We start from the raw sequence: 70,947 nt of genomic DNA on the forward strand, positions 1-70,947 counted from the left end.
TGAGGGGTGGATGAAGGCATTTGCTGAGTCCCTCCCAGAACTGTTCCTCTCTCAGTGTCACTGTTTTGGAGCCTCCGTCTCCTGTCTAAACCTGACAGATCTATTCCCATTTTACCCCACCCTAAAAGAAAATAACTGAAAGCATAGACTCATGACAGCTCCCTCCCTTCCATGTATCTCCTGCCTTGACCTTCCTTTTGGAACGTTTCCTTCAGAAATGTTCTGGGAGTGAGCTGGAGCTGTGGGCAGCCCTGACCCACGCAGCACCCTCTCAAAGGGAGAATGAACCTGCCCCACCAGGGATCACTCCAACCACCCAGAGTTTCTCCCCACAGCACTGCGTGGAACTCCCTGGGCAGGCTGAGCGCTGACCCTCGCAGGCAGCAGAGTCACTGTCCCAGGCTCACAGCACCCTGGGGGGCAGGAACACTGCTCTGAATTACAACCCTGGACAGACCTGTGTGCACCCCCTGGCTGCACACCCCTGCAGCTGTCCCCAAGAAAAAGGAGCAGGATGCCCTGTCCCTTTCATGATGTGGAGGCAAATCCCTGTTCTGAAGCATCTCTGCCTCCTCTGCAAAGGAAAAACCAGGACAGACATCCTTAAAAAACAGATGTCGGATGAGATGCGTAGGGTTTAGGAGACCCCTCCAGGAACATCAGTGGCATTGCCCTGCAGCCAGAGACTTACCATGTCAAGGGCTGTGAAGATTTCCCCCACAAGGAGCTCTCCTCTCTCCTCTCACTCCACACTGCCTTCCACTTCTCTCTGCCTTCTCTCCTCTCATGTCAGCAGCAGCAGGCAGTGCCCGGAGCCCTGCTGCTCTTTGCAGAGGAGCTGCTCCTGCACACAGCTGTCTCTGGGCAGTGCTGCCCACTTGCCATGAGCTCCCTCCATCCCCGTAGCCTGGCCCAGCTCAGGAGCAGAGGCCCAGCTGAAGGCATGAATTTCTCTGTCCCTTGTGCTCCCTCCTCCTGGGAAATGTTCACTGCAATAAACTAAAATAGTCAGTTATTTTCCTTTGATAAAGAGTGGAGAGAGACTGATTCCACCATTGCAATTTATCTTATCAGAAAAAGGTTATCTACGAAAAGTGGAAACGTCCCACTCAGGAAGCCCCTAGTCCCATCTCTTAGCTAGGCAGGACACCTAGACAGGGACAAGAGAACTTGTTTTCCCGTTGTTCAGGAATTGGTTCAGATGAGTCAGTTTGGGCTTCTTGGGTGCTTTAGAAGACGCTGGGATGGCATAGGATTCAGATCCTTCCTGTGAGCTCCACAAAAAAACACAAAGGGGGTGGGAGTCCCCTGTCCCAGGCGGAAGTGAGCACAGCAGGGATGTCTGCATGAAAGATCTTGGTCTATGCTCCCATTTTAATCACTGGAGATGGAGGGCGCAATCAGTTGCTCACACACAAACACCTGATGACTCTGGAAGAGACAGAGGTGGTCCAAGGCATGTGCCAGTGTCTACTTGCTCTGATGGAGCAAGTGTGACACCTACATCCTTCTAGAGCATGAGTTGGGGGCCAGGTAGGAATTGCCTTGGCCACCTGCAATGATATTAGATGTCCACTGCTACCAGAGCTCCACTCACTAGGAAGCTGAGACACATGCAGATCCCAACATTGCAAACAGTTGATGTCATCCAGTGCTGGCACTTGATTCAGTAACACAGAAATAGGCCTGCAGGGCCATGTTGGATGCCTGTGGGGTCCGGCACAACCACATGTCTCTAGCAGATACACCATGGGACCTCTAGGAATACCATGCCCCCTTGCAGTGGGTGCTGGGCAAGCACACCAGGACATCTCAGGTTTCCTACCTGTTCCCAAACAACTGGATCCCACCACTGCCTTTAGGCCAAGTCCTTCTGATCTACAGCCAAGCATGCTTCATAAATGGGAGAGGCACATCCCACCAAGGTCTCTGCTCTAGTCTCTGTACCCTTAAAACATTCTAGCTTTCCTCCCCCTGAACCTCTTCTCACCCCCAGATGATATGAACAGGCACTGGGTTAATGATGACCTCAAGGTGCCAAATCACATGCTGCCCAGGCCTGGGGATTTCTTCAGTGGCGCCTTGTCCTTCCTGGAGACCAGTTTACCTCTGTCACAGGCCCAGTGGTGCCACAGAGTCAGCTCAGACAGCCAACGCCTTTCCTGGCATTCCTGCACAGCCCAGCTCTGTTTCTTGCTGGCCTTGGGCACTGCAGGCTTTGCTCTCTCAGTGGGAACCTCCTTTCACCATTACATTGCCACCTGCTATCTAGGCCAGCATGTTTCTGCTCTGAAGTGTGGCCACTGCACACATGGTGTCCTTGGCTCATGGTAACAGGTTTTGCCATTACAATTCTGTTCCCTGTGCCACAGCTGAAGCCCTGCAACCCAAATATACACAAGTGCATACTGTGTTCAGCTGGGGCTCCCTGTAGAACAATGCTGTTGATCGCATGGAGTGAGTCCAGTGGCAGGACCCCAAGGTGGTTGGGAGATGGAGCACTTACCCTGTGAGGAGAGGCTGAGGGAATGGTTTTGTTCAGTGCAGAGAAAGGAAGGTTTTTTGGGACGACTCATAGCAGATTCCCAACTCAAAGTTGCCACTGAGAATGAACCAGGTTTTTACAGGCAGGAGAATGAGAGGCAAAGGTTATAAGCTGAAACAAGTGCAGTCAAAATTGTATAGAAGGAAGAAAAATCAATGAGGACCATGAAGCATTTAAATTGGGGTCCAGAGGGGTTATGGACTCTCTCTTCTGGGAGGCTTGCAGGACACAACTGGACAAAGGCCTGAGGAACATGTTCTGAATTCAGTGTTGATACCTAAGTGAGCAAGAGGTTGGACGACAGTCCCCCCACGGTCCCTTCCAGCCTGAATGATTTGGTGATTTTGTCCTCTCTGGTGATAGCCACTGCAAATCTTGCAGGCAGCAAATCCTTTGCTGCACGTGGGTTAGCACCTGACATGGCCTCCCCAGAGCCAGCCCCTCCTAGTGGTGTGTGGTTGCCTCTTGGGCCTGAAAGGTTTTCAGTTCAAGGTTTCATTATGAGTGACTGCTTGTCCAGAGTGAACCCCCTCCACAGCCTACAACACCTGTACATTACAACATGATGCCAAATGAGTATGACACAAACAAAAAGTCATGGCATGAGGGTGATTGCACTCTAACATCCATGAGGTCCTTTGCTGATCCAACAATATCCAGAAGGATTGGAAGAGCCTTAAAGCTCCTAGGCACACCTAGGTAGTGTTGTCACTCTGGGAGGTGAGGGAGGTGTGTTTGTTCAGCCTGGAGAAGAGAAGGATTTGGGACACCTAATAGCAGCCTTCCCGTACCCACCAGGACATCACCAAGAAAACGGAGCCAGGCTCTTCACCACTGTGCATGATGGGAGGATGAGGCCAATGGCCATTAGCTGAAACAAGAGATGTCCGGCTGGGTGTAAGGAGGAACTTTTGACCCATCCAGAGAGTCAAGCACTGGGGCAGGTTGCCCTGAGAGGCTGTGCCATCTCCATCCTCAGAGGTTTTCAAGTCCTCAGTGAGTAAAGCCCTGAGAAATCTGGAGCTGATAGCTGACCCTGCAGTGGGAAGGAGGTTGGGCCAGAGACATCCTGAGGTCCCTTCTATCCTGAAAGATTCTGCATTTCCTTTCACATTGTGTCTTCTCTTTTTGACCTTAGGGAAAACCTTCAGCTTCCCTGTGACCTTGGAAGTAGGTTTCCCAAATGTGTGACCAGATCAACTGCATGTTCCTTCTCCTGCTCCAGTCAGAGTCCTTCAGGTTCCAGACTGCTTGGCAGCCACCCTCAAATAGCCTTGATTTTTCTTTTGCTTCACCTTTTACTGCATTTTTCCCTCTTCTCCACCTTCCAAATTCTTCAACATCCTGATACCCTCCCATGAGGTCAGCCAACCCCTCTTTACCCTTTCCCCATTGACCCTGGATTTGCTTTCTTTGTACATTCACTTGGCTTCTCTGAGATGCTTGCCATGGTGATCCCTACTTTTGCCCGCACACACTCCCTTTAAACGACTTCCTCCTTTTATTATGTGTAGTGTCCTGCAGGTCCTCCTGCTGTTATCCTGTCAGAGGCATCACAAGACAAGATGAGTCATCTGCACACACTCATTTACAGCTGACACAAGGGAGCTTTAGTCCAGAGGGGCTTTGAGAAACTTGTGGATTTGGCCAACAGAAACCTCATGCTGTTGTAGAAGGAGAAGTGGCCAGTCCTACATCTGGTGGTAGAAGAGCCCATGCATCAGGAGAGGCTGGCACCTGACCATCAGAGGAGTGACCCTGAGGAGAAGGGCCTGGACATTACGAGGGATGCCATGTGAGCCAGTGGTGCACGCTCACTGCAAATGACGCTAGCTGCATACGAGGCTGCTTCAGGAAGAGTGTGGCCACCCAAACAAGTGGAATTATCATACCCTTTGACTAGGCCTGGTGTGGCTGCATCTGGAATAGCGTGTCCCAGAGTGGACTGCCCAGTGCTGGAGGAATGGGGAGGAACTGGAGAGGGTCCAGATGAATCTTCCAAGATGGGGTTAGTGTCCTGAAGCACATGGCCTGTATGGAGAGTTTGAGGGACCTGGGCTTCTTCAGCCTGGTGAAACAGAGGCAAAGGGCAATACAGCAGCAGCCTCCGAGTGCTTGAAGAGATCATGGATCTCTTCTTGGTAGAGGGAAACAGCATGAGGAGGGGAAACCAGGCTAAAACAGGAACTCACATCTCAACTCCAGGGCAATAAGGCATCATAAAAGCAGCAGAAGGAGGGAGAAGCTGAAAAGGAGGAATTCAAAAATATTGCCCAGTAAAGTTGGGATGGTGTTAGGGAAGCCAAAGCTCTCAGAGGGTACACTCTGGCAGGGGACATCAAAGGCATGAAGAAGAGCTGCTACTGCTTCAGGGATGGTAAAGAATAAAAGGAAAATGTTGGTTCTTTGCTGAAGGGGGCAGAGAATCTAGTAAGAGCAGATGTAGGTAGGTCTGAGGAGCTCAATGCCTTTTTGGCTTCTATCTTCTCCAACAAGGTCTCCCGGGCTGTTGTGCCTAGAGTCAGGGCTCCAGAGGAGAAAAGCAACCAACAGTGCATGAGGGCTGAGTGAGGGATGACTTGCAAGAACTCCACCACTACAAGTCAGTGGGATTGGAATGGCTGCACCCAAGGGCACTGAGAGCTGGCTGCTATCATAGAAAGGCTGCCCTCTGTCATCTTCGAAAGGTTGTGGAGATGGGGTGAGGTCCCAATAACTGCAGAAAGGCAAACGTTACATCCACTCTCAAGAAAGGCCCAGAGGGCAATCCAGAGAATGACAGGCCGTTCAGCCTCAACTGGTTGAGTATTATGTCATGGAGTGAGTCCACTCATTTCTGGGCACATGAGGGAGAAGAAGGTGATAGGGAAGAGGCAGCATGGATTTACCCAGGGTAAACTGTGCCTCACCAACCTGATTGCCTTCAAGGATTCCATAGCTCTATTTGTGTTTGGAGAGCAGAAAATGTCTTTCAGCTTGATTTGAGCAAGGGGTTTGACACTGTCTCCCACAATAGCCTTGTGGAATACAATTTAGAAATATACCGCCTAGATGGGTGGACAACCAGATGACTTGATTAGTGACATGGAAGAGGCAATACTCACTATGCTTGTTGAGGATCAAAAAAACTGCAGGGGACCCCAGCCATATGCTTGAGGGCTGCCATTCAGAGAGACCTAGACAGGCAGGAGGAATGGGCTGTCAATACCTGGAGTCCAGGGCATGAGCTGCCTCATCTGCAGCCAGACCTCTGCCAGAGGAGAGAGGGGCATCTCTCCTGCCACAGGCCCACTTCATGCTGCCTGACAAGGGGGCTGAGGGTGACTGCCCTGCCATGTCGTTGTCTGTGAGGCGGCATGCCCATCTGGGTAAGATGAAGGCTTTCCTAAGTCCCCCTCTGTCTCTCTCTCCTTGCCTCCTTTGGCAGCAGCATCATGGTGTTGCTGCTTGTTTCCCCTCCTGTCCATGCTGCTCCTCTTCTTGCTCTTGGGACAACTTCTTCACACTGCTGCCAAATGGGATGAGAAGCATGATGCTTTCTTCTATCTGAAAATTTCAAACAAGGAGGAACTGATCAGGGATGGGATAGTGGCAGCCTTGCCTACAGTGACCATGAGGAAGTGGAGTCCCAGATCCTCAGGAGAGTGAGGAAGGACAGTAGCAGAGTACAGAGCCTGAACTTGAGAGGAGCAGACTTTGGCCTCTTCAGGGGACTGGTGGGGGAACCCATGGGAGGCAGCTCCAAAGGGCCCAGGAGCTCAGGAAAGCCAGCAGGTCTTTAAGGACAGCACCTGCCAGGCACAAGGATGGTCCATCCCCATACTCAGTAAAACTAGCAGATATTTTAGGGGACCAACTTGGCTAAACAGGGACCTCACACCTTAGCTCCAGGGTGATAGGGCAGCATAGAGAAGGGGCAAGAAGGGAGAGGCAAAGGAGGCCTTTAGAACTATTGTCCAGGGTCATAGGCTTGGTGTTAGGGAAGAAAAAGCTCCCTGGCACTGACACTTGCAGGGGATGTCAAGGGCATGAGGATGAGCTGCTACTGCTTCCTAAGAATGAAAGAATAGAAAGGAAAATGTGGCCTCACTGCTAAATGGGACAGGGAATCTTGCAGCAGCAGATGCAGATAGGTCTGAGCAAGTCAACCCCTTGTTAGCTTCCGTTTCCACAAGCAAGGTCTCCTGGAGTGTTGTGCCTTGAGTCAGGACTCCAGAGGAGAAAAGCAGCCACCAGTGGACAAGGCTAGTGAGGGATTACTTGTGAGAACTCAAACGATACAAGTCAATGAGGTTGGATGGGCTGCAGCCAAGAATGCTGTGAGAGTTGACTGCTGTCACCGCAAGGCCACTCACTATCATCTTTGAAAGGTTGTGGAGATGGGCTGAAGTCCCAATGACAACAGAAAGGCAATTGTTACATCCATCTTCCAAAAAGGCCACAAGGGCAAGCTGGGGAGCTGCAGGCAGTTCAGCCTCACTTGGGTGAGGAGTGAGTCACAGAATGAATCCTTTCAGATCACATTTCTGGGCACATGAAGGAGAAGAAGGTGCCTGGGAACAGTTAGCATGGATTTACCCAAGGTAAATTCTGCCTAACCAACAGGGTTGACTTCATGATTAAGAAAAAAAAAAAAAACTGTTTGTGGATGCAGAAGAGTAAATGTCCTTTCCCTAGACTTTAGCAAAGTGTTTGACACTGTCTCCCACAATATTCTTGCATGCACATTAGAATGTTACTGTCTAGAAGAGCAGACAACCAGATGGGTAAAAAGCTGCTTGGATGACCAGAGGCTCAGAGGGCAGTGGTGAATGGGTAGTACTCTTCCTGGAGGCCAGGGAGAAGTGGAGCACCACAGGGTCTCTCCAGGAACCTGTCCTGTTTATCATCTGTATTAGTTACACGGAGGATCCAACAGTCATCATGCTTGTAGATGACCGCTAACTGGAGGTGCGGGTGTAGGGGGGGTGCTATATGCTTGAGGGCTGCCATTGAGAGGGAGCTAGAGAGGCAGGAGGAATGGGCTGTCAACAACCTCATGGAATTCAACAAGGACAAATGACAGGGCTTGCACCTGCCATAAACCAACACCCCACTGTGTCACAGGCTGGGGCCTGAGGGCCTGGGGAGCAGAGCTGTGGAAAAGGACGTGAGGGTGCTGGCAGACAGGAGGCAAAACATGAGCCGGCAGCATTCCCAGGCAGCAAAGAAGGCCAGAAGCATCGTGGGCTGTATGAGCAGAAGCACAGCCAGAAGGTTGAGGGAAATGGTGATCGCCTTCTAGTCAGTATTCATTAGACACCATCTAGAACCCTGCATCCAGGTTTGGGTTCCCAGAACAAGAAAGAGGTTGATAACTGGGAGCGAGTCTGGCCGAGGGCCCTCACAGTAGTCGGGGAGCTGGAGCACTTGTTCTGTGAGGAAATGGGGCTGGTTCAACTTGGAGAAGAGATGGCTTTGGAGGGATCTCATAGCAGCCTTCCAATGGCTACAGGGAGGTCATCAAGAAGGTGGAGCTAGGCTCTTCACCAGGGTGCATGGTGGGAGGACAAGAGACAATGGCAATAAGTCCGAAGAAGAGACGTTCGTGCAGGAGATAAGGAAAAGCTTTTCCACTACAAGGATAGTCAAGCTTTGGAAATGGTTCCTCAGAGAGGCTGTGCAGTGTCCTGCCTTGGAGGTTTCCAAGACCACACTGGATGAAACCGAGAGCAACCTGCTCTGACCCCAGAGCTGATCCTGCTGGGAGCAAGGAGATTGGCCTACAGACCTCCTGAGGTCCCTTCCACCCTTAAGGTGTCCATGATTCTACCCACTCTCCATCTTCACTTGTTGATGTCAGGTAAAGCACGCAGGTGCCCTGTGACAGTGGAAGCAGGCAGCTTTCTTGTCCTCCTACACTCAGAACTATTCAGATGCAGGGCTTCTTGGCAGGAATCCCCAAGACAGCCCTGATCAATCCTTGGCTTCACTTTGAATTTCCTTGTTTTGTTCTTCCACCCCTCCTAAGTCTGTCTCTTTTACCATTCTGATCCTGTCCCATACAGCCCATCCCACCCCTGCTCACCCTTAACTCAGTGGCGCTGGTTTTTTTGGTTGGTTGGTTGGTTGGTTGGTTTTCTTTTTTTGTTTGTTTTTTTATTTTGACATAGAGGAGCTTCAGTCCCGAAGGAACTAGAGAAATTTGGGTGATTCAGACAACAAATACCTCATGAAGATTTCAAAAAGAAGTGTCAAGTCCTGTGCCTAGGTGGGAATAAACCCATCCATGAGGAGAGGTTGAGGGACCTGGTTTTCTTTATGCTGCTGAAGTGGAGGCAAAGGCCAGTAGAGTAGTAGTCTGATTGCATGAAGGGTGGTTTCAGAGATGATGGAGATTTTCTTAGTAGAGGAAAACAGCATGAGAATGGGAAAGAGCCACAAAGTGCATATTGAGAGGTTCAGACTGGACTTTAGGTCAAAAGAATGTCACTCGTAGGGCAATGCTGAGGTGCAACAGGTCACCCAGAGGGACTCTGTGATCAGCCCCTGGCTTTGTGTTTCAAGGAAAAGCAAGTGAGGACAGGAAGACATCAGGAGAGTGAGAGAAAGGTGGGGAAGCAGCTTGGGTGCGTACAGTCTGCAGGGAAAGAGGCACAGGTGTGGGAAAGCACAGGACAGCCTGTGGTGGAGATGGCCAAGGGCACTGCCAAGGCTGAAAGCTCCCAACACAGCTAGGTCTTTGTCCTTTTGGCTATGGCTGGTGTCTCTGACACTGAGGCCCACAAGAAGACATCATTCCTTAAAGCACTGTGGCCTTGCTGCCTGCTTGTCCCTTGGGAGCCCAGCATGTGCCGTATCATGGTCCTGCACTTAGCCTTGTGCACCCCCACCCTCACACTGCCCCCAGGAAGAGCCCTGAGCAATGTGTGATGGAAAGCATCACCCTCTCCCGGAGCTGGCTGTCAGTGCCTGGTCACTCTGCTTGATAACACACATCAAGGTTGACTTGGCATCACAGCCACCCTCACATTGCCTTTGCCTACCTGCAATCAGGGCCTCCAACTTTCAGCTCTAATCAGCCACCAGGGAGCTTTTGTTGATAATGGCCCTCAGTGGGACTCATTATCTTTCCAAGAAAATTGGGTTTTGCTTCTGGAGAGGTTTCTTCAGTCTCTTCTCAGCATCTGAGGTTCATTGTCTTAGCACCAAATACACCCGAAGGGTCATTAAAATGCAAAAAATCCCTAAGGAGCCATGCCTCTTGCCATAATTTTTTTCAGTTCATCAATTCTTGTGGGGTTAATTCAAAAGTTTGCAGGAGTGTATTGAAATTAGGCAGATTTCAATGAGCACCTGAAAAAGAAAGATGTCTGCTGCTTAAGCTTTCTTCATTCTTCAGTTTTCAAATAAGTCATACCCACAGTCTCCAATTCATACTGACCCACAGTGTCTCCTAATGAAGTCAGGACATGTAGGCAAAGCAGTAATTTTGATAGGAGACCTGTATGGAGAACCTTCCTCCCCAGCTCTCCAGCCCTGCCATTGCCCTCATCAGCCACTGGGCACTTCACATCACTCTTGTGAAAATCGAACCTTTTGCCACTCAAGGCTGTAGCTGAATGGTACAGCTCATGTGCACCAGTTCCCACCTGCTTTCCCTAGAAAACTAGCTGCAAGCAGACACAGAAGGGTTTTTGTTAATTGCAAACAAACAAATTATAATTTGGAACAGTTTAATAAAAGATACAAAAAAACCCCAACTTGTCGGCTGTATGTCAAGTCCAAGCTGCCTCCAGGGAGGTCCACTGCCCACAAGACGTAACCTTCCTTGAAATGTTTTCCACAGATAGATTGGAAGGGATAGACAAGAAACACAACAAAGGAGCTGGCTAAAGAGACAAGGAGACTGCTGAAAGATGAGGCAAGCTTCAGACTCCCAGCAGCTCAGAGCAGCAACTGGAGAGTTGAGAGGTACCTGAAAGCATAAAGAGCAAGGGGAAAAGGAAAACTGGAAAGTATGGAAAATGCATATGTCCAGATGCAAAGATGCCTTTAGAAATGACCAGTTTAATCAGGAGATGTGGAAATATGTAAGAGATCACTGAGATTACATCCACAGCCTAACAGACAGAGCAGTGGAAACACAAGGTCAAGGGCAGATCGATATTTCTTCTCCCCAGACTAATACCCTTCCTGAAGATTTTCACTATTTCAACATAGGAAAACATTGACAGGAAAATTAGCCAATTGTTTGAGCTGTTGAAAGTGTGCTCCTATTTTTTAAATGGTGAAACCAGTTCTTCACCTTTCCAGGCAGAGCTCAGGGGTCCAACCACAAGCACCCTGGGGCACTTGGAGAGGCCCCGGTGTCTCTGAGGCACCTACCTGGGCCTGGTAGCTCTCGCAGGGGACCTGTGGGAGACTGGAACCCCTTGGAGCTGCAGAGGGAGTCTGTGCAGAGGGGACCAGGGCACCTGCAATGGCACCAGCTGTTCATGACCCTGTGACTGCATCCCACCCCAGCTCTGAAAATGACTTCCCCTTAAAAAAAAAAAAAAAGAAAGAAAAAGGAAAGAAGAAAGAAGAAGAATTTTCCCAAAAGGCCAGTGTATCAAAAAAGAACTAAACAAAAAAAAGTACAAGAAGAAAATAAGATCACAGTGATAATAAGAATAATAAAATAAGAACACAAAGAAGTTTCAAATGCTGTAAAGTGTAACAAAACTTTTTTTTTGCTTTAGATAATTTATCTAATTTCTTTCTTCTTTCATTTTTATTGACAGTTTCTAAAGATTTCTTTTATAATAGGGTCCACACTATAAAAATAATATTTTTGTGTCTCACACAAGTCCAGCGCCCCTCAAACCACTCCCTGCCCAGGATTTTCTTTGACATTCCTTGATGTTTGCACATGGCGAGTCATACCATGAGGTGCTGAGGTCTTACAACTGATAGAGGGAAGCAGCCTGATCAGCTTCAATTAAATATTCCATTTATCAATGGCCAAAATTGCACCAATCTCAACATACCTCTGTTACACTGACATCTTAAAGGATTCCCCAAACATCTAGCCACAAACCCTTTTCATTCCCTGCATGGTCATGAAACACGACTCCATTTTAGCCAACAACAGGGATGGGAATTAGCTTGCTCGATGCCAGACCCCTTCTGTGCAGATGTCTCTGGCTAACCCAGTTGTCTGCACTTCCCTTTCTAGTCTATGGAAAGAAAAAAGTTGTCCCACTGAGAGGTCTTGAGATGCTTCTCCTGCTGACCAGCCATGCTCCAGAAGGGTTCCCAGAGTTCCTGGGTCACATTTCCCGGCGCCACACGGGAACATCTCAGGCAGCAATGGCCTCTATGTGTGTCGATAAGGGCCTGAATGTAAAGTTCTCGTCACTGGGTGAAATCTATGCAAAAAATAGCTCTATGCAAGAATGGAAAAATCTTCATTTTCAGAACTTCAAACATTCTTTATCAATTGTAATGAATATTTTCTTTCTTTTTGATTGGCAGCACTGTATGCATGCACTACAGAAATTACTCTATGTGAGTGTATATATTTACATAGATGTACAGTTAGTCAACACGATTCATTTCCTACCAACGCTCTGAATGGAGAAACTTGGTTCTGAGAAAATACTCTATTCAAACTCACATGTCTCATCTCTCTTCTTCTGCCTCTCTGTGATCTCTTCCTCTGCCTACTCTGTCTTTACAGAGGCCTCATGGCTCCTCTGCCCTCCAGGGAAGCCTCCTGTGGAATCCTGACAAGCACACCCTGAAGGAGCTGAAATCGGCTCTCCTGCAGCCCTGGGCCATGCTTCGCCTTTTTGTCTTACTTCTCCACCATCTCATGATCATTGCAGCCATGGCTGCCATCAGCCTTTACATCCCCATCTGGTTCTGTTTCGCTTGTGACTGACAGAGTCCAGCTGTTGCCTCATTGATTGCCTGTGCCAAGAAATTGTTTTCAACATTCTCCAGGAATCTCCTGGACTGCTTGTGCTTGTGCCTGGGCCAGCAGATTTCAAGGTGGTTAAACTACCCTGTGAGAACCAGGATCTGTGACCATGAGGCTTCCCCCAGCTGCCTACACAAGGTTTCAGCTGCTTCCCTTCCCTCCTCAGGCAGCCATTAGCAAACACTACCAGAATGTCAACCACACTGGTGTGTCCTCTTATCCTTACCACAAGGTCTCAGCTGGCTCATCATCTGCTCCAAGGCAAAGCCCTGTGCACTCCAGCCACCCCTTTGCACAGAGCACACCTGCACCTCCTCAACATCCCAGCCTGCCTTCCCCAGGAGCCTAGTTTCATCCTGCCACATGAGCTGTCCCACCATGTGTGCTTAATTCCATAAGGACAGGAGAGAGGGAGGTGCCAGTAAAGGGGAGACAGCCGGGATGTTGAATGTGGGGCCCAGAAGAGAGGACAACTCAGAAGAGGGGCAGGGGAAAAAATCAAAGAAGTGACACATGTGCAGTGTTGATGGTGAGGTCACCTCTTGTACAGCAACCCCATGGGCTAGGTTCTGGTAGGAGCCATTCTGAGGACAAGAAGACAATCACACCACCAGTCATCCCACAACCAGAGATGCTATATGGGCAGGAGGATGGGGAGAGGCAGGCAAAGGGGACATGGCTGCAGTGCTGATTGTGAGGTCACTTCCACTGCAGCTGCCTGATTGGCCCTCAGCAGATGTGCTGGCCAGCAGGCTTTGGGATGTCACCCAGCACCTCAGAGAGTCCACCCAGCAGAAATGGCTGTCCTGGGGAGGGGAGGGGGTGGCACAGGTGACAGGGACCCGTCTGGGTGCTGATTGTGAGGGCAAATCTGCTGCAGCCACCACATCAGCCAACGGCCGGCAGGCAGGCAGGCACGGCTCATGGCCACCCTGCTCGGGACTAGCCCTCTGCGGCAGACCTGTCACCAAGCTGCACACAACTCCTCACCTTGGTCTCCTCTGAGCCCAGCGTGTTGCCCCTGTGGCCCAGAGACACCATGGACATTATCTGGAGGCTTCCTTTGGCAGATCAACCTTCCCAAAGTAGCACATGATGTATTAGTACCAGCCAGAGGGGTTTTTTTATTCTGTGATACCAAGAAGGAGTCATTCTGCAGGCTCCAATGGACACTTTGATGATGGGTGGGGGAGCTGAACTGCGCAAGGCCTGCTGGGACAGCCCTGCACCACCCTACAAGGAATTGAACCTCACTTGCTCTTCTCCACACCTCACTGCCAACAGGGGACCTTGGTCCAAATCAGCCTCAGATCCACACTTGCAATTGCATCTCAGAGGGGCTTCACTTGCAAAGAAGAGTCCACGAGTGAGCTAATGCCCAGGCTGTGCCTGAGCTGATCAGGCAGGAGCTCCTGAACCTGTAGGCCTCAACCAGATCAGGGACACAGTGCAAAAGGTGCTCAGCTGAGTTGGACACCTCAACTGTCAGGTCAGAAATGACTGCCTTAGAGAAGAGAGGAGCACGTGGGAAGGTGAGGAACGTCATTCTGAGGGGGCTTGCAAGTTATCTGCATAAAACAACTTCAGCTTTGCAAGCTGATTCTCAGCTATGACCCGTGAAGTATTTCCTGCTGACTTGCAGGCAAGTGCTTGAGCATCACTACTCACTGTAGTCACTGCACATCTGGGAGAAGTGTTTTCAAAGGCCAATTATTTTCTGAAGAAATCCTTTGTCTTTGGAAGTTTCCGTTCTTTTGCCCATTTCAAAAGCTAATGACTGTGGCACTTCCACTTGAAAGGGCGCCTCTGAGTGCTCCACCTTGGCAAGACCGTTTCCTTGTTAACTGTGTGGGTGAAAAAAGTCCCCCGTGATGCAAACTGCTCTCTGAGGCCTCCTGCTGGATGTCAGCCCCTGCATGTCTGGTTTCAGAGCCCAAGGCAGTGCACAGGGTGCAGGGTGCAGCAGGGAGCCCCAAAACAGCGAGAGCTTCAGCAGGAAGAGCTCAAGACGGTCTCTAAAATTCACTGGATTGGAGGGGGGTTAATTGGGTGGTTAAGTAAGGGCTAATTGGGTTATACTACTGCATTATAAGCAAAGAGTTTCGAGGGTCCTGCCACATGAGAAGAAAAGAGTGTCTGCACCAAATATGTATACCTGTGGTATCCCCTATTAGCCTTTGCTAATAGGAGAGAGAGGCAACTGCTACACCTCTAGCCTAAAAAATGGTTGTGGTTGGACAGATCCCAGAAGTGTCAACTTCAAGAATCTCCAACAGGAACCCTTTCTGAAAGATGACCTCCTATACTCCAAATACTCTAAGCTGCATATTTCTATGTATTTCACAGTCTATGTGGGATATCTGGCTGCAGATCCTGGCAAGCACTTTGGAAAGTCAAGTCCTGAACTTCAGTGCACAGAAGGCAGCAGGCTGCCTGCATCCCTGGCTCACACCACCAGGGCAGCCTGGGCCCTGCGAGCCAAGGTGCATCCTCACCTCTGAGTGGTCCCCAGCTCCCCAGCCTGGCAGGGCTCCCCATGAACAGCACTGCTCTCTCCAGACACCTCCTCCTGCGTGCAGCACTGAGACACTGGGGCCAGCCCGTCTCCACCACAAGGCACCCCACCACCGTGACACACCGCACCCCCACCTCGCGCCTCATAGAGGGTTGTCATCCAACACACACCTCTGCAGCAGGGACACACAGGGCACACGAGCAGACATGGCAGCAACCAGGGCACCCCCAAAGGCTCTAAAACACAGGCCAGATCTCCAGACCTTCCATTTGTTTCTAGTTCTCCAAGGCCTTGCAACAGGCACTTCCTCTCAACAGCCACGCACAGCCCTGCTCAGGCTCACTTCCCACCTCCAGGAAGCAGACCCACAGTGCTCTCCCAACGGTGCAGCAGGCCAGCTCCTGCCTCTCGCTTTTGCCTCATATGCCCTCAAGGCACTCACCTCACCATCCTCCCTACTGAGGTCTCCTTTGGGGCTTCAATGGAGATGGAGCAGTCTCTTTGGCACCACTCCCCCTCTCTCTGCATTTGCTCCAGGGGGCTCACAAATGACCACATGGCGGCACACACACACACTGACCAGCATGCACAGGGCCAGGGCACCAGTCCCACACAAGCAGGCTTCCAACGAGGAAAATGGCACAAGGCCTCCTCTGCTCTCAAGCATTTGCATTCCCCTGTCTCAGCAAGGGCTGCCATTTCTCTCCCAGGAAAAGACTTGAGACAAGCCAGCAGGCTTCAGCAGTGCGTGTGACACAAGGAAAACCCAGACAAGGCTTGGCCTCCAGGGTCCATGTGGCATGGCACAGGGATAGTCTGAGAGCACCAGCAAAGTCACCCACTGAAGGAGCTTGGGACGTGGCAGAGCAAAACTTTAGTCCTCAGTTTTGGTACAAGGAGCTCTCCTCCAAACCAGCACTGGGAGGCAGACTGGAGGAAGGACCACTTCTCTCTCTTTCCTTAGCAAGCAAATGACCCCCAAAGCTCCACTCACTGGAACCTGGATTTTTCAGGGCTGCAGGGAGATGATCCCATCTGGGCCTCAGGGGGCACGAGCTGAAGAAAAAGAGTGGTCACAAATGCACTAAGTGGTGACTAATGCAAAAGCTCTAGGAATCGCCCCTCAAAAATGGAGTGGCAACTCTAAAAGTGCTCAGGTAGAAAATGACAAGGGTCAAGTGCTTCCAGCACACAGGGTCCACAATGCCTGTCCAGAAGCTGGGAGCCTCCTTGGAGGATGGCTGTGCTCACCACCACTCCCTTGGCTCCAGCTACTCGCAGCAATGCATCTAGAGCTAAGTGGGGCTCCTCATACCCACACAAAGATCAGGGGAAAAAAAAAATGCTCCTTGCCTGTGTCAGCAGTGCCAGCACCTGATGACACCACACCTAGCACACTGATGCCTTCATGTGGGTTGCTCTCTCGTTGCCCTGCTGCAGCACAGACAGGTCACACTCCAGCAGGATGGTGGAGGAACTTGCAGAGACAGCAACTGGAAGGAAGAGAGATCTGGGCTATGCATCCCTTGCAGGGCACTCTGGCCTTTCCTTGCCTACTGAAAGGGACTCCTTGTCTAGGGAGCTTGTGCACAGGAAGGCATCAGCCTCCCTTAGAAGGCATCTCCCAAGAACACACCTGCCCGTCTCCAAAGGCCATCTCTCCACAAGGCCTTCACTCCTCCAAAGAGCTGCCAGCATGCTAACACCCAGCCAGCAACGAGCAACTCTCATGGCCCCCTCCTCTCTCAGCAAACACTGCTGCAGAGGAAAGCTCTTCCTAGGAAGAGCAAATGAGATGAAAGCAGAGAAAAAGCAGGCTAGGTTTTCATCTCGGAGAAGGAGAAACACTCCTTCGACTTTAATCAGCACCCTGCCTGCACATCCTGGCAAGAGCTGAGGAAACGCAAGGCCTGAACCTCAGTGCACACAAGGCAGCAGGCTGCCAGCATCCCTGGCTCATGCCACCAGGGCAGCCTGGGACCTGCGAGCCAAGGCACCTCCTCACCTCGCAGTGCTCCCCAGCTCCCCAGCCTCGCGGTACTCCACATGCAGAACACTGCTCTCTCCAGGCACCTCCTCCCGCGTGCAGCACACAGACACTGGGACCACCGCCCATCCCCAACACAGGCCACCCCCCACCACTGTGACACGCCACACCCACTAGCCCATGCCTCATAGAAGGTTGCCAGCCAACACGTGCCACTGCATCACAGACACGCAGGGCACAGCACCACACATGGCAGCAACCAGGGCACCCAAAGGGCCCCAAATCACACAAAGACCACCTCTCGAGATCTTCCATTTGCTTCTAGTCCTCCAAGGCCTTGCAACAGGCACTTCATCTCAACAGCCAGTCACAGCCCAGGTCCTCTTCTATTCCCACGTCAAGGAATCAAATCACAGACATGCCATTCAGACCTTGAAGGAAAATCTCACAACCCCTGGGGTTTTGACGGGGCATAATTTCTACAGCACACGGACACTGGAAATCTGAGATTACTAACTTCACTGCTCACACCAGTGCTAGATTCATTTAGCAGCCTAAAAATTCAAGCTGGACTCCCTGGCCACCCGTAGCAGGTTGTAAGAACTGCAAAGTCAAACTCCATGTCTACATTTACCAGAGAACATCAGCCTCATTTGAAATGTAGCACTACGAACTCATGACGACGGAGTGGAATACAATTTCTGTCACATGATGTGGAACATTATCATCTACTTTTACTTGACTTATTAGTTGCATTTCTGTATTGCTGTAGAGCTCTGCAGGAGTCAATCCCTCCTCTGGGCACACTCAGTAAAACCAGAGGTGACCTCACCACCAACATCCAAGCCATGTGCCTTCTCCTGCCCTATCAGCTGCTCAGATAAAGTGACCTCACAAGCGCCTACCCCCAGCATGTGCCTGCTGCTGGACTATGGGCTTCAGAGCCAGAACTTTCCTCAAGGTAACTTCCCCAGACATTTCCTACTGCTGGCCTACCAGGTACTCTAGCAAAAGAGACCTCCCAATCAACATCCATCTGCCTGCTGCTGGCCTATCAGGGACTCAGAGAGAGATGACCTCACACTCACCACCACAGCCATGTGTCCATCATTGGCCTACAAGCCTCTGAGACAGCAGCTACCTCACTATAACTTCCCCAGCCATAAGCCAAATGCTGACCTATCAGCTGCTCAGGCAGAAGTGATCTCCAAAGCACATGTCCCAGCCGGGGACCTGCTGCTGCCCCATCAACTGCTCAGCTGGAAGTGACCTCACAAGCACCTTTCCAGACACAGCTCTCCTGCTATCCAATCAGGTAATCACTCAGAAGTGACCTCACCAGCAACATCCAAGCCTTGCTCCTGCTGCTGGCCTATCAGGTCCTCGGGCAGAAGTGACCTCAGAATCACAGCCGAGCCATGTGCCTCCTGCTGGCCTGTCAGCTGCTGACACAGAACTGATTTGACCCTGGTGATTTCCTGGCACAGCTCTCGCACACAGCCGTGACCTCCCTGCCCACACCCCGGCCACGCGGCTGCTGCCGCCTGCAGCTGCCCCTGCCCTGCCCCAAGGCTGAGCCAGCTCCTGGGCAGCCTCCCTGCCTCACCCTGGGGCCTCACAGCCATCAGTGCAGCCCCGCCCTCCTCCCCTGGCCGGCCAATAGGAGGGCAGCACTGGGGGTGCTGCCATGGCAATGCTGTGGCCCTGTGTGACCCCACAGGCAGCCCCCTCCCCCTCCCCCGTGGTGGGCGCCATGTTGTGGGCATCAGCGCAGGGCAGCATGGTGTGTCGCGGAGCCTGGGGGCAGCACGGCCCTGTCTGGCCGGGCAGTGTGGGGCCCCGAGGCCTGGCCGCTGCCCCGCCAGGGCTGGGCTCTGCCGCAGGGACTTGTGGGGTGGCGATGGCACCCCCACCTGTTTCCAAGCTGCTCCCCCAAATGGGCTGTCTTTTGGGTGCAGAGGTCTGACCCCAATTTGCAGGAGGACAGGGGCTGCAGCCATCTGAGGACAACATCTCTGAGCCCAAAACATGCTCTGCCAACTTGGAAGCGTAAAAGGATCCACAGGGAAGGAGCAGAGGTTCTCCCAAAGAAGTAGACGCCTTGGGGTTATTACAAGGTGAAGGATCCACTTCCAGCATGGACATTTCCAGCAGGCTCTTGAGAGCCCCACAGGAGCTGCAGGACACCCCAGCCTACAGGACGCAGGACCCCTTTCCTGCCAGAGGCAGATCCCAAAGGGGGACCTACTCCCAGGGAAACCTGGACCTGGATTTCCCCCTGCCATGAGGGGATGGAGCTTGCCCCAGAGAAGCCTTGGGGCTCCAGGCAGCCTCAGCCCCAGGTCCCAGGAGTCCTGGCTGCCACATTGTTCCCTGAGCCAGGTGGGACCCTCAGGCAGGGCTCTTGTGGCAGCCCCCAGCCCCTCTCTGTTCAGCCACCCCCACAGCCCAGGACCTACAGCTGTTTTGGGAATTAACAGTCTCTGCGCGACACCTCAGGAAGGAGCTCCTGAAGCCCTTCCCCTTGGTGGAAAGCCACAGGAGCACTGGGAACAAGGAATTGCGGTGACAGGCTGATGGTCTGTGTCCAGCAGTTCTCCATCTCGCCTGCCCTCTTCTCCTTGGCTTGCCTGTCCATTAGAGGAAAAAGGATTCTCTTCCTGTCTCGTCACCCAAAACTCCTCTTCAATGTGTTCCTGCTCCTCTGCTGGTCAGCAAGTGACCCCAGCATGGCCCCGCTGTCTCCTCTTCCCCCTCCTTGCCATGGAGCGGCTCCAAAGGGCAGCAGTGGGAACCATGTGAGCAGTGCCCAGCAGCGCCTGGGCCTCACAGGGAAGTGAGGACACTGCTGTGGCACCGGAGAGACCTCCCTGTGATGCAGTACATCCCACTGTGACCTCAGCTGGTGTCACCTGGGAGCTCAGTAGGTCACCACAATGGAGATGGCACAGCCAGGGAGGGAGCTGAGAGATTTCCCCTAACGTTCTGGAAAGCAGTCACCTCCCTTCATCCCAGTTCAGACTAATTCGGACAAAGGTCCCCTCTTAGCAGTGAGATGTGGATAAAAGGAAGTGAGGGTCAGTTCCTTCTAGCGTGGTCCAGGGCTGTCCCAGCAGGCCTTGCACAGTTCAGCTCACCCACCCATCATCAAAGTGTACATTGGAGCGTGCAGAATGACTCCTTCTTGGTATCACACTATAAAAATCCCTCTGGCTGGTACTAGTACATGATGCACTACTTTGGAAGGTTGATCTGCCAAAGCAAGCCTCCAGATAACGTCCATGGTGTCTCTTGGCCACAGGGGCAGCACGCTGGGCTCGGAGGAGACCTAGGTGAGGAGCTGTGTGCTCCTTGGTGGCAGGTCTGCCGCAGAGGGTTAGTCCTGAGCAGGGTGGCCATGAGCCGTGCCTGCCTGCCTGCCGGCTGCACGCTGGTTGGGTGGCTACACCAGAGGTGCCCTCACAGTCAGCACCCAGACGGGTCCCTGTCACCTGTGCCACCCCCTCCCCTCCCCAGGACAGCCATTTCTGCTGGGTGGACTCTCTGAGGCACTGGGTGACATCCCAAAGGCTGCTGGCCAGCACATCTGCTGAGGGCCAATCAGGCAGCTGCAGTGGAAGTGACCTCGCAATCAGCACTGCAGCCATGTCCCCTTTGCCTGCCTCTCCCCACCCTCCTGCCCATATATCACCTCTGGTGGGATGAGTGGTGGTGTGATTGTCTTCTTGTCCTCAGAATGGCTCCTACCAGAACCCAGCCCATGAGGTTCCTGTACAAGAGGTGACCTCACCATCAACGCTGCACATGTGTCACTTCTATCTTTTTCTCCCATGCCCCTCTTCTGAGTCATCATCTCTTCTGGGCTCCACATTCAACATCCCAGCCATGTCCCCTTTATGGCACCTCCTCCTCACCTATCCCCGTGGAATTACACACACGTGATGGGACAGCTCACGTGTCAGGGTGAAACTGGGCTCCTGGGGAAGGCAGGCAGGGATGGTGAGGAGGTGCAGGTGTGCTCTGTGCAAAGGGGTGGCTGGAGTGCACAGGGCTTTTTGTTGGAGCAGGTGATGAGCCAGTTGAGCCCTTGTAGTAAGGATAAGAGGACACACGAGTCTGGGTGACATTCTGGTAGTGTTTCAGCTCATTCAGGGTCTGTTTTGCAAGATCCCACAAGAGACTTCCCCGGAGGACAGAGGGGCCATGAGGCCTCTGTAAAGACAGACTAGGCAGAGGAGGAGAAGGCAGTGAGGCAGAAGAAGAGAGAGGAGACATGTCAATTTGAACATGGTAGTTTCTCAGAAACAAGTTTCTCCATTCAGAGTGTTGTCAGGAAACATCTCATGAAGAATAACATATACATCTATATAAACATGTAAACTCACACAGAGTAATTTCTGTAGTGCATGCATATGCTGATGCCAATCAAAAAGAAATAAAATATTAGAATTGAGAAAGAATGTTGGAAGATCTGAAAACAAATATTTTTTTCAGTTCTTGCATAGAGCTATTTTTTGCATAGATTTCACCCAATGACGAGAACTTTACATACAGGCCCTTATAGACACATCTAGAGGCCCCTGCTGCCTGAGATGCCCTGTGCAGCTGTGTTCCCGTGTGGTGCCGGGAAATGTGACCCAGGATGTATGGGAATGTTTCTGGAGCATTGGCTGGTCATCAGGAGAAGCATCTCAAGACCTCTCAGTGGGACAACTTTTTTCTTTCCATAGACTAGAAAGGGAAGTGCAGACAACTGGGTTAGCCAGAGACATCTGCACAGAAAGGGTCTGGCATCGGGTGAGATAATTCCCATCCCTGTTGTTGCCTAAAAAGGAATCGCACTTCATGACCATGCAGGGAACGAAAAGGGTTTATGGCTAGATGTGTAGGGACTCCTTTAAGAGGAGTCACTGTAACACAGGTACATTGAGATTGGTGCAATTTCGGCCTTTGATAAATAGAGCATTTTACTAGAGCTGATCAGGCTGCTTTCCTCTATCAGTTGTGAGAGCTTGACACCTCATGGTGCAACTTGCTGTTTGCAAATATTGAGGAGCAGCAAGGAGGATCCTGGGCAGGGAGTGGTTTGAGGGTGACTGGACTTGTGCCAGACACAAAACTATCATTTTTAATAGTGTGGACGAAATCTTTAGAAACTGTCAATAAAAATGAAAGAAAGAAATTAGATAAATTATCTAAAGCAAACAAAAAATGTTTTGTTACGCTTTTCAGCTTTTGCAACTCCTTTGTGTTCTTATTTTATTATTCTTATTATCATTGTGTTCTTATTTTCGTCTTTGCTTACTATGGGTTTTTTTTGGTTCTTTTTTGGATACACTTGTCTTTTGGGAAGATTCTTTTTGTTTTTCTTTTCTTTTCTTTTTCTTGGGGGGAAGTGATTTTCAGAGCTGGGGTGGGATGCAGTCACAGGGTAATGGACAGCTGGTGCCATTGCAGGTGCCCTGGTCCCCTCTGCACAGCCTCCCTCTGCAACTCCGAGGGACTCCGGTCTCCCGCAGGTCCCCTGCGAGAGCTGCCAGGCCCAGGCAGGTCCCTCAGAGAGACCGGGACCTCTCCAAGTGCCACTGGGTGCTTGTGGTTGGACAACTGAGCTCTGCCTGGAAAGGTGAAGAACTGTTTTCAACATTTCAAAAATAGGAACACACTTTCCTCAGCTCAAATGATTGGCTAATTTTAATGTCAATGTTCTTCTATGATGAAAGAGTGGAAATCTTCAGGAAGGGTATGAATCTTGGGAGAAGAAATCTTGATCTGCCCTTGACCTTGTGTTTCCACTGCTCTGTCTATTAGGCTGTGGATAAAATCTCAGTGACCTCTCACATATTTCTACATATTAAGATTAAATTGGTGATTTGTGAAGTCATCTTTGCATCAGACTCTCTGGACATAGGCATTTTCCATAGTTTCCCAATTTTCCATAGTTTCCCAGTTTTCCATTTCCCCTTGCTCTTTATCTGTTCAGGTACCTCTCAACTCTCCAGTTGCTGCTCTGAGCTGCTGGGAGTCTGAAGCTTGCCTCGTCTTTCTGCAGTCTCCTTGTCTCTTTAGCCACCTCCTTTGTTGTGTTTCTTGTCTATCCTTTCCTATCTATCTGTGGAAAACATTTCAAGGCAGGTTATGCCTTGTGGGCAGTGGACCTCACTGGAGGCGGCTTGGACTTGACATACAGTTGACAAGTTGTTTTTTTTTTGTATCTTTTATTAAACTGTTCCAAATTATAATTTGTTTGTTTGCAATTAAGAAAAACCCTTCTGTGTCTGTCTTCAGCTAGTTCTTGAAGGAAAGCAGGTGGGAATTGGTGCACGTGAGCTGTAACATTCAGCTACGGACTTTTGTGGCAAAAGGTTCGATTTTCACAAGAGTGATGTGAAGTCCCCAGTGGCTGATGAGGGAAATGGCAGGGCTGGGGAGCTGGGGAGGAAGGTTCTCCATACAGGTCTCCTATCAAAAATACTGCTTTGCCTACATGCCCTGACTTCATTGGGAGACACTGTGGGTCAGTATGAATTGGGGAATGTGGGTATGACTTATTCTGAAAAGTGAAGAATCAAGAAAGCTTAAGAAGCAGACATCTTTCTGTTCAGGTGCTCATTGAAATCTGCCTAATTTCAATACACTCCTGCAAACTTTCCAATTAACCACACAAGAATTGATGAGCTGAAGAAAATTATGGAAAGAGGCATGGCTCCTTAGGGATGTTTTCATTTTAATGACCCCTCGGTGTATTTGGTGCTGAGCCCATGAACTTCAGATGCTGAGAAGTAACTGAAGCAACTTCTCAAAAAGTTAAATTCAGAAGAAAATCCCAAGTTTCTTGGAGCATTAACAGGTCCCACAGAGGGCCATTACCAAGAAACTTTCCCCAGGTTCTGATTAGAGCCGAAAGTTGGAGGCCCTGATTGCAGGTAGGCAAAGGCAATGTGAGGGTGGCTGTGATGCCAAGTCAACCTCGATGTGTGTTATCAAGCAGAGTGACCAGGCACTGACAGCCAGCTCCTGGGTAGGGTGATGCTTTCCATCACACATTGCTCAGGGCTCTTCCTGGGGCCAGTGTGAGGGTGCACAACGCCGAGTGCAGGACCATGATACGGCACCTCCTGGGCTCCCAAGGGACAAGGAGGTAGCAAGGCCACAGTGCTTTAAGGAATGGCGTCTTCTCGGGGACCTCAGTGGCAGAGACACCAGCCATAGCCAAGAAGACAAAGACCTAGCTGTGCTGGGAGCTTTCAGCCTTGGCAGTGCTCTCGACCGTCTCCACCACAGGCTGTCCTATGCTTTCCCACACCTGTGCCTGTTTCCCTGCAGAATGTACACACCCAAGCTGCTTCCCCATCTTGGCTTTCACCCCGCGATCTCCCTACCTCTCTTGATGTCTTCCTGCCTTCACTTGCTTTTCCTTGAAACACAAAGGCAGGGGCTGATCACAGACTCCCTCTGGGTGACGTGTTGCACCTCAGCACTACCCTACGAGTGACATTCTTTTGACCTGAAGTCCAGTCTGAACCTCTCAAGATGCAGTATGCAGCTCTTTCCCCTTCTCGTGCTCTTTCCCCCTAACAAGAAAAGCTCCATCATCTCTGAAACCACCCTTCATGCAATCAGGCTCCTACTCTACTGCCCTTTGCCTCCACTTCAGCAGCATAAAGAAGCCCAGGTCCCTCAACCTCTTCTCATGGATGCGGTTATTCCCACCTAGGCACATGATTTGACTCTTCTTTTGCAAATCTTCATGAGATATCTGTTGTCCGAATCACTTGAGTTTCTGAAGATCCTTTGGGACTGAAGCTCTGCTTTGTCAGAACAAAACAAAACAAAACAACAGCAACAAAAAACAAAACAAAACGGTGCCAATGAGCTAAGGTTGATCAGGGTGGTATGCGCTGTATGGAATGGGATCAGAATGGTAAAAAAGACAGACTTAGGAGGGGTGGAAGAAAAAAAAAAAAAGGAAATTAAAAGTGAAGCCAGGGATTGATCAGGACTGTCTTGGGAGTTCCTGCCAAGAAGCCCTGCATCTGAAGAATTCTGACTGGAGGAGGACAAGAAAGCTGGCCTTCTTCCACTGTCACAGGGCACCTGCATGCTTTCCCTGACATCCACAAGAGACGATTGAGAGTGGGAAGATCCATGGACTCCTTCAGGTGGAAGGGACCTCAGGGGGTCTCCAGCCCAATCTCCTTGCTCCTGACAAGCTGTAGCAGGATCAGCTCTGGGGTCAGAGCAGGTTCCTCTAAGCTTCATCCAGTCTGGTCTTGGCAACCTCCAAAGGAGGAGACTGCACAGCGCTGTCAGGGCAACAAGTTCCAGTGCTTCCTCACAAAGCAAGTGCTCCAGCTCCCTGACTGTTGTGAGGGCCCTCAGCAAAACTTGCTCCCAGTTATCAACCTCTGTCTTGTTCTGGGAACCCAAACCTGGATGCAGGGTTCTAGATGGTGTCTAATGGATACTGACTAGAAGGTGATCACCATTTCCCTCCACCTCCTGCCTGTGCTCCTGCTCATACAGCTCACGATGCTTCTGGCCTTCTTTGCTGCCAGGGAATGCTGCTGGCTCATGTTTTGCCTCCTGTCCCCCAGCACCCTCACGTCCTTTTCCACAGAGCTGTTCCCCAGGCCCTCAGGCCCCAGCCTGTGACACAGTGGGGTGTTGGTTTATCGCAGGTGCAAGCCCTGGCATTTGTCCTTGTTGAATTCCATGAGGTTCCTGACAGCCCATTCCTCCTGCCTGTCTAGCTCCCTCTGAATGGCAGCCCTCATCTACAACCCATCCAGTTGTCTGCTCTTCTAGACTGTAACATTCTAACGTGCATGCAAGAATATTGTGGGAGACTGTGTCAAACACCTTGCTAAAGTCTAGGTAAAGGACATTTACTCTTCTCCATCCACAAATACAGTTACATATTCATAGCAGGCATTCAGGTTGGCAAGGCACCATTTACCCTGGGTAAATGCATGCTAACTGTTCCCAGGCACCTGCTTCTCCTTCATGTGCCCAGAAATGAGATCTGAGAGGATTCACTGCATGATTCACTGCTCACCCAAGGGAGGCTGAACTGCCTGCAGCTCCCCAGGTTGCCCTTGTGGCCTTTTTGGAAGACGGATGTAACAATTGCCTTTCTGCAGTCATTGGGACTTCACCTCATCTCCACAACCTTTCAAAGGTGATAGAGAGTGGCCCTGCAGGGACAGTACTCAGCTCTCACAGTAGCTCTGGTTGCAGCCCATCCAACCTCACTGACTTGTACAGTTTGAGTTTTCACAAGTAATCCCTCATGCACTTCATCCACTGTTGGCTGTTTTTCCCCTCTGCAGTCCTGGCTCAAGGCACAACACTCCAGGAGACCTTGCTTGTGGAAACGGAAGCTAACAAGGGGTTGAGTTGCTCAAACCTGTCTGCAGCTGCTGCTACAAGATTCCCTGTCCCATTTAGCAGTGAGGCCACATTTTCCTTTCTATTCTTTCATTCTTACGGAAGCAGTAGCAGCTCATCCTCATGCCCTTGACATCCCCTGCAAGTGTCAGTGCTAGGGAGCTTTTTCTTCCCTAACACCAAGCCTATGACCCTGGACAATATTTCTAAATGCCTCCTTTGCCTCTCCCTTCTTGCCCTTCTGTATGCTGCCCTATCACCCTGGAGCTAAGGTGTGAGGTCGCTGTTTAGCCAAGTTGGTCCCCTGAGATATCTGCTAGTTTTACTGAGAATTGGGATGGACCCTCCTTGTGCTTGGCAGGTGCTGTCCTTAAAGACCTGCTGGCTTCCCTGAGCTCCTGGGCCCTAGAGAGCTGCCTCCCTTCGGTTCCCCCACCAGTCCCCTGAAGAGGCCAAAGTCTGCTCCTCTGAAGTCCAGGGTCTGTGCTCTGCTACTGTCCTTCCTCACTCTCCTCAGGATCTGGGACTCCACTTTCTCATGGTCACTGTAGGCAAGGTTCATACTATCCCATCCCTGATCACTTCCTCCTCATTTGCAATTTCCAGTTCCAGGAAAGCATCAGCCTTATCTGCCTTGTGCATCTCCATCTGCTCATGCCTGTGCCCCAGGCTGCATGCACTTGTGTATATTTGGGCTGCAGAGCCTCAGCTGTGGCACAGAGAGCAGACTGGTCATGGTGAAACATGTTACCAAAGGCCAAGGACACCGTGTGTGCAATGGCCCCACTTCAGAGCAGAGCCATGATGGCCTAGATAGCAGGTGGCAATGTAATGGTGGAATGAGCTTCCCACTGAGAGAGCAAAGCCTGCAGTGCCCAAGGCCAGTGAGAAACAGTGCTGGGCTGTGCAGAAATGTCAGGAGAGGCGTTTGCTGCCTGAACTGACTTTGAGGCTTCTTGGGGCCTGAGACAGAGGTGAAGCAATCTCCAGGAAGGACAAGTGCCACTGAAACATTCCCTGTGCCTGGATGTCCTGGGATACAACCAAACTGTGGACACCACTAGCACAGTCCTGTTCACATGATCTGGAGATGAGAAGTTGTTCATGCAGAGAAAAGCTGGAAATGTTTGAGAGTGCAGAGACTAGAGCAGAGAACTTGGCGTGATGTGCCTCCCATCTATGCAACACTATTGAATATAGACGGGATGGACTTTGCCTAAAGGCAGTGGTGGGATTCAGTTGTTTGGGCACTGGTTGGAAACCTGAGTGGCCTTCGGGTGCTTTCCCAGGAACCACTCCAAAAGGACATGCCTTTCCTGTAGGTCCCATGATGTATTTGCTAGAGACCTGGGGTTGTGCTGGACCCTCCTGGCATCGGACACAGCCCTGCCTATGGCCTCTCTTTATGTCATTGAATCTAGTGTCTGCACTGAATTGCATTTGCTGTTTGCATTGTACAGATCTGCTTGTGTCTCAGCTTCATAGTGAGAGGAGCTCTAGCTGCAGTAGGCGTCTAGTGTCATTTCAGATGGCCAAGGAAATTCCCCATCTGGCCCCCACCTCAGACTCAAGAAGGTTTTGGGTGTCATAGTTGCTCCGTCAGAACAAGCAGACACTGGCACATGCCTGGGACCACCTCTGTCTCTTCAGCTGTCACCAGGTGTTTGTGTGTGACCAGCTGACTCCCACCCTCCATCTCCAGGGATTACAACAGGAGCTTAGACAAGGAGCTCCGATGCAGACACCTATGTTGTGCTCATTTCAGTTTTGGCAAAGGGAATCCCACCGCCTGTGTGTTTATGAATCTGAATCAACACCTGAACCATGGATAAATGAACTCCCTTCTTGTTCCTGCCTCGGTTCCTGCTTAGTGAAGGGATAGGAATAGGGGCTTCCAGAGTGGGAAGTTTCCACCTCTCATAGATAATCATCCTCTGATGAGACAAATTGCAATGCTGGAATCAGTCTTCCTTCAGTGTTTAGAGGGTGACCATCAGTGATTATTTTAGTTTATTCCAGCAAACTTTTCCCGGGAGGAGGGAGCACAAGGGACAGAGAAATTCATGATTTCAGCTGGGCCTCTGCTCCTGAGCAGGGACAGGCTCTTCAGACTGAGGGAGCTCATGGCAAGCGGGCAGCACTGCCCAGAGACAGCTGTGTGCAGGAGCAGCTCCTCTGCAAAGAGCAGCAGGGCTCTGGGCACTGCCTGCTGCTGCTGACATGAGAGGTGACATGACAGAGAGAAGTGAAAAGCAGTGTAGAGTGGGAGGAGAGAGGAGAGCTCCTTGTGGGAGAAAACTTCACAGCCCCTGACACGGTAAGTCTCTGGCTGCAGGGCAATGCCACTGAGGTTCCTGGAGGGGTCTTCTGAACCTACTTCATCCCATGACTGATAGGATTTTTAGCTTCTCTCTCCTGGCTTCTGCAGTGCAGAGGGGGAGGAGATGCTTCAGAGCAGGGATCCTCTACCATATCATCTCAGGGACAGGGCATCCTACTCCCTTTTCCCAAGGAAGCTGCAGGGGTGTGAAGCTGGGGTGTGCACACAGGTCTGCGCAGGACTGTAATTCAGAGCACTGCCCCTATGCTCCAGGTTGCTGTGTTCCTGGCTAAGTGACTCTGCCGCCTGCAAGGGTCAGCACTCAGCCTGCCCGGGGAGCTCCCCACGGCAATCTGGGGAGAAGCTCTGGGTGGGAGGAATGACCTCTGTCAGGGCAGGTTCATTCTCCCTTTGACAGGGTGCTGTGTGGGTCAGGGCTGCTCATAGCTCTAGCTCATGCACAGGACTTTTCTGAGAGGACTTTTCAAAAGAAAAGTGAAGGCAGGGATTTCCTGAAAGAGAAGCCAATTTCCTGACATGGTGCTTTACATTTCCTACCACCTGGCAAGAAGAAAACGGAAAGGGAGCTGTCAGGCTTGGACAACAGACTGAGACTCATGAACAGTTTCCAGGAGCAGCCACCGTGTCTGCTAGGAACTTCTGAAAGTCCCTCCAGCCACCCCTTAGTCTACAGACAGCACCAGCTTCCCCTTTGCTGGCCTCCTCAGGGTTTATGTGACCTGCTCCTTAGCACCTGCAACCATGGGGATGCCCCTGGGCAGTGCCCTGCTACTGGGAGGTTTCTGCAGGGGAGACCTGAGCTCCCTGAGGGAGGTGTCGGCACTGCAGGGCCTGACCATGACTTGTTCAACTCCATCCACCCATAATGTTTCTGTTCGCACTTCCCTCTCATTGCCTGCCCATCTCCGCTGCCTGGAGCTGACCCTGCTGGCAGCTCTTTCTCTGTCCCAGTGTCTTTTCCTGGTCGGTGCTCACAGACCCCCTCCCACCCTCTGTGTGCTCATTCCTGCCCTCCACAAACCTCCCACAGGCAGGGCCCTGTCCAGGGGCATCTCTGTGATTGCAAGGAGGAGGTCAGGCAAACCATCACGAGGCCAAGAAGGTGATGGTGGTGCTGTCTGTAGGCTGAGGAGGGGATGAAGGGACTTGCTGAGGTTTCTCTCAGACCTTCTGGGGGTGTTCAGCTGCAGTTAAGACACCGGCCCTGAGTGTCCTGCATGGTGTTCCCTTCCTGGCAGTGAGAAGCCCCAATCCCCTTCCAACCTGTGAGGCTCCTGGCAATGCATTTCATCAGGGTGGGGAATGAGCTGACTCTCCTTTTAGGAGAGTCCATCTTTAGGACCCTTGACTGCTTCTCGGGGCTGTGCTGTCAAACTGCGCTCCGGAAAAGCACAGCTTCCCTGGAGCATTTCTGCAAGATCTGAGAGTCCTTGGTCTGGTCATGTGAATGAGAAACCTTGTCACACTCTTCATCACTCTCTCTATGTCGGGGCTGAGAGCGAAGAATTTGCAAATCTTCACTGTGACACTGAACTCCTCTGCTCCCAGCTCAGTCCAGTTTCTTTCTTAGAGGAATTTGTGAATGTGGTTGTCCTTCCTCTGAGTGAGGTGCAAGTGCGGGGCAGTGAGGGGCAAGACTCATGGACAGACCATATCCCGTGAACCTATACAAAGTCACAGCGAGCCCTTTTTCCTCTTGGGATGCACAAGGGTTCATGCTGAGAGCAACTGAAATGCTAAACATTTCTATCCTGTCCAAGAATGCTCCCACAGTGAGAAGGAGGCATCTAAAATACGGATAAGTGTGTGTGTGTGTGTGTGCGTGTGTGTGTTTGTGTATCATCAGACTCCTCCACTGATCATTTTGCAGAGAAAAGTGGGTTTGCAAATGTTGAACAGCCCTTCCACATGCGCAGTGGACATAATCTGCTGCAACATGTGTGCATCAGAGCTAGTCGCTTCCCATTCTCTCTGCAGTGCCTGCAGGAAGGGTGCAGATGGTAAACTTGTGTGAGGGCAGCATCTATCTCACTGGGACAGAGACATCTAGAAAGGGTCAGGTCACCCCCTGCCTTCGCTTGACTGTTTCTCTGCCTTGCTGGAGTGGCAGCTGGTGTGGCTGATTCAGATACAGACACCTCTGTTCAAGAGGGAAGGCTGGGGGAGATGAATCCCTCACAAAGGGTCTTCTCCTTCAGACACAGCCGTATTCAGCTCTCATCATGGGAAACAGAGAAACTTCCCACTAGTACCTGGATCAAGTCCCCTGCTCCCAGTTCCCAGTGCCCATCCCCAGGTATCCCACCACGTAGCAGGGTCAGTTTGACACCTCCATTTACGCCCCCTAGCAGAGCAGGACTGACTCCTCTGGAGCCCATGGGCAGAGGCCCCTGCTCCACATGGCACCCTCAGCCAGTGTAAAAAGAGCTGCAGAAAGGGAGCTGAGCGAAGGTAAAGGGCAGAGGAAAGGTGGGGGTTTCTGTGAGAAACGGAGTGAGTTTGGCTCACAGAAGCCTGCTCTAACTTGCCACTGTCTTTTCCTCCTTGGACAGTCCACAAAGCCCCAAGGAAGCAAATGTCCAACAGCAGCTCCCTCAACGAGTTCCTCCTCCTGGCATTTGTGGACACACGGGAGCTGCAGCTCTTGCACTTCTGGCTCTTCCTGGACATCTACCTGGCTGCCCTCCTGGGCAACGGCCTCATCATCACAGCCATAGTCTGCGACCACCGCCTCCACACCCCCATGTACTTCTTCCTCCTCAACCTCTCTCTCCTCGACCTTGGCTTCATCTCTACCACTGTCCCCAAATCCATGGCCAATTCCCTGAGGGACACCAGGACCATTTCCTACTTGGGATGTGCTGCCCAGGTGTTTTTCTTCTTTTTCTTAATTTCAGCAGAGTATTATCTCCTCACTGTCATGGCCTATGACCGCTTTGTTGCCATCTGCAGACCCCTGCACTACGGGACCCTCATGAGCAGCAGAGCTTGTGTCAAAATGGCAGCAGCTGTCTGGGCCACTGCTTTCCTCCATGCTCTCCTGCACACTGGGAACACCTTTTCAATACCACTCTGCCAAGGCAACACAGTGGACCAGTTCTTCTGTGAAGTTCCCCAGATCCTCAAGCTCTCCTGCTCAGACTCCTACCTCAGGGAAGTTGGGGTTACTGCAGTTAGTCTTTGTTTAGGCTTTGGGTGTTTCATTTTCATTGTGCTGTCCTACGAGCAGATCTTCACTATTGTGCTGAGGATCCCCTCTGAGCAGGGACGACACAAAGCCTTTTCCATGTGCATCCCTCACCTGACCGTGGTCTCCTTGTTCATCAGCACTGTCATGTTTGTCTACCTGAAGCCCCCCTCTGTCTCCGCCCCAACTCTGGATCTGGTGCTCTCTGTTCTGTACTTGGTGCTGCCTCCAACTCTGAACCCCCTCATCTACAGCATGAGAAACAAGGAGTTCAAGGAGGCACTGAGGAAACTGGTTCAGTTGGCACTGTTTCAGCAGCAATAAGCTGCTCATCTCTCCTCACAAGTGATTTCCAAGCGATTTCAGGCAATGTTTGTGGTTGGGGCATTCTATCTGTGATAAGCGTGTTTGTACACAAACATTTGAATTCATCTCTCTTCTCCAGAGGCACAAACCCCACCTGTTTTACCCTGAGACTTTGTGTAAATCTGCCGAGCACTGTGTCAGAGCTGGGTTCCCTTGCAGCATCTCTGTAATAAAAGGGGATTTCATCAGTACACTGCCTGAAGACTGGGCTTTTCTTCCCAACCTGGAGCCAAGAATGTGCTCAGGGAATTGCACCCAAAAAGGCCCTGTTGCTGTGCCTGGATTTTCCATGGGCTAAGGAGGAGGTGCTCATAGGGTGAATGTGTGAGGGAATGAGGGCTGGATTCAGCCCTCACTTGTGGGTGCCCGGTGGCCTGGAGAAGGTGAGTGTTCAAGCGGTATCTGCTAGGGGCTGTTTCACATAGTAGAGGGCTGGTAACACATTCCTATCCTTCTGGAAGGGAGTATGGAGCCACCAGGTGAGCAGAGGGGATCTCCAGGGGCAGTTTGTGCCTGGAGTGGTCAGTGGGTGGAGATACCCAAAACCAAGTGGAGTCACCCAAAGTCAAGGGCCAAACCAAGCAATGCACCAAATCAGAGCTCTGCAATCTCAGGAGAGGCAGTGGGGACTACTCAGGGACAGGGAAGGCAGCCTCAAGAGCAGTTCATGTCACCAACAATGAAAAACCATGGCTGGATCTAGTGGCACATCTGACCCTTTCCTGAGCCATTGGAAATGCCTTGTGATTGCTCTGAGCATCTTCCACAGCCACAGATGCCTGGGGAGGGGGTTGTCAGGTGCAGTGATGCTGGGCCAACTAGGTCTACCCTGACCAGCATGGCCAATGTGGAGTCACCCTGGGGCCCCACAGCCTGCTGGCCCTGCAGAGCAGCACCACAAGCCCGCGGAGCACAGGGGAGGAGTGCAGGTGCGACTGGGCAGGCCAGCCTGGACACACTGACCTGGGGAAAGGCTCTCTTGGGAGCAGGGACATCTCTTGAGAACAGCAAAGGAACAATTGGGTGCTTGCAGGGAGGAAAAAATGAAAACCTGTTTCTACGTGTGTCAACTCAGGGCAGGCTGCTCTTTTGCTGGACACTTTCACTAACCAAATCTGTTCATTCTATCATATATCATCATTCCTTCCCTTTCCTCTAAGCGTTTTCCAGTTTCCAACAGATGTTGAAGAACCTTGGTGTTCTGCTTGAGAAAGCTGTCGAGTTGATGCAAGGTTACTCCAAGTGATACTGATGTATTAAATGGTGCAAAAAAAGGCATCGTTTGTTCAGTCATATGAGAAGTTAACCAGAAGTCTGAGTGGTGATTTCATCAAAAACATAGGTCCCATCACAATGGCTTTTATTGCCTTCCATGTCTGGAGTACCCATCTCACTCTGTTGTCAGAACCATGTGCAGCTTCCCTTCCAGTGCGTTATTACATAGAGCTACATTTAGACTAACTTTAGCTCTTAGGGTTAGTATAACATGATTGCCTACAATCAGTCCTTGACCTCGTGCTATTACAGATGGTGTTTCTCTTATAACTATAGTTTTGAAGATTGCTTGTGACTGATCTTCAGTACCCAAGTTGTCCCATGGGCAGCATGAAAAGGCAGAACCTGTTAGAGACATGTTTTGGGTGTTTTTTTTTTTCCAGTTATCAGTGTTCCCACAGTCAGCAGGTAACACCCCATTTCCCTGCAAGAGAAGACACCCAGGTCTTGGACATAACCCAGGCCTCACTTACAGTTAACTTACTGCCTTCATTGTCTACAGCATCCCATGCTCCTTTTCCATGGGAAAAGAGCAGAGTCACCCAGATTGATCCCTGAGCTGGATGTTTAACCACAACCTCACCTCCAGGACTTTGATGGGGTTTTATTTCTGTTTTAACAGGAATTCAGGCAGCTACTGACACAACCCCCTTATCTATGGGACTTCCCATGGGAGTTTGTCGCTTATTTAGCCACCTTACAACTTCCCACAAGTGGGATCCCCACTTCGAAGTATTCTATGAGAGAAGAGTCACTCTTGTGCAGCTCTTGTTTCTGTCGGCCACTCCATCTGTCTACTACTCCATTACTTGGAGGTTGATACCATAGGTGAAAAGTCTACTCTCCTCTGTCTGAAGCATGCCACATTTGCAGTTCTTTATGCTTAAAATGTGTTCCATTATCAGATTGGATTTCTCTGGGAAAGGGGAAAGTAGCAAACCAGTGGTTCAAACCAACAAGGCTTGCTAGTCCAGTTGCAGCGCAGGTGGGGTGCACATTCCCTCTGCCGATAATTATTTCTGCTCCTGCAAGGATTTATTTCCAGCCTTCAGGTGTTTGCATGAGTCTGGAGTGTCCTAAAAAAAAGGCCACCCTCTGGTTCCCTTTGTGCTGAGATAAATTCTGCTTGCTTTGAGGCAGCTCTGGTCCATCACAGCCTGCGTTCTTCTCTGAACATTCCTCCATGGTAGGAATTGGTTGGTTGGTCACAATACAAGATGCAAGTAGAGTTCAATTTCTCAGAAGATGTTCTAGGCTACCAGGCTAGAATGCACATAGGTGCCTTTGTCAAAATAAACACCTGTAGGTACAAAAAGAGGCTCCTAGTCTTAAATAGGGTCAAGTATGAAATTCAAAGAACACAAAGCTCAAGGGTTTGAAAAGGAAGGATTGCTTCTACCCTAAAAAAAATTCTTAATTTAATAGTCATCTCAGAGAAATTTCTGTTTGAGTTCACATGAGACTAGCTGTTTTGCTTTTTTAAAGCATGGGTAAAGTTTTTTTAAGTTTTACAACAAATTTTTAGGCAATGGATAGGCATCTTCTTCCAGTTCTAACTGTGCAGGGCCAGGTACAGCCCTTTCCACCCTGCTCTCCCCCAGCACCTCTTCCCTGAATTCAGGGTGCCCTGCACAATGTCCTTCCTTTTGGGTGAAGGGGGACTGCAGTTCTCCAAGAAAGAGGCTGCAGCCTCAGCACTTGTGGCAAGGGGTCACACAGCAAAACAGCCATGGGAGCTCCCTGCCCCATTGCTGCTCATCTTTGAGAGCTGCTGGGGGGGGCAGTTGGTGTTAGGAGTTGTGGGAGGGGGTCCCTTGCAGGAGTGGTCCCTCCCAGAGAGCTGGAGTGCCCTCCTGTGAGGCCTGGACTCCCATCACAGAGAGCATTGGGGACCGTCTGCCTGCAGTGCCACCAAGGACAGAGCCCCAGGAAAGGTGCAAGATGCACAGAAGAACACGGGAAGGCCCCAGGGGGACAGGAATCCAAAGGGGTCGGGAAATGGGATGTGTGGGAAGGCCATGACTTCCAGGTAGGAAGGGTGTTTCTCTGGTCTCCCACCAAAAGGAACCTGATGATGACTGACCCTGGCTTTCCAATGGCAAAGTGTGGTAGGGAAAGAGCAGCCTCCATGAGCAAATGCCACTGGCTGCTGTAGCTGTGTGCCAAGTGCTGTGTGCCAAGCACTGCCTTGGCCTGCCTTGCCCTGTGCTGGGGGGAAATGGCTAGAGGGGGCAGGCAATCCCAGAGGAGGTTTGCCTGCTCAGCTGAGGACCAACAGTGCCTTCTTCCTGCTGCCAGACTGGTGAGGGGGGCTCCGAGACACCTGTGTCGCTGGATCTTGCACCAGCTGGCAAGGCCGCTGAGAAGGGAGGAGTAGTTCTGTCAGATGCCCACCAGGGCTTTCTTCGTTGAGGTGGGCCTCATGGCAAGTGGTGACTCTCTGGAGGTACCTCTAAATGCTCTGCTGGCTCGTGCACATGGCTGTGGGGTGATGTTGGTCAATGGAGCTGGGGCGATGGAGCTGGGGCACTCCTCTTAGTCGCCCTGACTTTGGCTCATTTCTGCTGGGCTGCCACTTGCAAACACTTGGATTTTGTGCCTCCTTTGTGGCAGCTCTGTGTTCAAGTGCTCCTTCAAGGGATGGGAACCAGAGGCTGCAGAGGGTTCAGGGGACGGGAGGAGGAGGCAAGCGGTGTGTGCAGTGTGCTGTGAGGCCCAGGGCTGGGAGCAGGGCCTGGGGGTGTCTCCACAATCCCTGCTGCCTGTGCGCTGAGCTTTGTCAGGGCCTGGTTCCCTTGCCCTGAAAGGTGGGTGTGATCCAGGGCTGCACGATGCAGGCAGTCCTGCCAGCTCTGCCAGTCTTTCATTGCTGTGTACATTTCAGCTGCTGGATTGCCCTGACCTTGCCGATGTGGATGATGCCGTCCTGCCGCTCCTCCAGAGCTATGTCCAAAGTCAGAGCCTGAAGATGTGTGGGCTGGCATTCAGAGCCTGTGCAGAGCCTGATGGGAAGTCAGCACCCAGAGCACTTTTGGCAGGGGGGTCTGGCCTTGCTTCACTGAAAGGAAGTTGTGTGTTTCACACAGGCAAGGAGAATGCAGAGCCTGCTCCCAGACATCATGGAGTGGCTGCAGGATGCTGGCAGGGACATGCGTGTGGGAAGGCTGATGTTGCTGAGAAACATCCTCAGCCCCCTGCACCAGAAGGGCTCCAGCCCCATTGCTCTGCAGCTGGCTGAGAAGCTTCTGCCAGCTTTGTTGATGGACGGCTGGTGGGAGAGCCAGGGACTCTCCTGGCGTGTCCATGGGTCTATATGCATGGCTATGGGTGCTGTGTGTCCCTCTGACATTCCCTGTGACATTCCCTGTGCTGGCCTTGGTGTCCTGCGCTGTGGGACTAGATCAAACCAGCCCCCTCCCTGCCCTCGGCTGCTCTGTCTCATGCTTGACTCCATGTGGTGCTTGCCTGGCCTGGGGCAGAGATGAACAAAGAGGCAGGAGCAGGCTAGAGAGTGAGGGAGAGGCCATGTCCTGGGGCTGTCCCCTTCTGTCATCCTCTCCTGCAAGAGGGCCCTGATGGAGTCTTAGGGAAATCCAGAAAGTTCCCTCCAGAGGGAGAGGGAGACAGAGGCCAGGGAAGCTTGCCCTGCTGCTGCCGACAACCTTCATTCTCCAGGCTGCCTCCGCAGCAGCTTGTCCCCAGCTCTGACCTCCGGCTGGGGTGGGGGACAGGTGTGCCTGGAGAGGGTGAGGCCTCACAATGGCAAACCCTCTTCTCATGCCCGGTTCCTGGAGTCATTGCTGAGGCCTCCCCTCCTCTCCTCCCTGCCCACAGGAAGACAGCCCCGTGCGAGAGCTCTCCATCCTCCTCTGCAAAGACCTGATGGAGACTGTGGTGGGGAAGAACAAACAGGGCATGAAGCAGCACGTGCAGAGGAGCCTGGTCCCACTCTTCCTCCACATGAGTGACCAGATTCAAGGAGTGGCCCAGGTATGGACCAGGGATTTTGGGAAGCAATGGTGACATCCCTTGGGTGGGCTGGAGCATCAGGGCAAGGGCTGTTGACAAGTCCTTTGAATGCATGTCACTGTGAGGTCCAACTTCCTGTGTCCCCAAGGACAAGGCAGAGCTGCCTCTGCCTTCAGCGAGGGACAGACCCAAGCTGCATCTCCCCATTCTGGGCTGGGAAAGGCTCAGGGCCTTGCCAAGATGAGGGGGATGCAGGGTGTCCTGCCCCGGCTGTGGTGGCATCTCCTGGTCTCTGCTGCTCTGCAGGCCTCTCAGGAAACCCACACTCTCTCCTCTGCTCCCTCTGAACCTCGGTACCACACAGCTTCTAGCTGGCAGTCATGAACAGGAAGGAAGAGGAGGCTTGTCCTGCGAGGAGGGACAGGCCTGGCCTTCTGGGGAGACTCGGTTACAACCCCCTGGCCTTGTGCTGTCTCCAGCTGCTGAGGGAGAGGAGCAGAGCAGAGCAGTACCTGCACCAGAGCCTGCCGTACTTGGAGAACCTTGGGGCATCCTTGCTGGAGGCAGCCATGAGGTTCATTGGTGAGCCACAACCCCAGACCCATTCCTGCCCACAAAGATGGGCTGAGAGGTGGTTCTTCAGTCCCTGACACCATCTCTGGATCCTGCACACTGGGGACCATGCTTGGCCTCATAGGCAAGCTCAGGAAGTGTGGGATCGATGAGCAGTGAGGTGGACTGAGAACTGGCTGAATGGCAGAGCTCAGAGCATTGTGATCAGTGGTGCAGAGTCTAGTTGGAGGCCTGTAGCTAGCAGTGTCCCCCAGGGGTCAGGACTTGGTCCAGTCTTGTTCAACTTAGTCATCAATGACCTGGATGAAGGGACAGAGTGCACCCTCAGCAAGTTGGCTGACGATACAGAACTGGGAGGAGTGGCGGATACACCAGAGGGCTGTGCTGCCATTCAGAGAGACCTGGACAGGCTGGAGAGGTGGGCGGAGAGGAACCTCATGAAGTTCAACAAAGGCAAGTGCAGGGTCCTGCACCTGGGGAGGAATAACCCCATGCACCAGGACAGGTTGGGGGTTGACCTGCTGGAAAGCAGCTCTGCTGAGAAGGACCTGGGAGTGCTGGTGGACACCAAGTTAAGCATGAGGCAGCAATGTGCCCTTGTGGCCAAGAAGGCCACTGGTATCCTGGGGTGCATCAGGAAGAGTGTTGCCAGCAGGTCGAGGGAGGTGATCCTCCCCCTCTACTCAGCCCTGCTGAGGCCGCATCTGGAGTACTGCATCCAGTTCTGGGCTCCCCAGTACAAGAGGGATGTGGCACTACTGGAGCAAGTGCAGCGAAGGGCTACAAAGATGATTAGGGGACTGGAACATCTCTCCTATGAGGAAAGGCTGAGAGAGCTGGGCCTGTTCAGCCTGGAGAAGAGAAGGCTGAGAGGGAATCTTATCAATTTATGCAAATAACTGAAGGGAGGGTGTCAAGAGGATGGGACCAGACTCTTTTCAGTGGTGCCCAGCGAGAGGACGTGAGGCAACGGGCACAAACTGAAACACAGGCAGTTCCATCTGAACATGAGGAAAAGCTTCTTTCCTGTGAGGGTGACAGAGACTGGAAGAGGTTGCCCAGAGAGGCTGTGGAGTCTCCTTCTCTGGAGATATTCCAAACCTGCCTGGATGCAATCCTGTGCAACGTGCTCTAGGTGACCCTGCTTGAGCAGGGGGGTTGGACTAGATGATCTCCAGAGGTGCCTTTCAACCTCAACCATTCTGTGCTTCTGTTAAGGACCAGCAGGGTCCCAAATATTGCACGACTCCTGAGGTGGAGCAGGAACTGATGGCAGTTCATTGATTGCTGTGAGCAAAGGAGTTGGCCAGCAAGACACTGCAGACAAGAAGGTGTACCGCTATCAGATGAGTTTTCCAAAGGAGGAAAAGGAAGTACAGGGGGCCTTGCATTTGCCCGTATATGCACAGAAATGCCAGGACTAAGGAAGGCGCAGAACAGACTCATGGACATCCATCCCAGGTACTAGTCTTTCCTTCTGCACATCAGGAAATTATTCCCAAAAAAGAAGCAAAGGAAACCCCCCTCACCTCTAGTTCTTCCTCCAGACCAAGGGTTCCCCCCCAGCATTCCTTTGAACAGGCCAAAGTCTGCTCCTCTCAAGTCCAGGCTCTGTACTCTGCTACTGTCCTTCCTCACTCCCCTCAGGAATTGGGACTCCACTTTCTCATGGTCACTGTAGGCAAGGCTGACACTATCCCATCCCTGATCACTTCCTCCTTATTTGCAATTTCCAGATCCAGGAAAGCATCACCCTTGTCTTGGTTGTGCATCTCCATCTGCTCACGCCTGTGCTCCAGGTTGTATTCACTTGTGTATATTTGGGCTGCAGAGCCTCAGCTGTGGCACAGAGTGGAGACTGGTCATGGTGAAACAAGTTGCCAAGGTGTCGCAAAAGGAGTGATGCACTTCACTCATAAGAGGGAAGCAGCACTACGTTTATTGCAGTAAGGCAGCGACTTAACAAAGTTCAATTGTAAATAAGAACAATTTAACGAGGTTCGATTGGCAAGGTTCACTCAGTTATTTACTGCATGAAGGACAGGGTCACATGCATGCACAATGGAGACCCTCCTGTTGAGTCACGAGGTTCAGACTGGACCCCCTTGCTTTCTAAACTCCTTCAGAGAGGAGCCTAGGTACTACTGGATTCAGTCCTAGTCCCAGACCTGGTCAACGGTTTATATCTAAAGGAGTGTGTGCAAAGAGAACCTTCCTGTTGAGTCACGAGGTTCAGACTGGACTTCCTTGCTTTCTAAACTCCTTCGGAGAGGAGCCTAGGTGCGGCTGGATCCAGTCCTCGTCTCAGACTTGGTCAACAGTTTATGTCTAAGGAATTATGTGTGCAGTTAGTCAGAGATATAACTCAGCAAAGTTTCACGAAGTTCGCAAAAGTTCAGCATGCTATTAATCACTTACCGAGGATCTGTCACGGGTAAGGAATCTCTCTCAGCCTTGAGGAGTAACCTTGAGAGGCGGCCCTGCTCAAGGGGAGGTTCTGCAGTGCAGCCAGCTGCCATGCAGGAGAGCTCCATGGGCTCTGGGCTGCCTCTTATTGATGCGGGGGGGGGGGGAGATGATTGACTCATAGTCATATCTGCATACTAGACAGGCCTTAGCTGACATGTGCTCAGCTAGCCCCTACATACGTGCTGTTTACAGGAAGGTCAGGTTGAGGGGGAGAGAGCACATCGGGGGGGGGGGGGAAGGAGCACACAAGAGCCAAGGACACCATCTGTGCAATGGCTCCCCTCCAGAGCAGAGCCATGCTGGCACAGATAGCAGGTGGCAATGTAATGGTGAAAGGAGGTTCCCACTGAGAGAGCAAAGCCTGCAGTGCCCAAGGCCAAGCAGAAACAGAGCTGGGATATGAGGGCTGGGCTTGCTTGTCAGCAGAATTAAAAAAAGCCTCTGGGTCAGATAAACGGGTTTTGTGCCTCTGGAGAAGAGAGATGAATTCAGACATTCGTGTACAAACACGCTTATCACAGATAGAATGCCCAAAGCATAAATGTTGCCTGAGATCGGCTGGAAATCACTTGTGAGGAGAGATGGGCAGCTTATTGCTGCTGAAACAGCACCAACCGAACCAGTTTCTTCAGTGCCTCCTTGAGTTCCTTGTTCCTCATGCTGTAGATGAGAGGGTTTGCTGCTGGAGGCACCAGTGAGTACAGAACAGCAACCATCAGATCCAGAGCTGGGGAGGAGATGGAGGGGGGCTTCAGGTAGGCAAACATGACAGTACTGATGAACAGGGAGACCACGGCCAGGTGAGGGAGGCACATGGAAAAGGCTTTGTGTCGTCCCTGCTCAGAGGGGATCCTCAGCACAGCAGTGAAGATCTGCACGTAGGACAGCACAATGAAAATAAAACACCCCAAAGATAAAGAGGCAGTAACCACTATAAGCCCAACTTCCCTGAGGTAGGCGTCTGAGCAGGAGAGCTTGAGGATCTGGGGGATTTCACAGAAAAATTGGTCCAGGACATTGCCTTGGCAGAGTGGTATTGAAAATGTGTTAGCAGTGTGCAGGAGACCATGGAGAAAACCACTGCCCCAGGCAGCTGCTGCCATTCTGACACAGGCTCTGCTGTCCATGAGTTTGCCGTAGTGCAGGGGTCTGCAGATGGCAACATAGCGGTCATAGGCCATGATAGTGAGGAGAAAATACTCTGCTGCAAATAAAAAAAGGAAGAAAAAGACCTGGGCAGCACATCCTGAGTAGGAAATGGCTTTGGTGTCCCACAGGGAATTGGCCATAGATTTGGGGACAGAGGTGGAGATGGAGCCAAGGTCCAGAACAGAGAGGCTGAGGAGGAAGAAGTACATGGGGGTGTGGAGGCGGTGGTCGCAGGCTATGGCTGTGATGATGAGGCTGTTGCCCAGGAGGGCAGCCAGGTAGATGCCCAGGAAGAGTGAGAAGTGCAACAGCTGCAGCTCCCGTGTGTCTGCAAACGCCAAGAGGAGGAACTCGTTGAGGGAGCTGCTGTTGGACATTTTGCTATCTCCAGGCAGGGGGGACTGTGCAAAGAAGAAAAGACACTGAGAAGTTAGGAGAGACTTTTCAAGCAAAGAACCGCCCAAGTGTTGCAGTTCTCTCTTTGAACTGGAGGATGATCACACTCATATGTTGCCCTAGAAAGAAAGCAGCCCCTGCTGAGAGCAGACGAGTCCAGTTTCAGAGTGCACATCTCCAAACTTCTCACCCTTTCTCCGGGCACCTGAGGGAGCTCTGCACACTCCCCTTCTAGCCAAGCACACACAGGGCTCTTTCCAGATGCCCACATACAGCCTCCCACCACCATCTCCATGCTCTCAGCATCTCTGCACCTTCTTCATGGGTCTCTCAGATATCACAGAAATGCTATGAGACAGCAGTGCCTTTCTAGAGGGCAGGTGGCAGCCTGGCAGGACACCACAGGGAAACGGTCAAAGGACCGTTAGGACTGGAGATGGGCTCTCCTTAAGGGAGAGTCAGCTCATTTCCCAGCCCCACTGACTGCATTTCCTGGAGCTCCAGGAAGTCAGAAGGGGGCTGGGGCAACCTCATTCCAGTGGAGACCCCTCTGCTGCACAACTTGTAGCATCAATGTCTGAACTGCAGCTGAAACTTCCCACCCCAGAGAGCCCAAGAGCAAGAGCAGGAGCAGCATGGAGAGGAGGGGAAACAAGGAGCAGCACCATGATCCTTCTGCCAAGGGACGCAAGAAGAGAGAGACAGACAGGAACTCAGGAAAGCCTTCACCTTACCAGCTAGGCATGCCGCCTCGCAGGCAGGGACATTGCAAGGCAGTCACTCTCAGTCCCTTTGTCAGGCACCTCTCCTCTGCCGGAGGGCTGACTGCAGAGAATGCAGCTCATGCCCTGGACCCCATGGCTGTCAGGGCAGAGGCTCTGCTGGCAGGGAGAGGAGACACAGGGAGCTTGCTCAGAGGAAGGTGTCTGCATCGGAGGGACTGACCACGGACCATGACTTGCCCAAATCCATCCTCCCATGACGATTCTCTTTGCACTTCCCTCTCACTCCCTGCCCATCTCTACTGCCTGGATCTGTTCCTGCTGCCTGCAGCTTTCTCTCTCCCAACATCTTTTCCCTGTCCGTACTCACAGACCCTGTCCCCCCCTCTCTGTGCACAGTTCTGCCTTACAGAAACCTCCGGGATCACGGCTCTGTCCAGGGCATCTCTGTGCTCACCGGTCCTAAGGAGCATGTCACATAAACCCTGATAAGTCCATAAAGGTGCTGCTGGTGCTGCTGTAGGTGGAGGTGGGGTTGGAAGGGTTTGCTGAGCTTTCTCACAGACCTACTGATCTCTGAGAGGGAAGGTCAGTGAGTCCCAGGTCCTTGCCAAACCACAAAACTCTTTCCTTTTTTCTCCCTGCCAACATTAGGAAACTGAAAGCCCTGGAAGGAAAGCTCCTTCCCTTTCAAGTGGCCTTTTTTGCACCTTCCTCTGCGGTGCAGGGACACTGCTCTGAATCACAGCCCTGCGCAGACCTGTGTGCATATCCCAACTCCACAGCCCTGCAGCCGTCCTTGGGAGAAAGTAGCAGCATGCCCTGTCCCTGTGACGGTGTGGCAGGGAATGCCTGCTCTGAAGCATCTCCCCCTCCTCTGCAAAGGAGAGCGATCCTTAAAAAACCTATCAGTCATGGGATGAAATAGGTTTGGAAGACCCTTCCAGGAACCTCAGTAGCATTGCCCTGCAGTCAGAGACTTACTTTCCTCCCACAAGGAGCTCTCCTCTGTCCTCCCACTCCACACTGCCTTGTACTTCTCTCTGTCTTCTCTCATCTTCTGGCACCAGCAGCAGGCAGTGTCCAGAGCCCTGCTGCTCTTTGCAGAGGAGCTGCTGCTGCACACAGCTGTGTCTGGGCAGTGCTGCCCCGTTGCCATGACCTCCCTCCATCCCCGAAGCCTGGCCCCACTCAGGTACAGAGGCCCAGCTGAGCTCATGAATTTCTCTGTCCCTTGTGCTCCCTCCTCCTGGGAAATGTTCACTGCAACAAACTAAAATAATCACTGATGGTCCCTCTCGAAACAATGCAGAGGGACCAGTTACAGCATTGTCCCTTCTTTCATCAGAGGATGGTTATCTGTGAGAGGTAGAAGCATTCCACCCTTGAAATCCATATTCCCATGTCTCCACTAGGCAGGCCACCTAGAAGAAGACAAGAAGGAAGGTCATTCACCCATGGTTCAGGTTTTCATTCAGATGAGTCAGTCTGGGCATCACATGCCCACTTAGAAGCCCCTGGGCTGGAGTGGGATTCAGATCCCTCCTGTGAACTCCACAAAAACCACACAGGCGGTGGGATTCCCCTTGCCAAAACTGAAGTGGGCACAACATGGATGTCTGCATGAATCCCTGCCGATGGAGGGTGGGAGTCAGTTGCTCACACACAAACACCTGGTGACATTGGAAGAGACAGAGATGAACCAAGGCATGTGCCAGAGTCCTCTTGCTCTGATGGAGCAGCTATGACACCCCCATCCTTCTAGAGCATGAGGTGGGGGCCAGGTGGAGAATTCCCTTGGCCATCTGAAATGACACTAGATGCCTCCTACTACTAGGGCTCCACTCACTATAAAGCTGAGACATAGGAAGATCCCAATGTTACAAACAGCTAATGCAATTCAGTGCAGACACTTCATTTAAGGACGTAGAAATAGGCTGGCAGGGCCATGTCGGATGCCTGCAGTGTCCAGCACGTCCGCATGTCTCTAGTAGTTCCAGCACGGGACCTACAGGAAGCCATGCCTTTTTGGAGTGGTTGCTGGGCAAGTGCCCCAGGGCATCTTGGGTTTCCTACCTGTGCCCAAACAAATGAATCCCACCACTGCCTTTAGGCACAGTCTGCACTGTCTACATCCAAGCATGCTGCACAGATGGGAGGCACATCACACCAAGGGCTCCACTCCAGTCTCTGCACTCTCAAATCCTTCCAGCTTTCCTCCTCCTGAATCCCTTCTCACCCCCCAGGATGATATGAACAGGGACTAGGCTAATGATGTCCTCAAGGTGGTTGGATCACAGAACTAGGGACTTCTTCAGTGGCACCTCGTCCTTCCTGGAGATTGGTTCAAGTCTGTCACAGGCCCCAAGGTGCTGTAGAGTCAGCTCAAGCAGCAAACCCCTCTCCTGGCATTCCTGCGTGGCCCAGCTCTGTTTCTCCCTGCCCTTGGGCATTGCAGGCTTTGCTCTCTTAGTGGGAACCTTCTATCTATGCCAGTATGTCACCACTTGCAATCAAAGCCATTGCATGGATATGGTCCTTGGTAACATGTTTCCCTGTGACAGATCTTCAGTCAGCGCCACAGCTGAAATGCAGAAGCCAAAATATGTGCAAAAATATGCAGCCTGGGGTGCAGCCAGGAGCAAATGGATGTGCACAAGCTGTCAGAGGAGTGCCACATGGTTGGAATAACTGAGATGTGGTGGGATCACTCACATGACTGCAGTCCTTCAAAGGCAGGGTACAAGTTCTACAAGAGAGAGACCACCAGGGAAGATGAGGAGGGGAATAACCTGTGTGTGAAGGTGTATCTTGGATGCATGGAGCTCTTCCATTGGATGGACAAAGGGAGGCCCTCTGAAGGGCAGAGGAGCTCAGGAAAGACAGCAGGTCATTAAGGACAGCAAGGAAATTAAGGATGGTGTTAAGGAAGCCAAAGTTCCTCTGCGATAGAGACACTTGTGGGGATGTGAAGGACAGGAAGAAGAGCTTCTGCTGCTTCAGTAACAGTAAAAGAATAAACAAGGAAATGTGGGCTCACAGCTGAACGGGGCAGAGGGTCTAGTAAAAGCAGATGTAGATAGGTCTGGGGAAGTCAAGTCCTTCCTGGCTTCAGTCTTCACCAACACAGTGTCCCGGGCTATTGTGCCTAGAGTCAGGACTCCTGAGGAGAAAAACAACCTGCAGTGCCCATGTCTTGAGTGAAGAATGACTTGCAAGAACTCAACCCCTACAAGTCTATGGGATTGGATGGCTGGCATTCATGGACATTGAGAGAGCTGGCTGCTATGACAGCAAGGCTGCTCTCTATCATCTTTGAAAGGTTGTGGAGATCGGGGATGGGGGGGGGGGAGCGTGTCTCAAAGACCAGAAGAAGGAATATGTTGTGCTCATCTTTTAAAAGGCCACAAGGACAAGCCAGGGAGCTGCAGGCCATTCAGCCTCATTTTGGTAAAGAGAGTGTCATGGAACCAGTCCTCTCCGATCACATTTCTGGGCACATGAGGGAGAAGAAGGTGTCTGGGAACAGTCAGCATGGAGTTACTGAAGGCAAATCATTCCTGACCCACCTGATTGCCTTCTGTGATAAAAGATGAGTACTTGTGGAGGAGAGGAGAGTAGCAGATGTCCAGTAGACATCCAGAAGGGCAAAAAACTGCTTGGATGATTGAGCTCAGAGGGTTTTCACAAACGGGTCATGCTTTACCAGGAAGCCAGGTAAAGGTGGGGTATGCAGGAGTCTATACTCCACATCCTGTCCTGTTTGAAAGGTTCATTGGTGACCTGCAGAATGGAAATCCCATCATGGTTGTAGATGACACCTGATTGGGTGGAACAGTCATAAGCTCAAGGGCTGCCATTCAGAGGGACCTCAGCAGGCAGTAAGAATGGGCTGTCAGAAACTTTGTGAAGGTCAACAAGGACAAATGCCAGGTCCTGCACCTGGGATACAGCAACACCCTGCAGTGATATGGGCTGGGGACTGCCCAGCTGGGCAGCAGCTCTGTGGAGAAGGATGTGGGATTCTTTGTGGGCAGGGAGCTGAACGTCAGCCAGCAGCATGCCCTGGCATCAAAGGAGGCTGCAGTGTCCTGGGCTGCATAGCCAGGAGATCAAAGGAGGTGATTATCCCCCTCTACTCAGCATTGTTAGAGCCCATCTAGGTACTGCATCCAGTTGGACCCCCTGTAGAAGAACGCTGTTTTTCCCTTCGCGTCAGTTCAGTGGCAGGCCCCAAGGTGGTTGGGAGCTGGAGCACTTGCCGTGTGAGGAGAGGCTGAGGGAACAGGCCTTACTCAGCACAGAGAAGGGAAAGGCTTTGCGGGGGACTCACAGCAGCTTCCCAATTCAAGGTTACCACCAATAAAGGACCTGTTTTTTGCAGTGACTCATGGCAGGAGAAGGAGAGGCAATGGCTATAAGGTGACACAAGTGCAGTTAAAATTAGCTATAAGGAAGAAAAATCAAAGAAGGTAACAAAGCATTTGAAGTTGGGTGCAGAAAGGCTATGGACTCTCTCTTCTTGGAAGCGTGCCCATGGCTTCATTGTAGACTGTGAGGTTGCTTTTCTTTGAGTATTGAGAGGCCAGTGGGAGGTACACGGCTGCTGTTTTTGTTTGCGAGGTCACTATTGTCTTACTATCTGATAGGCCAGCAGATGGCACATGGCTTTGATGAAGCATGTGAAGACACCACTTCCTCAGAAACAGGCGAGCAGCAAGCAAATTCCTTTGATGCACAATGTTAGGCGAGTTGTGCATCTGTAAATGACAGGCAACAAGGAGACACATTATTGCTCTTTGTGCTTGTGAGGTCATGTCTGCCTTAGGGCCTGATAGGCCAGTGCTGCCCTTGTGGCTGCTGTTTGTGGTTCTGAGGTCACTTGTGCCTCAGTGCCTGCAAGGCCACTGCTGGACATGTGGCTGCTGTTTGTGGCTGTGAGGTCACTTGTGGCTCAGTGCCTGCCGGGCCAGTGCTGGTCATGTGGCTGCTGTTTGTGGTTGTGAAGTCAGTTGTTCCTCAGAACGTCAGCCTGCCGGGGGAGACGTGCCTATCTGGTTCCAGAACAGACCGCTGGAATAACGTCCAGAGCAGAGTGAAATCCCAGTTGAGTCCTAATCGTTGAGGCAGTGGGAGAGTGAGAGCTGTTAATCGAAGCAGGGGAGCTCAGTTTCTTAGGATGAAGAAAGATGTTGTTAAGTTCGCCCAAAATACGCAGGATGAAGCGCGATGCTCCATATTGCAGTAATTCGTTGGATGCCTATCAGGCAATGAGGCCCAAGTGAACTCACAACCACAAACAGCAGCCATGGGCCTAGCACTGGCCTAGCAGGCACTGAGCCACCACTGACCCCACAACCACAAACAGCACCCACGCACCTAGCACTGGCCTAGCAGGCACTGAGCCACCACTGACCTCACAACCACAAACAGCACCCACGCACCTAGCACTGGCCTAGCAGGCACTGAGCCACCACTGACCTCACAACCACAAACAGCAGCCACGCACCTAGCACTGGCCTAGCAGGCACTGAGCCACCACTGACCTCACAACCACAAACAGCAGCCACGCACCTAGCACTGGCCTAGCAGGCACTGAGCCACCACTGACCTCACAACCACAAACAGCACCCACGCACCGAGCACTGGCCTAGCAGGCACTGAGCCACCACTGACCTCACAACCACAAACAGCAGCCACGCACCTAGCACTGGCCTAGCAGGCACTGAGCCACCACTGACCTCACAACCACCAACACCAGCCATGGGCCTAGCCCTAATGTATCAGGCACTAAGGCAGCTGTGACCTCACAAGCACAAAGAATAATAATGTGTCTCCTTCTTGCCTCTCATTTACAGGTGCAGAAGTGGCCTAACAACATGCATTAAAGGAATTTGCTTGCTGCTTGCCTATCTGGTTCCGAGGAAGTAGTGTCTTCACGTGCTTCATCACAGCCATGTGCCACCTGCTGGCCTATCAGACAGGAAGGCAAGAGTGACCTCACAAAGAAAAACAGCAGCCATGGGCCTACCACTGGCCTCTCAATACTCAAAGAAAAGCGACCTCACAGTCTGCATTGAAGCCATGCGCCTGCTGCTGGCCTATCACGGACTGAGGCACACGATCCCCAGAAGCACAAACAGCACTAACCTCCCCACCACTGCTCTACCAGGTGCTCATGCAGAAGGGAGCTCAGAACCACAAAGAGCAGCAATGGGCCTGCTCCCCCTTTATGAGGCATTGAGACACAAGGGACATCACCATCATCACCAAAGGTATATGCAACTCACCTCACGAGCACAAATGGCATTGACGTGCCTGCTGCTGCCCTGTCTAGTACCAAGTCACATGGGATCTGAGAAGTGCAAACCTTCACAGAGGAGAAGCTCACCTGGGCCACTCGCACGTCCCTTGATTACGCTGTTATCACTCCATACACAACAGTCTTCTGCAAACGGCTGTCATCTCCTGGCAAGACTCTCTCCAACTCATGGCACAGCTCCACTCTGTCACCCTGCACACAAATCACAAAAGGGAACAATTGGTCTTGCTTTTCCTTTAGTGCCATCAAGTCCGAGCTGGGAGCCTTTGCACTGCAGCACCTACACAATGGCAGCAGGACGCCACTTCCATTTCTGGTGCACTTCTAGGGACAGAGATCAGCTGAGGGAGCAGCTGCACTGCAAAGGGTTGCTGACATTGTCAGATCAACTCAGCACTGCACCAGGCATCAACCTGACGCCAGACCTCTGCTCTGCCACCTAGTCTACAAACACACTGTCTCTGCCCCACACAGCTGCCTCTTCTGCTCGATACAACCAGGTGCCACCAAGAAGAGATGGATGCAGGACACTGCTGCAGAGGAAAGCTCTCATTTAGAAAAGCAAATGAGAGGAAAGCAGGGAAAAAGCAGGCTTGGTTCGCGTATAAGAGCAAGCAGAAACACTTCCTGGCCTTTAGACAGCACCCTGCCTGCACATCCTGGCAAGAGCTGAGGAAACTCAAGGCCTGAACCTCAGCGCACACAAGGCAGCAGGCTGCCAGCATCCCTGGCTCACGCCACCAGGGCAGCCTGGGCCCTGCAAGCCAAGGCACCTCCTCACCTCGCAGCGCTCCCCAGCTCCACATCCTGGCAGGGCTCCCCACGCACAGCACTGCTCTCTCCAGACACCTCCTCCCATGTGCAGCACCAAGAAACTGCGGCCACTCCCCATCCCCACCACATGCCACCCCCCACCACTGTGACACGCTGCACCCACTGCCCCACACCTCATAGAGGGTTGCCAGCCAACACATGGCTGTGCAGCAGGGACACACAGGGTGCATGACCACACATGGCAGCAGCCAGGGCACCCCAGAGGGCCCAAAATCACACACAGACCAACTCTCCAGCCCATCCATTCCCTTCTAGTCCTCCAAGGCCTTGCAACAGGCACTTCCTCTCAACAGCCATGCACAGCCCTGCGACCAGTCACTTCCCACCTCCAGGAAGCAGACCCACAGTGCTCTTCCAGTGGCTCAGCAGGCGAGCTCTTGCCTCTCGCTTTGGCTTCACAGGCACTCACATGCTTCTGAAAATGACAGCACACGCCACTTTCCGTTCCAGGACTTAGGTAAAGAGATCAGCCCAGGGAGCAGCTTCACTGGAAAGGGTTACTGACCTTGTCAGATCTACTTAGCACTGCACCAGGCATCGACCTCACACCAGACGTCTGCTGTGCCACCTAGTCTACAAACACATTGTCTCTACCCCACAGAGCTGCCTCTTCTGCTAGATACAACAAGATGCCAGCAAGAAGACATGGATGCAGGACACTCGCCTCTTGCACACTCCCCAGGCACGGCTCTCCTCACAGGCACACAGCGAAGCTCTTGAGGTGACACTACAAGGTGGCCAAGGCACTCTGGGCTCACAAGGCCTGTGCAAATGAGCAGCACAAGATCAGGGACAGAGCTGGCTCCTTGGGAGATGCTGCTCTTTTCAGAGGGAAGGATGCTGCTTGCTTTGGGCACAGCAGGCTGCTGCTTTCCACCTCCATCCCCTCAGGAACCTCCACCTAGGGATGGCAGGGATGGGGATTTTCTTTAGTAATAAAAAAGATACAGATACAGTGTAGAAACAGTAGAGAGTCCAGAAGGCCTCCTGAGCCCAAAGGAACCTCGGGTCCTTTCCTTTACTTACTTGGACAAGGAGCCCCACGGAAAGGGAAAAGGGGGCAGAGGCTTTGACATGAGGCCCAAGCAATGAGACAGCCCCACACTGGACAGCTGCTGAAATGCCAGCTGTCCTGGCTGCGCAGCCTCTGCAGCAGCAGTCCGGGCTCCACAGCTGCCTTCACAGAGCACTGAGGGCTGGGTGCCACGGGCAACCTGGCCCTGGGCACGTCTTCACCCCTCGCAGAGCCAGGGGCCCAAGAGCTGTCAGACTTCCTCAGGTCAAGCTACGGAGGCTTTGCGGCCCTCACACAAAGGCACTCAAGACATGCGGGCATTTATTATAAGGGTGTAGCACTCGTCCTATATGGCACCACAACCTCCTAGGAAAAGGAGGGGGCACAGTAGCATTTGCTGAGCAGGCTGGCAGTAACAGCAGTTGTGGGAGGAGGAATTTGCAGCACAGCAGAGGTACCAGGAGGTGAACCCCCACCCCAAGTCTCCCACGGAAGCCAGGCGCATTTATGGAAGCCTTCGCATCCATACGAAGCCTCTTCTCATTCACTTGCAGCTGCTTTCACAGAGGGCTCACAATGTTGGCAAAGATGTTGACAGGCATAGGGACACACCCTGGCATCCTGCCTCCACCCTCAGGGGCTCCAGGACTGCACTGGGAACCTCCAGGAGTGGAGCAACCTAGAAAGAAAGAAAGAATCGGAGTGTTACTCTCAGTTCTGCTGGCCTTACAGAGTCTCAACAGTCAGGGGCAAATGTCTCCCCTCTGTGCTGAGCTGTATTGGTGAGAGCCTGATCAAAACTTCCCTGGAAAAGGCCCCAAGACACCTCATCTACTGGCACCTGCCTTGAGCAGGGCGTTGGATCCTTACCTCCACATGTCTCCCCCATTGCAGCCTCAAGGAATCTCCTATACTGAGACTCTTTCCAAAGACACCAGCAGCTTTGGAGATGCCGCCGCCACCGCTCACCAAGGACAGGTGTCTCAGAGCCACCCATCGCCCTCAGAGGCCTGACTTCTCATGAGGTGGCATCTCCCCTGTCTGCAAGGGTCTGCGTAGGCACAAAGTGGAGAAATGGCTCTGACTCCTTTCATTAACTACCCATCTCTCTGAGGGATCGGAATGGATTAGGGTCTGGGTTGGGAAGATGCAATGAGGGTCCAGCTGCAACAGAACACCTTTAAGGAGGGAGAAGAGGACTTTCTCCAGGGGAGTCAGTAAAATCCCAAAGACTCAGGGAAGAACCAGGAGCTTCCGAAACTGCAAGCGTGAACCTCAGCTGACACAAACCACCAAACTGTGAACAGCCCTGCCTCGCACCACAATGCTCCAAGGAGGGAACACAGTCACCAACAGTCCTCACCCAGGTCTCCCAGAAGGACACCGTGATGGCAGGCTGGGCTCTGGGAGCAGAGCACTGCTCTCTCCAGCCACCTCCAACCATGCTGAGCAGCAAAACACTGGGGCCACCACCTGGCTCCACCACAAGGCACCCCGCACTCTGACACGCTGCTATCCCTGCACCTCACAGAGGGTTGGAAGCCAACACGCGCCTCTGCATCAGCAACACACAGGCCAGAGCTCCACACATGGCAGCACACAGGGCACCCCAAGCACACCACAACACACAAAGCCCAACTCTCCATCCCCTCCATTCCCTTCTAGGCCTCCAAGGCCTTGCAACAGGCACTGCCTCTGAACATCCACTCACAGCCCGGGGCCTGCTCACTTCCCACCTCCAGGACACACAGAGCAAGTGCTCTCACAGCAGCTGATCAGGCCAGCCCTTGCCTCTCTCTTGTGCCTCAACTCCTCTGAACAAGAAATCTCTTTGAAAATGTGGCTGATACATTTTTTTTTTGGGGGGGGGGGGTGACACTCCTTCTGTCTCCTCCAACAGCCTTTGCGCCCATTCTCCAATGATTGCATATGTGGACAGAAAATCAGAGACCTCTAATGTGTTACAGTTCCAAATGTGTCAAAAAGCAGGTGCACACCTCAAAGACAGAGATAGCATTCAGACCTGGCAGGAAAATCTCACAAGCTCCCTGCTGGTTTGGCAGGGGCAAGTTCTAAAGCACACACACCCTAGCAATAAGAGATTACTAACACCACTGCTCACACCAGCACTAGATGAATTTAGCAGCCTCAAAAGTCTAGCTCGACTCCCTAGCTGACCAGGAGGAGGTTGCAAGCTTCTACTTAGCAACAAGTGGAAAGTCCAACTCCATGTCCACGTTCACCACAGAACATCATCCGCACATTAAACGTAGCAGTAGTAACTCATGATGACGGAGTGGAATAAAATGTGTGCCAGATGATGTGGAACATCTACTTCTGCTTGATTAATGAGTTGCATTTCTGTATTGCTGTGGAGCTCTGCAGGGCTCAATCCCTCCTCTGAGCACACGCAACAAACCCAGAAGTGACCTCACCACCATGCTCAGAGTGCAGCAAAACACCCATTACAGACCAGTTACTAACCCAAACTAAGATTAGGTTTTGCCTAGGGAGTCTCTACACGTAGACCATAAAACTTAGGATTTGGAAAAAGGCCTGCAAGCAACTATTGGCAACATTTTTGAAAAAGATGATTTCAAGGGAGGAGCAATTATGAGGCTGAAGACAGCAGGGCCTCATGCCCAGGCAGAGGGAGAAGCCTTCCCGCAACTCACAAGTCTGGTTCCTTCCCCAATGCTGAACAGACCAAGCAAATCCTCCACACATCCAGGACAATCAGCATTCTCCTGTTTTATGCCCTGACAACTGGAGACATGTGGAAGGACTCAGGCCAGGGCATCTCAGCTGGTGAAACCAGCAGAGCCACAATTCAGCAACTCTCCACCCTGACCTAGGAGCATGGAAATAACAACGGCAAGTGCAAGCACTGGCCGTTCATCCACTTTCAAGGCCCCTGACAAGCAAAACAGCTCCCACTTACAGAGCTGCTCTGCAAACACCCTTCAGGCTGCTGCCAGGGTCACAGGTCTCGGGGTGAAGCAAGAGACCTGGAGCAAAAACAATGGCTGAGGCATGGCGTGACATGCGGGGACAGCCTCTCTCAGAGCCACTCGGAAATGCTGTTTTCAGAAGAAAACAGACCACTGGGAAGGGCCCCTTGCGAGGACACCAGCAGCCTGCTCACACTTTGCCCAGCAGCTCCCAAACACAGCTCGGAGCAGCACCTGGGGGCTGCGGTGGCAGCAGCAGCTCAGGGAAACGCTTCCAAATGGCTCTCCAACCCCTGGCAGGGGCAAAGCTTCCTGCCCCCCAACCCCAGCAGCCGCCCCGGCCCAGCTGCTCGGGGCAGGCCGCCACGTCTGGCTGCAGGGCAGCTTCCCGCTCTGTCCCCGGTCGCTCTGTGCCGTGCTCACAGTCCCACCAGCCCCTGCTGCAGCTCCTGCAGGAAAGCAGCCCCAGGGCCAGCACTGCTGCCCCCTGCCCCGGCGGGAGGGCACCCGCCGGGAGCTGAAGGCAGCCCCACCAGCCCCACTCACACCCGCTCTTGCCCACTCCCTCCCTGAGGCTTGGCTCCTGCTCCATTTTCCCGGCTGGATTTCCACATGCCACACTCTGATTGGCTGACAGAGCCACCAGTCAAACCCTGCCCCACCCTCCTCCCCTTGCTGGCCAATAGGAGGGCAGCACTGGGGGTGATGCCATGGCAACACTGCAGCCCTGTGTGACCCCACGGGTGGCTCCTTCCCCTCCCCCACGGTGAGGCGCCATGTTGTGGGCGGCAGTGCAGGGCAGTGTGAAGCGTCGCAGGGCCTGGGGGCAGCGTGGCCCCATGCGGGAGGGCAGTGCGGGGCCGCAGGGCATGGCCACTGCCCCGCCGTGGCTGGGCTCTGCTGCAGGGACTTGTGGGGTGGCGATGGCACCCCCACCTGTTTCCAAGCTGCTCTCCCAAACATGCTGTCTTCTGGGTGCAGAGGTTTGACCTCAATTTGCAGGAGGACAGGGTCTGTGGCCATCTGAGGACAACACCTCTGAGCCCAAAACGTGCTCTGCCAAACTGGAAACATAAAAGGATCCAGGGGGAAGGAGCAGAGGTTCTCCCAAAGGAGCAGACACCTTGGGGTTATTGCAAGATGAAGGATCCATTCCCATATGGGCATTTCCAGCAGGCTCCTGAGAGCCCCACAGGAGCTGCAGGACACCCCAACCTCCAGGACGCAGGACCCCTTTCCTGCCAGAGCCAGATCCCAAAGGGGGACCCACTCCCAGGGAAACCTCGACCTGGATTGCCCCCTGCCTTTAGGGGATAGGGCTGGGGTTCAGGGCATCCCCATCCCCAGGACCCAGGAGTCCTGGCTGCCACAGTGTCCCCTGAGCCACGTGGGACCCTCAGGCAAGGCTCTTGAGGCAGCCCCCACCCTGTCCATTCACGCCCACAGCAAAGGACCCACAGCCATTTTGGGAATTAACAGTCTCTGTATGACACCTGGGGAAGGGGGTCCCAAAGCCCTTACCCTTGGTGGAGAGCCGCAGGAGCGATGGGAACAGGGAACTGTGGTGCGGGCTGATGGTCTCAGTCCAGCAGTTCTCCATCTCGCTTGCCCCCTTACTCTCAGCTCGCCTCTCCAGCCAGGGAAACAGGACACTCTTCCTGTCTCATAAGCCAGAACAGCTCTCCAACACGTCCCTGCTCCTCTGCCTGTCAGTGAGCAGCCCCAATGTGGCCCCACTGCCTCCTGTCCGCACCCCTTGCCATGGAGCAGCTCCAAAGGGCAGTGAAAGGGAACACGTGAGCAGTGTCCAGCAGCGCATGGTAGTGAGGACGCTCCTGTGGCACCGGGGAGACCTCCCTGTGATGTGGCATGTCCCACTGTGACCTCAGCTGGTGTCATCTGGGGGCTCATTAGGTCACCGCCATGGAGATGGCACAGACCAGGAGAGAGCAGAGAGATTTCCCCTCATGTCCTGGAAAGCAGCCACCTCCTTCACCCCAGTTATGTCCCAAAATTGCTGACAAATCCTTCTGGAACATCTCCAGACAGTGCCAAAGGCTGTGAAATATCTCCAGTGAGGCACCGGAGAGGCCACTTCTGCATTCCTGCACTGACAGGTCTCTGCACTGGGCAGAGCTGTGTAGTTACCTGGGGTTTTGGGGGTTACTTTGGGTGTTGGCATTTTTCAAAGATAGGAGAAATTAATGTGGGATGAAACAGCACAAAGCCTGGCCTTGCGCGGAGATGCTCTGGTGAGCCTCAAAACTGGTTTCTGCTGTGGGTTGCTCTTTTTGTAGAAGTAGGATATAGGACAGCGTGGGACCGGATGTAGCCTTCCTCCTTGAGGCACCAAAGCAGGTTCTTTGCTTTTAAAAGTCCTCAGCAAGGTTTCTTGGTCTGCAGTGCTTAAGATAGAGATGATACACCAGAAAAGAGCAAATGTGCCCTTAACACACATCCTCCGGAGGGCTTTATCTGGGACCCTGGTCCCTACTAGGCTCCAAAGCCATAGGCAAGGCCATGTAGTAAATTTGGGGAAGTTTTCCCATTTCCAATGACTTTTGCCCAGCTTCCCTTTGGACTGAGCCAGAGGAAAGCCGTTTCTCCTCTCTGGGACTCAGTGGATCCTTGGGCTTCTCAGCATGACCTCAAGGCAGCGCTTCTCCCCTGGGTACAGTCTCTGGCACCCTGGACCTGCCCTGGGACTGTAGCTCTCTTGGTGCTGTACAGCCCTGGCACCTGGATCACCCCACCACAGGCACCCCGGCTTTCCTGAGGGGGTTGTACAGACCTGGCTCCCTGGATGTCCCACTGTTTTGACCCTGGGCTTCTCAGGACATGCCCACACACTGTAGGGCTGCTGCCCAGGCTCCGGTGCAGAGCCTGGAAGGCAGTGCAATGCCTCAGGATCTGCATTTTGGCTCATTCAGAAATTTGTGAGGTGACCAGCTCCCAGCTCTGCAGCTGCTGAAGCTTGAGAACGTCCCTACAACCAACCTTCCTGCTCTTCCTCGTCTCTGCACAGTCCTGGGGCAAATCTTGCAGAAGGGAGGCTCCATCCCCCTTGAATGCTGTCAGAGATGGGGCTTTCCAAATCACTGCAAAAGGAAGGGCTCGTCTACCTCTTTGGGTTGCTCATTCAGCCTGTGGCACCCCCTCTGTGATGCTGTGAGCCCCAGCTCTGTATCCTGGTGTCTGCCCTATCTCTCCCCTGGCTCCTGGGTGTCTACCCAAAGTCTTCTCTACGCACTGGGGGCACGGCTTCAAATGAGAGAAGTGTTGCTTTAGAGAGCTCACTTGAAGCTGTGACATGTTGTGGAGCTGAAGACCTGATGGAGGCTAGTCTGGGACATCGCTGTGGCCCCACACTCCCTCTTGCTCCGTGCCCAAGCCCTAGGAAGGTCCCAGGAAGGAGAGCAGTGTCTCAAATTGTCAGGGCACCAAATAGGACAGTTCTTGTTGTCCTTGATGTGTAGAGGATTTGCTGGGTCTGTTCAGCGTTGGGGAAGGAACCAGACTTCCGAGTTGCAGGAAGGCTTCCCCCTCTGCCAGGGACATGAGGCGCTGCTGTCTTCAGCTCCATCATCGCTGCTCCCATGCAGTCCTCCTGTTAGGAAATGTTGCCCAGAATTACTTGCAGGCCTTTCTCCAATTCCTAAGTTTCACAGGCTAGCTGTAAATACTACATGGGCAGAAGCTGATCTTTTCTTGGGGCAGTAACAGGTCCGTAATGGGTGTTTTGCTGCACTATGATCATTGTGAGGCCATGGGGTGAGTCAGGGAGGCCGTTCAGGAGCTGGCTGAGCCTTGGGGGAGGCAGGGGGTAGCTGCAGGTGGCAGCAGCTGCATGGCCAGGGTGTGGGCAGGGAGGTCACGGCTGTCTGCAAGAGCTGTGCCAGGAAATCCCCAGTGTCAAATCAGTTCTGTGTCAGCAGCTGACAGGCCAGCAGGAGGCAGGTGGCTCGGCTGGTGATTCTGAAGTCACTTCTGCTTCTCTGGAGATATTCAAAACACACCTGCATGCAATCCTGTAAAACGTGCTCTAGGTGTTCCTGCTTGAGCAGGGGCGGTTGGACTTAGACGATCTCCAGAGGTCCTTTCCAACCTCAGCCATTCTGTGATTCTGTGATTCTGTGGGAGCTGCCCTCTTCCTGACCCACCCTGGTGTGGCCAGCTTCACCTCAGCCCATTCCTGAACGGCTCCGGTGCAGCCCTGGAGGGAGCTGGAGCTGCCTCGGGTGCAGGGCAGTCTGGCAGCAGGAGGGTTTGACATGGGCACAGCAGCAGAAGTGCCGGGATCAGGGGGAGGAGCAGGGAAATTGGGGTGAAGACCCCTACCCTCGTCTGCACGACCAGGGAACTGGATGGGTGATGCAGTTGTGGCCAGGCAGGCTCCAGGTTCGGGATGGATGCCCACTTGAGGGTAGGAGCACTGGGATTTTCATGGGCTTCAGTGCAGCTGTGACTGTGGTGAAGGCAAGTGGGCAGACCCAGGCATACACAATGGCAAAAGCCAGAGGTGGAAAAGTCAGTGTGGGGCTGGTGAAGGACCTCCCTAGGGTAACCATGGAGAAGAGAGTCTTCAGGCGTTGATGGACTCGCAGCCTCTCGGGGTGCATGAGGGAGTTTTCCAAAGGCCAGGGCTGAGCCAGGGAGGGACCTTTGGATTTTCCCCCGACGCTCTCCCAGCCAGACTCATTCTGCCCTGCCCCAGGTGCTCTCATCCCCCTGCCAGCTGTGCCAGAGCAGAGGCTGAGGAGCAAGAATTCATGGAATTGCAGAGGAGTTTTGGTGGGAAGGGACCTCTGGAGGTCTCCAGTCCAAGCTCCCATGCAAAGCAGAGCTCGTGAGAGCCCTACAGTCTTGTCTCGTCATTGCTGGACTGTGCCTGACCCCAGTTACCATCCCCAAATCAGCTCTGCTCCTCTTGTCTGGACACTGTGGGTTGGCACCTCTCATTGGTGGGTCCCTGCCCTGCCTGCCTTGCTGGCACCCTTGGCTCCTGGCTCTGCTTCCCACACAGAGCAGCCTTGCTGTGGGGCTACGGGCCATGCTGGTCGCAGCAGGAAGCAGACCCAGCCGGACAGGGATCACCACTGTTGATACTGCTGGCACCTGTCTCTGCTCATGGATGGTGCTCAGAGTGTTTGCAATGGCAGCAGATGTGTTTGGGCGTGCACTAGCTCCAGCCTGTGGTGTTTCACTGAGGGTGCAGGAATCACTTTCCCATGCCCCTTCCCTGGGTCTCCTTGCTCCCCACTGCCTCTCTGGGGATTGCAGAGCCCTCGTTTCCCCATGCATACCTGGATTTAGTGCTCTACCTTCTGGGCACTCCACCATGGACCATCCCTCACTTTGTGAGGCTCCATTCACTGCCCACACCAGGCACACACTGTCCATGGAGATCCCCTGAGCTTTCCTGGGGGCTCCGATTCCCCTCCAGAAGGATGGGCATCTCTCATCAGCACTGTCACCTGTGGGACAGCCCAGGGCAGGCATTTCAGAGGCCATTCACTATCTCCACTGACACTGGTCACAGAGAAATGGTATCTGAGTGGAGCCCTTGGTCCCTAACAAATCACACAGGGACTCTGAGATTGTCCCCCAGATCCCATGGAGTTCACAAGCAGAAAAGCAGGCTCTTTTAGGGTGAAATTTCCTTGGGCGTATTTTTGACTCAAGCTTCTGAGGAAAGGCCAGACTTCAGGCACGTCACAAGGGAGATCCCCTTTTATTATGGAAATGTTATTCTGGAGGCCAGGTGTGGCATAAGGGTGCCCACTGCCTGGTCCAGCCTCTGCTCACAGGACACATGCACATGGAAACACAACCCTACCACCACCAGGTTATGAGAACTCCTGGGCCATATCCACAGAATGGAGCACAGAAGGCCAGCATAGAAATGAAGAGAACAATGCTAAAAAGAGAAAGGCCTACTGCTGTGTGGGGCTGTGCCTCCAAGAAAGCTGCAGCCCCCACAGGAAGGCTGCAGTGAGGAAATGCCTGCTGTGGCAGTGGTGGGATGATACTGTCAAGCACGGGGTCTGTCCCCACACGCTGCTGCCTGACTCCCCTCCCCTCCACTCCCCCTCCACTTGTAGTGCTGGAGCGCCAGAGAGGGAAGGGACCAGCTCGCGGTGACACTTGCCTGCCACCCTCACAGGAGAGGGGTGTGAGATCACACCGTGACTGTGGCCATAGGAGCTGAGCTCTCCTAATGGACACGGAACCCATGGTTTCACTTTGCCTGTACTCGTCTGAGCCTGACTCTGTGCCCCTGAGCTCCATTAGTGTTCATGACGAAAGAGACCCTGCAGAGGGAAACCCTGCTCATTGCACTGGGGGCATCTGTGGGAGCTCAGACTAGCAGTCTCTGAGGTTCCCCCATCTCTGCTGATGAAGGGGGAAGCCTGGCTTCCTTCTTCAACACAGCCTCTGGGTCAGATACAAATGAGAGATTCCTGAAAAGATGTGACATGAACTGGATTTTTTTTTTGTCTCTTGTTTTTTTAAAATGGATGCAAAAGAGAAAAATAAGAAAGAAATGAATGCACAACATACAGCCTTGACTCCAGATATCCTAGCGAGTGACTGCACGTGGAACAGTTATTGGTGCTGGCCTTGTACCCACTGAACGAGTTTCCTCAGGGCATCTTTTAGCTCCTTGTTCCTCATGCTGTAGATGAGGGGGTTCAGTGTTGGAGGCACCACCGAGTACAGAACAGCCAACACCAGATCCAGAGCTGGGGAGGAGAGGGAGGGGGGCTTCAGGTAGGCAAAAAATGAGGTACTGATAAACAGGGAGACCACGGCCAGGTGAGGGAGGCATATGGAAAAGGCTTTGTGCCGACCCTGCTCAGAGGGGATCCTCAGCGCAACAGTGAAGATCTGCATTTAGGACAGCACAATGAAAATGAAACAACCAAAGGCTAAAAAAAGACTAACCACAACAAGCCCAACTTCCCTGAGGTAGGAATCTGAGCAGGCGAGCTTGAGGATCTGGGGGATTTCACAGAAGAACTGGTCCACTGTGTTGCCTTGGCAGAGTGGTATTGAAAATGTGTTCCCAGTGTGCAGCACAGCATGGAGAAAACCACTGGCCCAGGCAGCTGCTGCCATTCTGACACAGGCTCTGTTGCCCATGAGGGTCCCATAGTGCAGGGGTCTGCAGATGGCAACATAGCGGTCATAGGCCATGACTGTGAGGAGAGAATACTCTGCTGAAATTAAGAAAAAGAAGGAAAATAGCTGGGTAGCACATCCTGAGTAGGAAATGGCCCTGGTGTCCCACAGGGAATTGGCCATGGATTTGGGGACAGTGGTGGAGATGGTGCCAAGGTCAAGGAGGGAGAGGTTGAGGAGGAAGAAGTACATGGGGGTGTGGAGGTGGTGGTTGCAGGCTACAGCTATGATGATGAGGCCATTGCCCAGGAGGGCAGCCAGGAGGATGCCCAGGAAGAGCGAGAAGTGCAAGAGCTGCAGCTCCCACGTGTCTGCGAATGCCAGGAGGAGGAAATCGTTGAGGGAGCTGCTGTTGGATGTTTTGCTATCCCCAGGCATGGGGGACTGTGCAAAGAAGAAAAGACATTGAGAAGTTAGCAGAGACTTTTCAAGTAAAGAAGCCCCCAAATGCTGCAGTTCTCATACAACCCCCCACATTGCCTCTCTCTTTACTGAAAGGGTCTTTGTGCAGCTCCCATGCTGGAGCTCCGCTTTGCACTGGCTGAGTGTGCTGTGAGGAGCAGGGACCTCTGCCCATGGGCTCCAGAGGACTCAATCCTGCTGTAAAGCAGTGGGCACAGGGGATTGGGGGTGACCAGCTCTGACAGTCACAGTTTCTGTCAGGTGAAATCCACTTATCGTGTAGAAGGGCTTTTCAGCATCTTCACTCTGAATTCTAAAGAATGAGGTTTGAGGAACAGTTTCAGGGATTTTTTATTTTCTTTCAGATGTTCTTGTCACCCCTGGGGACTGTTTCTCAAAGGTAGAAGTCCGTGGCATTTCTACTGAATCCTGAGAAAAAAACGATTCACTGTCCCTTGTTGCAGAGTAAGGACAGCTTGTCTGTCTATTAGTCTCCTTCCCAGCTCTCCTGTGCTTCTCCCTCTTTGAACTGGAGGATGATCACACCCATATGTTGCCCTAGAAAGAAACCACCCCTGCTGAGAGCACACGAGTCCAGTTTCAAAGCGCACAGCTCCAAACTTCTCTCCCTTTCTCCGGGCACCTGAGGGAGCTCTCCACACTCCCCTTCTAAACAAGGACACACAGGGCTCTTTTCAGGTGCCCACATACAGCCTTCCACCACCATCTCCATACTCTCAGCAACCCTGCACCTTCCTCATGGGTCTCTCAGGTATCACAGAGGTGCTGTGAGACAGCAGTGCCTTTCTAGAGGGCAGCATGCAGTCTGCCAGGAGACTGTAAGGAAATGGTCAAAGGACTCTTAGGACTGGAGATGGGTTCTCCCTAAGGGAGAGTCAGCTCATTTCGCAGCCCCACAGACTGCATTTTCTGGAGCTCCACAAGTCAGAAGGGGGCTGAGGCAACCTCATTCTGATGCAGACCCCTCTGCTGCACAACTTGCAGCATTGGTGTCAGAACTGGAACTGAAACTTCCCACCCCAGAGAGCCCAAGAGCAAGAACAGCAGCATCATGGACAGGAGGGGAAACAAGGAGCAGCACCATGATCCCGCTGCCAAGGGACGCAAGAAGAGAGAGACAGATGGGAACTCAGGAAAGCCTTCACCTTACCAGCTAGGCATGCCGCCTCGCAGGCAGTGGCATCGCAGGGCAGTCACTCTCAGTCCCTTTGTCAGGCACCTCTCCTCTGCCGGAGGGCTGGCTGCAGAGAAGGCAGCTCATGCCCTGGACCCCATGGCTGTCAGGGCAGAGGCTCTGCTGGCGGGGAGAGGAGACACAGGGAGCTTGCTCAGAGGAAGGTGTCTGCATCGGAGGGACTGACCATGACTTGCCCAAATCCATCCTCCCATGATGATTCTCTTGGCACTTCCCTCTCACTCCCTGCCCAACTCTATGGCCTAGGGCTTTTCCTGCTTCCTGGAGCTTTCTCTCTCCCAATATCTTTTCCCTGTAGGTTCCAACAGGCCCTGTCCCATTCTCTCTGTGCACAGTTCTGCCCTACAGAAACCTCCCGGATCAGGTCACTGTCCAGGGACATCTCTGTGCTCACAGGTCCTAAGGAGCGGGTCACATTAGCCCTGATAAGACCATAAAGGTGCTGCTGGTGCTGCTGTAGGTGGAGGTGGGGTTGGAAGGGTTTGCTGAGCTTTCTCACAGCCCTACTGATCTCTGAGAGGGAAGGTCAGTGAGTCCCAGGTCCTTGCCAAACCGCAAAACTCTTTCCTTTTTCCTCCCTGCCAGCATTAGGAAACTGAAAGCCCTGGAAGGAAAGCTCCTTCCCTTTCAAGTAGCCTTCTTTTTTTACCTTCCTCTGCAGTGCAGCGACGCTGCTCTGAATCACAGCCCTGGACAGACCTAGGTGCATATCCCAGCTTCAAAGCACTGCAGCCGTCCTTGGGAGAAAGTAGCAGCATGCCCTGTCCCTGTGACGGTGTGGCAGGGAATGCCTGCTCTGAAGCATCTCCCCCTCCTCTGCAAAGGAGAGCAATCCTTAAAAAAACCTATCAGTCATGGGATGAAATAGGTTTGGAAGACCCTTTCAGGAACCTCAGTAGCATTGCCCTGCAGCCAGAGACTTACCGTGTTCAGGGATGTGAAGACTTCTCTCACAATGTGCTCTCCTCTGTCCTCCCACTCCACACTGCCTTCCATTTCTCTCTGCCTCATCTCCTCTCATGTCAGCAGCAGCAGGCAGTGCCCAGAGCCCTGCTGCTCTTTGCAGAGGAGCTGCCCCTGCACACACCTGTCTCTGGGCAGTGCTGCCTGCTTGCCATGAGCTCCCTCCATCCCCAGATCCTGGCCCCACTCAGGAGCAGAGGCCCAGCTGAGCTCATGACTTTCTCTGTCCCTTGTGCTCCCTCCTCCTGGGAAATGTTCACTCCAACAAACTAAAATAATCACTATAGAGGACCCTCTCTAAACAACACAGAGAGACCAGTTACAACATTGTCCCTTGTTTCATCAGAGGATGGTTATCTACAGTAGGTGGAAACATCCCACCCAGGAAATCCATATTGCCATCTCTTAACTTGGCAGGACACCTAGAAGCTGACATGAAGGGAGGTCATTCACACATGGTTCAGGTTTTCATTCAGATGAGTCAGTCTGGGCATCGCATGCCCAGTTAGAAGCCCCTGGGACTCAGTGGGATGCAGATCCCTCCTGTGAACTTCACAGACACGCAGGAGGTGGGATTCCCCTTGCAAAAAACTGAAGTGTGCACAAGAGAGGTGTCTGCATGGGAGCTCCTTGTCTAAGCTCCCATTATAATCACTGGAGATGGAGGGTGGGAGTCAGTTACTCAACACACAAACACCTGGTGACACTGGAAGAGACAGAGGTGGACCAAGGCATGTGCCAGAGTCTTCTTGCTCTGATGGAGCAACTATGACACCCCCATCCTTCTAGAGCCTGAGGTGGGGGCCAGGTGGGGAATCCCCTTGGCCATCTCAAATGACACTAGATGCCTCCTAGGGCTCCACTCACTATAAAGCTGAGACATAGGAAGATCCCAGTGTTACACACCGCTAAAGCAATTCAGTGCAGACACTTGATTTAATGACAGAGAAATAGGCTGGCAGGGCCATGTTGGATGCCTGTTGTGTCCAGCATGTCCACATGTCTCTAGTAGTCATAGCATGGGACCTACAGGAAGCCATGCCTTTTAGGAGTGGTTGCTGGGCAAGTGCCCCAGGGCATCTTGGGTTTCCTACCTGTGCCCAAACAAATGAATCCCACCACTGCCTTTAGGCACAGTCTGTACTGTCTCCATCCAAGCATGCTGCACAAATGGGAGACACATCACACCAAGGGCTCCACTCCAGTATCTGCACTCTCAGACTCTTGCTTTCTGCCCTCTGAACCTTTTCTCACTCCCCGGTATGATATGAGCAGGGACTGGGCTAATGATGACCTCAGGGTGGCTGGATCACAGGCTACCCAGGTCCAGGGACTTCTTCAGTGGCACCTTGTCCTTCCTGGAGATCAGCTCACTTCTGTCACAGACCCCAAGGTGCTGCAGAGTCAGCTCAGGCAGCAAACCCCTCTCCTGCCATTCCTGTGTGGCCCAGCTCTGTTTCTCGCTGGCCAGCGTGTCACCACTTGCAATCAAAGCCTTTGCATACATGAGGTCCCGGCTAAAATGTTTCCCTGTGACAAATCTTCAGTCGGCACCACAGCTGAGATGCTGAAACCAAAATATATGCAAACATATGGAGCCTGTCACGGGACTGCCCCATGGTTGGAATAACTGAGATGTGGTGGGATCACACACATGACTGCAGTCCTTCAATGGCAGGGTGCAAGTTCTTCAGGATACACCACCAGGGAAGATGAGGAGGGGCATGCCCTATGTGAGAAGGGGTGGCTTGGATGTATGGAGCTCTTCCATGGGATGGATAAAGGGAGGCAGTTCTAAAAGGCAGAGGAGCTCAGGAAAGCTGGCAGGTCATTAAGCACCCTTTAAGCACAAGAATGCTCCCTATGAACAGTTTGTAGAATTAGTAGCCATCTCTGGACCCCAGCTTGGCTAAACAGGGAGCTCACGCGTGAGCTCCAGGGCAATCAGGCAGCATACAGAAAGGGGAAGTAGGGAGAGGCTGCAAAGGAGGCATTTAGAAATATTGTCCAGCAAAGTAAGGATGGTGTTAAGGAAGCCAAAGCTCCCCTGGGACAGAGACACTTGCAGGGGATGTGAAGGACAGGAAGAAGAGCTGCTGCTGCTTCAGTAACAGTAAAAGAATAAACAAGGAAATGTGGGGTCACTGCTGACTGGGGCAGGAATCCTAGGAAAAGCAGATGTAGATGTGTCTGAGGAAGTCAAGTCCTTCCTGGCTTCAGTCTTCACCAACAAAGTCTTCTGAGCTGTTGTGCCTAGTCAGGACTGCTGAGGAGAAAAGCAACCTGCAGTGCCCAAGCCTCTAGAACTCAACCCCTACAAGTCTATGGGATTGGATGGCTGGCATCAGAGCTGGCTGCTGTGACAGCAAGGCTGCTTGCTGTCATCTTTGAAAGGTTGTGTGGATCAGGGGAGGTCCCAATGACCAAAAGTAGGAATATGTTGTGCCCATCTTCAAAAACAGCCGCAAGGACAGCCTGGGGAGCTGTAGGCCATTCAGCCTCACGTTGGTGAGGAGTGTGTCATGGAGCCAGTCCTCTCAGATCACATTTCTGAGCACATGAAGAATGTGCCTGGGAACAGTCAGCATGGATTTACTGAAGGTAAATCATTCCTCAGCAACCTGATTGTCTTCTGTGAAAAAAGACAAGTACTTGTGGAGGAGAGGAGAGTAGTGGATGTCCAGTAGACATCCAGATGGGCAAAAAGGTGTTTTGATGATCGAGCTCAGAGGGCTTTCATCAATGGGTCATGCTTTACCAGGAAGCCAGGTAAAGGTGGGTTATGCAGGGGTCTACATTCCACATCCTGTCCTGTTTGAAAGACTCATCAGCAGGGCAGAACTACCTGTGCATCAGGACGGGCAGAACTACCTGTGCATCAGGACGGGCAGAGACCTGACCGACAGAGGATTGACGCTGAGGAGAAGGCCCTGGACATTATGGGGGATGCTATATGAGCGTGTGGTGCATGCTCACCACAAATGAGGCCAGCTGCATGCAGGGCTGTGTTAGGAAGAGCATGGCCACCCGGGCAAGGGCAGTCCTTATCCCCCTCCTCTCAGCACTGGTGTGGCCACGTCTGGAACAATGTGTCCCAGTGTGGGGTACCCAGTGCCGGAGGAATGAGGAGCAACTGGAGAGGGTCCAGGGGAGGTCTGCCCAGATGGGGTTGGGGGTCTGAAGCACATAACTTGTATGGGGAGGTTGAGGGACCTGGACTTCCTTAGCCTGCTGAAGTGGAGGCTAAGGCCAATACGGTAGTCACCTGTGACTGCTTGAAGGGTGGTTTCAGAGATGAGGGAGCTTTTCTTGGGAGTGGGAAACAGCATGAGAAGGGGAAAGAGCCACAAAGTGCATCTTGAGAGGTTCAGACTGCACTTCAGGTAGCAAGAATGTCACTTGTAGGGTAGTGCTGTGATGCAACTGGACACCCAGAGGGACTGCGTGATCAGTCCCTGGCTTTGTGTTTCAATGAGCTGCCAACAAGGATGGAGGGATTTCAATAAAGGTGGGGAGATCCTGCAGTGACAGCAAGGTGGGGAAGCAGGTTGGGTGTCTACAGGCTGCAGTGAAACAGGTGCAGGTTTGTGACAGCTAAGGACAGCCTGTGTTGGAGATGACGGAGGGCACTGTCAAGGCTGAAAGCCTCCAAAAGAACTGAGGAATTTTTTCCTTTTACTATGGCTGGTGTCTCTGACATCAAGGCCCACAAGAAGATGATATTTTGTTACAGTACTGGGCCTTGTTGCCTCCTCACCCCCGGGGATCCCAGGAGGTGTTGTAACGTTGTCCTGCACTCGGCATTTTGCACTGTCAACTCACACTGCCCCCAGGAAGAGCCCTGAGCAATACTTGATGGAAAGCATCACCCTACCCAGGAGCTGGCTGTCAGTGCCTGGTCACTCTGCTTGATAACACACATCAAGGTTGACTTGGCATCACAGCCACCCTCACATTGCCTTTGCCTACCTGCAATCAGGGCTTCCAACTTTCGGCTCTAATCAATCCCTGGGGAGCGTTTCTTGGTAATGGCCCTCAGTGGGACCTGTTAACGCTCCAAGAAACTCGGGGATTTTCTTTTGACTTTCTTGAGAGGTTTGTTCAGTCTCAGCATCTGAGGTTCATGGGCTCAGCACCAAATATATTTGAGGGGTCATTAATATGCAAAAACCCCTGAGGAGCCATGCCTCTTTCCATAATTTTCTTCAATTCTTGTGTGGCTAATTGGGGAAGTTTCAGGAGTGTATTTAAAAGAGGAAGATTTCAGTGAGCACAAAAAAGAAAAAAAAAAGGATTTCTGCTTTTGAAGTTTTCCTTAGTTTTCAGCTTTCAAATTAGGGTGATATCCACATTCTCCAACTGATATGGATCCAGAGTGTCTCCTAATGATGTCGGGACATGTAGAAAAAGTAGCATCCTTGATGTCAGACATCCATGGAAAATATTCCTCCCACCTTCCCAGCCCTACCAGTTCTCTCATCAACCACTGGGGACTTCAGATCACTCTTGTGAAAATCAAACCTTTTGCCACTCAAGGCTGTAGCTGAATGTTACAGCTCGTGTGCACCAATTCCCACCTGCTTTCCTTCGAGAACTAGCTGCAAACAGGCGCAGAAGGGTTTGTCTTAAGTGCAGACAAACAAAAATAATCTTGATCCAGTGTCATAAGAAATAAAATACAATCCTCAACTGTGCACATGCCCAGGGAGTCTGATGCAAAGTTGACTTTAGAAATGACCGTTTAAGCAGGATATATGGAAATATGCGAAAGGTTACTGAGATTAAACCCACAGCATAAGAGACAGAGCAGTGGTAATGCAAGTTAATGGGCAGATCGATATTTCTTCTCCCGAGACGAACACCCTTCCTGAAGATTTCCACTATTTCATCACAGGAAAACATTGACATTAAAAATTAGCCAGTCTTTTGTGCTGATGAAAGTGTGCTCTTATTTTTGACATGTTGAAAACAGTTCTTCACCTTTCCAGGCAGAGCTCAGGGGTCCAACCACGAGCACCCAGGGGCACTTGGGGAGGCTCTGATGTCTCTGAGGGACCTGCCTGGGCCTGGCACCTCTCACAGGGGACCTGTGGGAGACTGGAGCCCCTTGCAGCTGCAGAGGGAGGCTGGGCAGAGGGGACCAGGGCACCTGCAAAGGCACCAGCTGTCCATGACCCTGTGACTGCATCCCACCCCAGTTCCAAAAGTCTCTTTCCTTTTTAAAAAAAAAAAGAAAAAACACAGCATTCCCCTGAAAGACCACTATATTAAGAAAAAATAAATAAATGACTCAAGAAAGATAATAGGAACACAAAAAAATTAAAAGCTGGAAAGGATAAAAAAAAATTCTTTGCTTTCAATCTATTTCTTAATTTCTTTCGTGTTTCATTTTTAATTCATTTTCTAAACATTTCTGTTATAATCAGACTTACACCATTAAACAAGATATTTTTGTGTCTCACACAGAGCCCAGGGCTCAGAAAACCACACCCTGCCCACAGCTGTCCATGCCACTCTTCACTCTTTGCGCAGAGCACATCGCACTCTGAGGTGTCAGGCTCTCTCAACTGGTGAGGAAAGCAGGGTGACCAGCTTCAAGGAAATGCTCTACTTCTGGATGGCCAAATTTACACAAATCTCAACATACCTGTGTTACCATGCTGTTTTAAAGGAGTCCCTAAAACATCTCGCCACACTCCCTTTTCATTGTGCACACAGGCATTCATCTGATGGCAGAAGGCAATCACGTTGGTCAGGCATGCTTTCCATTTCCCCTTGGTGAACGCATGCTGCCTCTTCCAGGCCTTCTCCTTCCTATGCTTGGAGATGGTTTCCAGGAGGATTTGCTCTATCACCTTCCCAGGGACTGAGATGAAGAGGACCAGCCTGTTATTCCCCAGATCCTCCCTCTTGCCCTTCTGGAAAATGGGTACAATTTCTGCCTTTTCCCAGTAATCAGGAACTGCCCTGATTACCCTGACATTTCACAGACAATTGGGAGCAGCGTTGCAGTGACTCCAGCCACCTCTCCCTGCACCCTGGCGTGCTTCCCATCTGGTCCCATGCACTTCTGTGTGCCCACTGGGCAAAAGTCCTCCCCAGATGCATTGTCCTCTACCATGGGTGAGGCTTTGCTACCACAGCTGCTGCCAAAGGACTCGGGGGCCAGGGAGGCCTGGCAGTAGACAAGACCAGGAAAAGACAAGGGAAAAGAGGCAATGAGCTCCTCAGCCTTTCCCCTCTCTTTGTCACTACGTCCCCTGCCCCACTGAGCAGGGAGAACACATTTTCCTTGCCCGCCTGCCTTGTACTGCCAACATCCCTACAGAAGTCCTTCAGGTTACCCTCCCCATCCCTTCCTAGATCCAGCTCCAGCTCCAGCTCCAGCTCCAGCTGAGCTTTCACTTGCATAACTCCATCCCAAACAAGATGAAATCCTCTCTGCTGCAGTCCAGGGTGGTGACTCTCTTATTCCTCTTACCTCTCCACCATCTCACGGTCACTGCAGTGATAGCCAACCTCCACATTCACATCCCCATTCAGCCTGAGCTTCAGGCAAGAAACCAAGGGGAGGGTGGCACCATCTACTTAGAGGCACAAACTACAGAGATACAGAAATCACACCGCATAAAAGCCTGCATTTCTCCCCTCACGGCTGAGGGGATCCAGGCAATTGCCTTTCAGGTGGTTAAAGGTGGATGCAAAGAATTTCCGCTGTGATGTAGATATGTCTGAGGTAGTGCCTGCCAGGCTGCCCTTAGAGTCAACAGGGAGGAGTCACCTGCCTTCTTTTAGATGGTCACATAAAGCACAAAGTTCTCCTGTCCCAGAGACATTTGCTCTGTGCTTGAAATGGGGCCTGAGATCGTAGGCGTTCAGGACAATTCAGGTTGAAGGGACCACAGGAGGCCTGTAGTGCAACGTGCTGCTCAAAGCAGGGTCAGATAGAGAGTCAGAAAACAAAGAATGCTCCTGTGAAAGGATTTGGGGGGTGATGCAGCAGGAGAAGGCAGTAGAGGTCTGACCGGGCAATCTCATGGACAAAGGGTTTCCTTTTTCCCCTTCTCCACTACTTTGCCACTAACATGGAGCCAGAGAATCTCCTGAATCCCTTGCAGACAGAGGCTGGTGCAAAGGCCACCACCCCAGTGGCACCAGACCCCCAAGCATGCCTGTCTTGTTGCTGGGCACCCTGCAGCCCCAGGCAGGAGATCTGCAGTGAACAGAGTGGG

At 52.3% G+C, this 70,947-nt stretch overlaps 2 protein-coding genes across 2 annotated transcripts; one reads left to right on the top strand and one right to left on the bottom strand.

The window, feature by feature from the left end:
- Positions 1–31,389: 31,389 nt before the first annotated feature.
- On the top strand, positions 31,390–32,235 carry LOC136992957 (olfactory receptor 14C36-like; the record flags this gene model as incomplete). Its single annotated transcript, XM_067302976.1, has 1 exon — positions 31,390–32,235. A coding segment is annotated over one exon (846 nt), but the record flags the coding sequence as incomplete, so codon positions are not given.
- Positions 32,236–41,153: 8,918 nt separating this feature from the next.
- Positions 41,154–41,714, bottom strand: LOC136992958 (olfactory receptor 14C36-like; the record flags this gene model as incomplete). Its single annotated transcript, XM_067302977.1, has 1 exon — positions 41,154–41,714. A coding segment is annotated over one exon (561 nt), but the record flags the coding sequence as incomplete, so codon positions are not given.
- Positions 41,715–70,947: the final 29,233 nt, after the last annotated feature.

Source organism: Apteryx mantelli, chromosome 11 (genome assembly GCF_036417845.1).
Source record: "Apteryx mantelli isolate bAptMan1 chromosome 11, bAptMan1.hap1, whole genome shotgun sequence".
In the NCBI taxonomy this organism is placed as follows: Eukaryota; Metazoa; Chordata; class Aves; order Apterygiformes; family Apterygidae; genus Apteryx; species Apteryx mantelli.